Source organism: Pan troglodytes, chromosome 9, assembly GCF_028858775.2.
Source record: "Pan troglodytes isolate AG18354 chromosome 9, NHGRI_mPanTro3-v2.0_pri, whole genome shotgun sequence".
In the NCBI taxonomy this organism is placed as follows: Eukaryota; Metazoa; Chordata; class Mammalia; order Primates; family Hominidae; genus Pan; species Pan troglodytes.
The window spans coordinates 19,640,044-19,712,132 of record NC_072407.2 but is presented as its reverse complement, the minus strand read 5'-3'; the positions used below and the strand labels follow the sequence as shown (position 1 = coordinate 19,712,132).

At 44.4% G+C, this 72,089-nt stretch overlaps 1 long non-coding RNA gene across 1 annotated transcript; it reads right to left on the bottom strand.

The window, feature by feature from the left end:
* Positions 1–23,994: 23,994 nt before the first annotated feature.
* LOC129136409 (uncharacterized) lies at positions 23,995–65,310 on the bottom strand. The gene is made up of 5 exons (XR_008537995.2): positions 64,875–65,310; positions 60,021–60,090; positions 41,280–41,384; positions 37,997–38,517; positions 23,995–24,431 (listed from the first exon to the last, which is right to left on the bottom strand). It is a non-coding gene; the product is annotated as an uncharacterized LOC129136409 (long non-coding RNA).
* Between the last annotated feature and the right edge of the window lie 6,779 nt (positions 65,311–72,089).

Below are 72,089 nucleotides of genomic sequence, written 5' to 3'. Positions count from 1 at the left end.
GAAGCAAAAATATACAGGAGAGAGATCCAGAAAAGGCTTTCAGCTCTGCTCCCAGGCAAGAGGTTGGACAGAAGAAGACACTGCATCACCATCACAGTAATGAGATTTAACAACTCTACTAGTCCAAGTATAACTAGTACAACCAGTCAAGAGAGCTTAGTGAAACTAAGTAGGGATATATCCTGTGATCCAGCAATCCCAGTCTTTACCCTGTTACCCAGAAATCCTAGCCTTAGTTCAGTTTTTAGAAAAATTCCTATGTGGGTCCAACTGGGACCCTGAGCAAGGAAGTCTGTCAGGATAAAGCTCAGAGTAGAGTGAAGGCAATACAAGAGTCCATCAGTGGAAAACTGGATACGTAAAATGAAGTAGATGTTACAAAATAATATGCAGTTGTTAGAACCATCAAACTCCATGTGTACAGAACAGCATGGGAGACTTTAAAAACATAGTGTTGAATGAAAAGCATGTGAGAACACCATAGATTAAACATAGAATAATACCAATATGTCAATTAAAAACATATACACTAATGGCATATTTACAAGGAAACGTGCATATTTCAGGGCATAGGTCAAGCACGTTAGAGTAGATGTCAATGAGGATAGGGAATAGGTGTAGGATTAGGGATTATGGTAAGGAGAATAACATCCCTCCTCCAAAGATGTCCACGTCTGAATTCCCAGAAACTGTGAAGTTGTTTGGTTACATGACGAGTGGGAATTAAGGTTACAGATGGAATTAAAGTTGCTAATCAGCAGACAGAGAGCATATCCTGGGTTATCCAGATGAGTTCAATGTAATCACAAAAGTCCTTAAAAATGGAAGAGGGAAACAGGAGTCAAAGGAAGATATGACTAAGAGAAGACAGTGTAAGAGGGACTAGGCCCGAAGTTGCTGGCTTTGAAGTTGGAGGAAGGAGCCATGAGCTAAAGAAAGTGAGAAGTTTCTAGAATCTGGAAAAGGCAAAGAAACAGATCATCTCCTACAGCCTCCACAGAAGGAATGCACCCTGCCAATACCTTCACCTTGCCCCAGATCATCTCCTAGAGCCTCCACAGAGGAGTGCACCCTGCCAATACCTTCATCTTATCCCAGTGAGATTTGAGTTGGACTTCCCACCTATAAAACTGTAAAGTAATATGTTTGTGTTGCTTTGAGCCACTCAGTTTGTGGCAACTTGTTACAGAAGCAACAGGAAACTCATACAAGGGTAGAGGGAGTCACACGGACTGATGGGGTAACCAACATGCCATGAACCAAGGAGTCTGAATGACTCAGCTCTTCTCATCTAAGGTTCAAAACAACAGCAGTAGCAGCAGCAACAACAACAGCAATGTTCAAATTGAAGGGAGAGAACAAGAAAAGAAACACTCTCAAAATATAAAACCAGATTCCATGGAAAACCACGGACCTGAAAGTAAGCATTCATTGTGTTCTAAAGACCAAAGTAAGAACCTTATAAGCATGATCTCTTTGTTGGTTCTTGGAGGACAGGGTACTGGGACTGGCTTTCTGGTGCAGGGGAATGATTGATAATAATGATGATAATCCCACAAAGCCTGTGCGTGTCTCCTCCTCCAGTGAACATCATTGCCCACTTCTTTAAACCTGCAGAGAGAGCCCTTCCCTCTCTCTTCTCTCCCCCTTGCCTCTAGCCTCAACCCTTGTTCCTGACTCACTCACAGCACCAAGCACAGTACCTGGAGCACAGTGAATTGTGATCTCGTGTAGAGCTGAGCCCATTTTGATGCTTAGGAAAGCTTCTGACTATCCTGTTGCCCACCACACCCCAGAGATTTTGTATCAGCGAGTCCATTCATAAAGGAACCGTGGGACTTTCATGAGCTATTTCTTCTAAACAACTTAGAGCAACCCTCAGAGGCCCCAGTGTGATGTTTGTGTGTCTAATTTCCATGAGCTATTGATAAGAGCCCACTCCAGTGAGCTAGTTGTCAGCCTCTACTCCAAGGGCCTGGAAAATGTACTATTTGCAATTACTTGAAAAGAAACTAATTAGCTCTAAGGAGGAAACCATAGGTAGAAATGACTAAAATCAGCTGTTCAACTGTGCTTGGCAAAAAATTAAAAGGAGTAGGTAATCTACCTCACATTTGTTTTATTTGAAAGAAAAGCAGGAAGAAGGGGGACCTAGGCAGAAGGGGTTTCCATGGCATTTTCCCTGTAGGGACAGGCCTCTGAGCACAAGCAGTGTCAGCCTACCTGTCAGGAGGCTAAAGGTTATGACGTGTCCTTGAATGCTATGTTTGGACTTTGTTCAGTGTCAGGCAAAGGAAGGTATTTGAAAGGAGAAGTGATGATTAGCTCAGGACTGTTTACGTGTGTATTGCTCTTCAATATAAGTGTTGGACTTCTGTATTTGGTAAATAAGTTATGTGTTCTCTTTTAGAAGTAGCCACTCTGAATCGTTTTACAAGACAAATTAAAAAAAAACACAATATTACCATTTCTCAAAGCCTGGCACTTGCCTGGTATACAGCAGGCTAATGGTAGGAGTGAAATAAGGGGTCAGCACCCTGGCCATGGTGCGGAAGCCACCTCGGATGAGAGAGGATTGCAACAATCTGGAGGAGAGATGAAGAGGCAACAGCAAGATAGCAGAGAAAAAATGCTTCCGACGTGAGTCAGAGCAATAACAATTCAATAATAACAACACTGGAACTGGACATTTATCAAGTGTTTGCCATATGCCGTGCTTTACACGCATTCTCTACTGTTATTTCCATTTTACTCTTAAGAAAGCTGAAATTTAAGTACTTGCCCAAGGTCACATGGCTCCTAAGTGGTAAGACGACTGTTCTGAGTGCAGAAGAAGACTCTGAGCAAAGGATCTGGGTGTCAATTCATTTGCAAGGTGACTCCATGAAATAACCAGTAAAGATGAGAAACATGAAATACAGAATGGAAAGAAGATAAACATTGAGTTATCCAGCTACTTACCATGATGAGCGACTGGGGCTCTGTCTTGCTGGGGAACTCTCGGAGATAGAGCAGAACACTCTTAAGAGTTATTATTCCATCCTAGAGGCAAGAACACTACGGTGTTCATCTATAGATCCCTTATCTGCCATTGGTTGATGCTGCTTCAGGGACATTAACCCTCCACCCTTCCTGCTTGTCCTGTGCTCAGGCTGCTCATGCTCCACAGGTGCTTGCTGTAAGCAGCTCTCAGCACCAGAGAACTAAGGTCACCATCAGCATCTGCTACAATGATCCCACATCCAGTTTGCCTAGGACAGTCTCAGTTTATGTCTATTGCCTGGGAATAATTATTAATTTCCCTTTTACTCTCAGAAGTGTCCTGCTTTGGATGATAATTTATATGGCCACTCCTGTAAGAAAAGGAACAGATTTTCAAATCCTACTTCATGTGGTTCCAGAATCTCTGCTTTTTGCCTCTTTCTCATCCTCTGTGAGTGCAACTGTGGCTTTCCTCATCAGGCGCTGGGCAGTAGCCCTGGGTGAGGTAGGAGGATGTGGGTCCTGTACGATAAACGGCTGCTCCCCAGAACCTAGAGCACTTCTGCGGGTAAGTCCTGGGTCACCATATCAGCATTGCAGGTGGTGCTGATTAACACACAGTTTCCTGGGTCCTTTCCTTAACCGCCTGAATCCAAATCTCTGGGGCTTAGGCCAGGTGATCTGCATTTTTAGCAATCTCTCTGGCTAATTCTGCACAGTAAAGTTTGAAAACTGCAGGGCTAGCAAAGGGAGACAATGAGTGTTAGCATTTTTTTTTTTTTAAAGCAGCCAAGTGGGGTTTATAGCAGGGTCTCTGAGCTGCCTTGCCTGGTTTAAATCCCAGCTCTGTCTCTTACGGCTAAGTGATCTTGTGCAAGTTACTGAACTTATGTGTTCCTCATTGAAAAAACAGGGATAATAATAGCATCTACTGTATCAGGGCTGTTATGAGGATTAGACAAGTTAATCTATACAAAGCCCTTAGAACAGTGCTGGGCACGTAGCAAACACTTGAAAATGTTAGTTAGCATTATTACCGACTTTTAGCATTATGCCAGTGATCTTACCTAGGCTGTGGTATTAATCCTCAGAACAGCCACACAAGGAAGGCATTATAAAGGATTTGGGGTAAATAACTGATGCCAGCTGCAGGGTTAAAACACAAACTGGGGAGTGGAGGTGAGGGGTGGGCTGGGACATGATCCCAAATCTGTTACCTCTGCCTCTGAAGTCCTGGCTGCCTCTCTGATATCAAGCTGCCCTTGGCAGTCTCATTCCCTGTATCCACTGTGGCATCCAGTTTTTCGCCCCAACCCTCGGGTCCACCAGGGACTTTTGGGCATGGGGAGGAGGGAGGCAGCATATTAGTAGTGTTTACCTGCTGCATCCAGTCCGCCTGGGCTGGGTTGGAGCTGCTCTCTGGGATCTGGTTAGCAGCTAATGATCAGTGGGCTCTGGCTATAATGATCGGATTAGCTGCGCTTTAATCACTGTCTATTGTTTCAGCAGGGAGAGAATTTCACAGCTCATTGACTGCTCTGACTCCTAATCTACATGGAGGAAACAATGTTGCAGCTCATCAAATGCAATCAGCTGCTAATTGAAAGGAAATGGAATTTTACAATTACAGGCCACCTTTCAGTGCTCAGGATTTCTAAGCACTTCTCCCCACCTTCCTTTGCCAGCTCAGCACTGGCAGGAGCACTTGACAACCTGCTAGAGACTTCCCTAAAAGCTGCATTTAGGACCTGGCCCTTTCTCCCCAGCTCCAGAGCAGCAGCAAAGGGAAGCAGCGTCCTCGCCAATACCTGGGCTGTCCTTCAAGGCTCCGTGCAAGGAAAAACACCTGGGTTGGACATCAGGCGAGCTGAGTGCTGGTCCTTGTTCACCTTCCTCCATGCCTTGTGGCAGTGTGACCTTGGCATGCCCCCCTTTCTCTCTGTGCCCCACTCCCCTTCTCACCAAAATCAAGAAGCTGAATTTGATGACCTCTTGGTTCTTATCAGCTCTGATGATTCTGTTTGTCTCGTTCTTGCCACTATCCCCATCCAATGGAAGACATCTAAATTGACACCCTCTTTCTTGCCCAGCTATCTGCTGTTCCAAATGCTTCCAGGGTGACTGTCTTAGGTCTCCCAAAAGATTTATCCTGATGAGATTTTAATGGGCCAGAAAGCAAATTTGGGAAATATCCTACTCAGCCTTCTGATCAGACATCTCTCTACCCGTCCTGGATCCATTCACTTCCTTGGACAAATATCAATCATGATTAAATCTAAAGACAGTCACATAGATGTTTCTGGGTTCTGTCTTTTTCCCAGTGAGATTCTGTGGAGACAAGGCTGGGATGAGGGCTGCCAGCCAGAAAGAGCATTGCTGCTTTTGACCCTGTCTCAAAGCTCCATTTCCAGTCGGCTTTTCCTCTGAGAACAGGACTAACTAGCATCTGCTTTGAGGTCTGGTCTGTGTCATCCCACAATAACACTTGTTCTGTCCGGGAACACGTCTGAGGCTCATGTAACCCTGCAGTGCCATTTTCTCTTGGTTCCCATGATCTGTGGGCTGGTCTAATGTGCTTATCGGACACTGGAATATCACCACTTTCCTTTAGGCTGATGAGTTATGGCGTGTATCAAAAAAATTTTTTAAAGCACAGTCAAAAATATTTTTTGTTTGGCCAAGGTTCAGTCTCAGTCCCATTTCCGTCTATCAGAGGAACACTCCATCAGGGTCTTAGTCTGACCTGTTGCCTAGAAAAATGGGCTATAAATGAGGAAAAGAAAGGCAGTGATGGGCTGGCTGGATCTCCCCTCTAACAACACTGCAATGAGCAGGCTGGGTCCAGGAAGCTCCTGATGCTTTTCTGGAACTCTGACTTTAGGGAAGGCTGGGGAGAGAGAGAACAAAGGCGGGGTCTCCGTTAGGATGACAGGGGAGGAGAGTGTGAAGGAAGCTCTGGAGCTGTGGGTTTGCACTGTAATGTAAATAGGACAGGAGCTGGACGTGGGTCCAGGTGGAGGCAGGAGGAAGACCACTTGGGCAGATCCCACCTATAGGTCTATTGGCCAAAGGGTCAGGGTTCAGAAAGCCAGTGTGATTACCAAAGGTAAGAGTGATGGCCTAAAAAAGGGAGGTTAAGAGCCTGAGAGATGTCAGAGGGCAGTAAAAAGCTGCTGTGTTCGAAGGGCCAGGCGACACTGCCTCATGTTGATACCAGCCACTGCTCAAAGGCCTGCCCATCCTGGAAGAAAAGTGCTGGTTGTTATCAGAGCTGGGATTGGTCTGTCCACTGTAGGTAGAGTGGACACCAGGAGAAATTCCACTGGTGGGCATAATGTGGCATCCAGAAAGTATGAAAATAGGCACTCTATGGTATTTCAGAGATGTAGTTGGCATTTGAGGTCTTAACCCAGACCCCAGAATGTTCTGATGTGTAAATGGAACAAGATGATGGAGGTTCAGACAGATTTTGATCAGGGAGGCAGCCCTGAGATGTCTAACGCTGTTTAAATAAAAGTTGTTATTAAAAAAAGAAACTAAGGAAGACAATTTACATTTCTAGGTTTTTAAAAATCTTTTTTTGCCTTGATCATCATTCTGTTAGGTATTATATGAAATTTAACATTAAAACATTGGTATTTTGTCCAAGATTGGGATGCACTGAATTTAGAAGAGCCTGAGCAGTGTAGGTTAAGATACATTTTTTAGAAAATCACTTTTTAAATATAACTGGAATATTTTGTGGGGCTACCAAATTTTGAGATACTATAGATAAGTCTCATGGATAAAATTTTCACATGTCTGCTTTCAGCTTTGGGGTACCTTCATTCATTCAACAAACATTGATCAAGTACCTATTACCTGTTGGGTACATGCCAGTGAACAATACAGGCAAAAATAATTCCCTGCCTTCTGGAGCTTACCTGCTGGTGCTAATGCAGCATTTGTTTAAATTAGTCAATCTTCATTTCATTTTAAATACACTAACATTTTCTATCTTTTATTAATAAATAAATACTTTTAAACATGTGACGTAGAAATGGTCAAGTAGGTACATAGTTGTCAAAATATTTTAGGGCATACATAAACGAAAAAGTTTGAAGTTTACTGTGATAGTCTATCTGCCATGCAGAGCAAAAATTTCCTCTATAGTGTGCAATTGCCAAATTGTTGCCGAATTTTTGCTTGGTCTGTCCTGATACTGAACCATCACATTCTTTTCCACACAACTCTGAGCAGGTGGAAATTTCTTTAGCTAGGACTCCTGTACTTTAGCATCTGCCAAAGGGCTCTCTTTCTTCCCTCAGGGGCTATTTAGAGCCTAGCTACACAAAGTATGGTCCTCAGGCCAGCATATCACATCACCTGGAGGCTTGTTAGAAATAAGGAATCTCAGAGCCCATCCCATTTTCCCTCAATTAGAATCTGAATTTCAATAAGATTTGCAGGTGATTTGTGTGCCCATTTAAGTTTCAGAAGTACTTATAGAGTGTATGTCTGCTCTTCATTTCATAAACAGCAGCTTTTCAGTTATTTGAATAGCTACTCAACTTTTTGAGGTTAATCTTTTCTTCTCCAGGCCAGTTTGGTGATGAGGTAGAACCTCCAGGTAGAAAGCAATGTCTGCATATTGGAGGAGTTCTGCATGAGTAAGGCTTGGGCCCAGCACTTGGAGAAGCTGGTATTATAGACTGGGCAGTAGTTCTCTCTCTACAAATATTTGACCCCTGCTGCTGCCGCTGTGGGCCTTACTTTGGGCCAAAGCCAGTGGGCTTCATTCTTGACCAACGTTGGTTAGTTCTGAGGTCCATCTGTTGAATAGAAAGAGCTCTGGCCTTTGAATCCTATCTGCACCATTGATTGAATAATGTACTTTGTAGTTTAAATTAGACCATCCCGAATAGACCCTCTAGATTTAGCAGAAACACATTCTGTTGTTTTGGCATAATGAACAATGCAATAAATGTGAAAACCAGAAAGTTGTTCGGGATCCAAGATGGCTCTAGAGACTGTCCTTCAGAGACCAGAGTTGATTGCTTCTACCCTCTTGCTGCTGCCATCTAATCACCCTATTTGCACTCCATGCAAATTTCATCTTTGTCTTGCTCATTTCTGTTTACTCATAGCTTCTAACGTCTCATGGTGACCAAGTTGGCCTTCTCCTTTTGTCTTTTATCTTTTGCTATTAACTGACTTTCCATATCTCAAGTTCAGATATTTGTTTTCTCATGACTAACATGTTAGTGAACTCTGTTTATCAAAGTTCTCCTCCTATGCAGTTCACAAGGTACAATCCAGCTTCCAGAATGGCTGTCTTGGGTCTGTGCCCTCCCTAGATTCAATTAGATCCAAGGCTGGTGACTTACGAGGAAAGAGCCCATAGAAAGGGCTCTATGTATGGCAGTCCAGTTCAGTACATTCCTCATCTCATTTATTTGTTCTTCAAATATTTATTGAGCATATATTTATGCCAAGCACAGTACCTAGAATAAATACAAAGATGTATACACAAGACATAATCTCCTGTATTGCAAAGTTCACAGTCTAGTGAGGGAGGTAAACAAGCAAATAAATACCTTTTACACAGGATAAATGCTATAACAGATATCTGTATAGTGTGCTACAGGGATGAAAGAGAAGAGATCAATTCTACTTGAAGGTGATAACGGAAGATTTCACAGAGGTGAAAATAAATGCACTGAAGAGTAAGGTTGAGTAGAAGATCTCAGGCTGGTTAAGCTGCTCAGAGTGTGCTGGGGAGAAAGCTGGCTATGCCTTCCTGGTATGGTTAGAGGGTAAGGTTTGGGCTTCCAGGCCAGAGATGATTTAGTAGGGTAGGGATCAAGTTACTGTGGGCTTTACTGGTTTTGCTGAGGAGTTCGGCTACATTCTTGGAACAAGGAGAAAATCCCTGAGTGATTTCAGTAGGAGAATATCATGGTCAGATTTATGTTTTGGAAGGAGACCACTTCAGTGGCAGAAGTAAGAATGGATTGAAATGTGTGACAATGGAAGATGAAGACCAACTAGGAGGCTGTTACCTGGAATGAGAAAATGAGGGTCCAGGTGAAAAATGGCAAAACAAGTGCACACATGCTGCTATTTCTTGAACAAAGTCCATGGTAGATATTGTTAATTGATCATGGCACTGCCCCACTGGATCATGGATCCATCTGGATCCAGGTGAAATCTCACCATCCTACCCAACTTAGTATATGAGGCAGACATTTCCAAAAGATCAATAGATGAAGCCTCTTTGCAGCCTAGGTCTAGTCCAAGTCACTGACAGAGAGGGAATAGGAGAAAGAGGCTGGATATGTTTATGTACCCCCAAACTATCCAGAGTCCTTTCTTTGAGTTGTCTCTCTTACTGCTAGACAGATGTGTGATCACATCCTACATTGCATTCACTTAAAACTGGGTAGTGCTTTAAAGCTTACAATAAAAGTCTCTTATTTTAATTCTCACTCTAACCCTACAAGCAAGGCTGGGAAAGAAAGCCTCACTTTTCTTTATATTCAGCCTAAAAAATTGAAGCTTAGAGCAGCTGGACATCTTTAGCACTTTGGGTTCTTATGGCACTTTCATCCCTTCAACAAGCATTGCCTGAGAGTCTGTTATCTTCAATGTTGTGTCATGCACTAAGGATATAGCTAAATATGACTTGGTCTTAGTAATTTTTTTATTACCCATACTGGATTTATCTGAGTATATTTGTTTTATACCTTCTTCCAGATTGTCAGTTCCCTGAGGGCAAAATCTCTGGAAAATATTGCTGTTCCTAATCACAGCCTGGTCACCGCACACGAGAACGCCCCACAGAAACCAGGCTTGTGGCCTGGATTTGCCTAACCTTGGCTGAAACATCAGAGCTCAGGGATCTAGTTGCAAAACAGCCTAGAAGTCTGTTTCTGATCAGCCTGGTAGCCATCTTTAATGCCTGCTAGTCATTTAGACTGGCAGAGAGTAAAGGCCTATCCCCCAAATAGAGTGTAAAACCACAACCACAACCCATAAGACGTTGAGACGTGCAAATCTGGCAATTACCCAATGGCAAGTATGGGTTTGCTGGAGGGCCGTCTCTTACAGAACCTCTACATCTAGATCCACTTGGGTCACCCTCCACTGAATGGAGATGGACACCCATGGGATGATTGACCCTTCAGCTCCACAAACCCTGACAATCTCAGAATCCTGAGGATGACTTTGAAGTTGAATGCTTTGTAAGTCTCATATTACCAAATCGCTTGGGGGATTTGGCAAGAAAGAGGAGCAGTGGGATTGGCTGGCAGTGATGTAACAGCCATGCCAGCACCGCCTGTAAGTGTCTGTCTGCCTCTTTGACTAGCCCTCACCCCATCTTGATTTATACATGATATTTTATAATAGCCAAAGCAACACTCAAAGAAATTTCCTTAGCCTCAGCCTCCCACCACCACCCCAGGCATGTAATAATGTCCCAGAAATACACAGCCTGTCATGTCTTATTACTTAAATATAGGCCTGAGAAGCTTCTCTACATGACAGCGTGATGTGAGTGCTACCCAGGAATGGCCCCGGGGAAGAGGGAGACAGAACACTATCATCTCAGCGTTCTTAAGCGGAGTTATCTCCCGGCATCATTCCAATTAAAGCTGGAAAACATGGAACCATGGTGCCCAACTCTCCTTTCTGGCATGTCAGGGTAGAAACACAGCAAGGGACGTGGGCCCAGAAGTCCTGCTTTTTTCCCCAGGTCTGCCACTCATTGCCTGAGTGTTTTGGAAGAGTCGAGCTTTCTGAGTGGCAGTTTCCTCCTCTGTAGAATGAGGCGTAATGACACAAGTTGCCAGGCAGGTTTTGGACAGGATCAAGTGAAAACACTTTGTAAAGCAGAGCTATGCAAAAGCAAATATTATTTAATAATAACGATAATCATCAATTTACGTTCCTCTTAGCCTCCATAAAACAGCTATTTCATACTGAATGGTATTATCAACCTCAAGTGTATATTTTACAGTTTTGCAGAGGACTTCAATAGCCATCCTCTCATATTTATTATTTCCCATCTATAAAGGAGGAAAGTGTTTCTTGGACAGTTTTAGTGAATCACCCAAGTCACACAAGCAGTGAAGGAGCAGAGAGGGGCCTTAACTCCCATCCTCTGAGCCTGAATCTGATGCTGTTCTTCATGTGCACTCCACAAGTAACAGTGGAAGCACTGGTTGGTGCCACTGTGTGTGGGGTTGCAGAAGGCAGAAGGGAAAAGGCTGGCCAGTCTCCACCCCAGCCACGTGGGGCTCTGTTACTCTGTGCCAAGCAAACCCCAGGCCTTGGTCCATCTACACGGGGGCAACTGCAGTCTAGACCTGAAGCTTCTATCTTAAGTAATTGTGTTCATTGGTGTTATTGTGCCCAGGCCCCTAGTCCTTTGTGCTGTAACTGTCATCTGTACTAATTTTACTAAAGTAATCCTGTCCACTGGTTCTTTGGCACTGAAAAAATAATGTGTCAAGCAAACACTTTGTGCTGAGATAGCTCGGCCCCCTGGTTAGTCTGTGCTTGGGTAACTGGGTCACCTTGTCCTTCTGCACAAAGGCATCCCTGGCTTTGTTCCCTTTGTTCTCAGGAATTCATGTGCTCTGGTCCTCTAAGTCAATGTTTCTGGGCCTGGAATGTTTCTGAGCCCATTGCTCCTGGATGCAGGCAATTCCTGAGTTTCCCTGGAAACAGTCTGAAGCAAATGCAATTGCATTTTATTTAGGAATGGAGGACACTTGAAAGAGAGGTGACACAGTAGAATAGCAAAGGAGAGAAGGCTAGTGCAAGTATTTTGTGGGGAATTGGCTGCTGCTGTGAGCAACTGATGCTCATCTCACAGGGCCTTTGGAGAAGCTGCATGAAATGTGTCTTGAAACTGTCAACTAGGAGTACGAAGGGAGAACATATCTATCACTTCCTTTGGTCAAGGGTAGCCCTTGGGTAATTTACTTGCCTGCATTTACAGTTGCACATGCATATGGCTAAGCAGGGCCCATGGTTACTTCTCCCCTTCAATCGGAGAAGCCCCAAGGCAGGAGAGGGAGTACATGATGTGCACCCAGGTGAAAAAAGCACTGTGAGGTAACCCTGGAGAGAATCTGGTCAAGATCCAAGCAGAACTGGTAGAGGTGGGAGGGGCTGGAGTAGAATAAGAAGTGGGACTGAGCAGATAAACAGCAGTGCACAGGAGATGTCTGGGCCATAAAAGCATCATCTGGTCCATCTGGAGCTCATGACTTCAAGGTAAATGTTCACCAGAGCCTGCATCCCTGTGGGCATCTGAACTGACTGATATAAGGCTATCAGAAGGCACTATCCCTTAGGCTGCACATCCTCAAAGCTGTGGCCTAAAAGGACTATGCTTGGATGAATCCAGTCATGGAGTGAGTGTTTGATTCCAAGGTGACCAGTTCTCTCTGTGACCCGAATCAGACACCAGGAGCAGCACAAGCCATTAAGGGTTTAATAACATGATTATGACAAGGTGACATAGTGTGGGAAACAGAGAGGCACTCAGCAGCCTCAACAGCATGCTCCAGGCCTCACTGAGGGCCACTCCTTGAAATGAAGGGAGGTATTGAAAATGCAGAGCAGAAAGATTGATAATTATTTGAAACAAGCTTAAACATTTGGATTGCTCCAACCGCCTTAAATCACTCTGCCATATTTATACTTGACTAGTGTTCTACATAACAACTTCGAAATCAAAGACTTTTGAAAAATTTCAATCACTGTGTTTTGAAGTGATTGAGAGCTCAGGGCGTGAGCAGTGTAGAAATAAGGCATATTAACATTATTAGCGCAACAAATTTCCTGAAGTAGTTACATTAAGAAATGATCAAGGCCTTAGCCTCTATAAAGGAGAGGGAGCAGTATGTGGCTCAGGCGTCTGGTTCTGAAAGAATCTTAACTCTTTTGATGCTGAAAGGAGATCAGTAGTCTGAAAATTGATGATTCCAAATGGATTGTGTTGTCAGGAAGAGCTCTTCTGTCATATTAGTGCAGTGGAAGAGAAGAAACTAGAGAGAGAGAGAAGGAGGAAGGAAAGAAATCATAAAAATAGCTAACTCTTACAACAGAACTTACTACATGCCAGGTGCTATTCTAAGTGCTTTACATATATTAATAACTTATTCATCCAATTTATCTTATGGGGGTTAGCCAACCCCATGAAGTAAATACTATTGTTATTTTGTTTTACAAAGTGGAAAGGCATTTGAGATTCTATATTTAGATAGTCAAGAAGCCGGGATATAAACCAGACTCACCCCAGAGTGTCTGCTTTTGACGATGGGAAGGATAAGATGTATTTCTAGTCCCATAATGTGCCAGAAACATTTTCTCATTTAAACATTTGAAGAACCTTCTGAAATTTTGCCTCTCATTCAACAGATAAAACAGAAGCCCAAATAGACTGGCCAAGGTTACATGGCTTATGAGTGGCAACTACAGGATTTTAATTCAAAGCTGTCTTTCTGGGACTCTAGTTCCTTTCTGGGATGTTTGTTAAGGCATGGGTTGCACTCGATATGCAGAAAGAACTAAATAATCATAACATTAACATGTTGAAGTTAAAGATGTCTTTCTATCTACTGATATCAGGCAACCAGCAAAGCCTACTGCCATGAAACCAAACACTGTTGCCAACAATAATAATTATAAGAATTCCAGGCTATCATACAAAACCATCTCACTAGTATTTATGGCTCTACCCCCCTGGAGGAAGTTAAAGTGAAATGTAAACTGTTAACAGATAGGATCTCAAGAGGTTCTTGACATGGGACTCAGATAAAGCTCCAGTTTAGACTTGACTCAGAAGGCAAAATTTTCATAAACTGAACATTCTGGCCCCCTCCTATCAGTTCTGTCTCTTCTGAATAGACCCCTGAATTGTCCTTTTCTCATTAGGGTGGGCAGGGAAAGATGGAATAGATACCCAGTGGCCTGCACCTTAGTTCTGAGACATCTAGCCCCTCATCACCTGGTGCAAAAGGAAAGGTTTCCCTATCTCTGACGTCTTTAGCTATTCTAAAAGGGTTCTAGCAAGACTTCTGAACACTTTCAGGCTATCCACTCTAAATAATCTGGAGTTTTAAAATACTAGATAGAACAAATGCAATTTATTTTTCTCTTCCTTCTCTTGTTCAAGGCAGGCTGAAACCTTAAACAAGGCTTAAAACATAACAGAACTATTGATACTTTACCTATAGTGTCTAATTTAAACCTCACACTCATTCTCTAGGGTCAGAATTATTATCCTTGTTTCATGGGTGAGAAAACTATTGGACAATTATACCTCATCTATATATTAAGAATGATTTAATTTAAGCAGATAATAATAGTTGCTCAGTACTATTTTTGGAATGATTTGATGATTGATTATCAGATCAATTCCAAGCTGTGCCTGTGGTGCAAAGACCACTTCCTTCAGATGTTGGACCACTATTGCTTTCTATGAGTCACCCTGCAGCTACCCTGGGTTTGGGAGACTTGGGGGCCCTTGCTGGGCTGAGAAGCCTCATTATGAAAGGATAAAATCTCAATCTTTGTCAGAGGCAATCATGTGTTATAAACATTAATAATACGATCAGCTTCTATAGAATTAATGCCAAAAGCTTCTCCAGATCAGTGGATTTTCTTAGCTATCCCTAATGTGAATACACCCCCCTGAAATTGTTGGATGCAGCAGTTACCAGTAACTTCCTCTGATAGCATTTGGGAAATCTGGATCACAACAACATCCCCCCAGATTGTAATTGTATGTTTCATGTCTGCCTTCCTCGATGAATTCTAAACCTCTTGAGGGAAGGGACTATGTTTTATTACCCATAAGTATTAGTTCTATCAACTCACTTGATGATAGGTGAACTGTACCCTACCACACTTAACAGCTCTAAAATCCACTGGGTTCTGCTAGTTTCTCTTCTCCAGATTGCAGCATCCTTTACTGGGTGGCTCTGCAGTGAACTATAGCACAGTGTGAATTTATGAAGCTTTTCTCAGATTTTTGTTTTTTTTCCCCAAAAGACTGATTTGCTTATCCTTTGGTACACAGTGTCCTTTGGGCTAGGTTGAATAAGAAGACAATAACACTGAAGTACGGGGTAGTGAGGTTGTGGTTGATGTTAAGAGGTCAGGATTCTAAAGGCACATCTTGGCAGGGTGATGGGGAGTATTCGGGGAGGAAGGAAAGGGGAAATCAGTGTTGCAGCAGGTGGCCACGGTATTTGAAAGCTAGGTGAGCTGAAGGGCATGGTTCAAGATCAAGCCTGTGAGTAGATTATGTCCTAAGGTACAGCTTTTACATAGTATCTGCTCCATGTCACGAGTCAAGGTAAAGTGGTAATAGTCTGGGCACTCAGAAAATTATGAGGGGTGCTGCTCTGACTATCTGCCAAGCCTTCTGCCAAATATCAGTGTAACGGGCTATAGTCCCATGACTATAATGAGATTTTGCATTTGTAGTAGCTGCAAGTGACTACACTTGTAGGATTTGCTGGACTTTGGTCAAGTTGTCCTGTGCATCACTTATGACCAGGATTCTTGGAGAGAAAATGGGATGAGGAGGCAGCCAGCAATCAGTCCTGCATCCCAGAGCACACAGACCCCACCTCGGGACAAATGAATTGAATGTGACAGTGCTTTGTCACACTCTGTAACAAGGTGTTACACAGATGTGAGGGCCTTTATGGTGAATATCACACAGGATCTGAACAGAAGTGCTGGTGAGACCCTTGGTACACAGTGCTATTTGAACAGTAAGCTCCTCTGCTGGGCTGAGATTGTGTGAATCTTTAGCACAGAAAAACCAAGACCAAACCCTTGAACTTTTAGGCGAGTATAGAAATGCAGATGATTATTCAGCTTCATCTTTGTTTGTTTTGGGTTCTGTAAGAAAGGCTGCATAAGGGAGGAGATGCACAGAAGGAGTTTTCCAATGAAGACAACCCAAGGACGTCTGCAACCTTTACTCCCTCTCCCTCGTTTGTCATACTTTCAGCCGTCTTCTTCATCAAGCTTTTTTCTTGGCAAGCTTCCTGGGATGACTTCTGTCGAAGTTGGATGATTATTGTAATATTGGATTCCTATAGCTCTGGACAGATCCCAGAGCCCACACTGCTCTTCATGTTTGATCTCTCATTCCACTTTCTGGAAGAAGTTGGCTGAACTGAGGATCAAAGATTTCTCCACTTGCTTCTCTTTCTCTCCTATGACAGCCTCAGTGCTAGCAGTTTAGCACAACAGCAAATTAACTCCTTGACTGATCATTTGCTCAGAATTTTTCAAATCCTTTCAGAAAAGGCAGCTGAAATGAACCTAGATTGCATAGGAGGAGATTTTTATTTCAGCTTGAATGTACCTTCAGGTAAACACATAGTTCAGTTTTCATCCACTCCAACGGGACCTCTCAAGGGAGCTTGCTCATTTTGGCGAAGTGATTTTGTTTGCTGAACAAAACTCCTTGTAAGAAATTGTCCTATAAACACAAATAACTTAGATGGTTCTGTGGAACTTCTTAAATTCTGAGATGCTCAGACTGGAAACTTAAGAATTTTCAATGATGACTTGGGCTTTCCAGAAAAGAGGCATATTCTTGTACAAAGAACACATATATAATCAGAGAATCTTATTTTCTGTTAATAAGATTTAACTAATACTCTAGTAATTAATTGTGTCATCTTTTCTCCCTCTGGGCCTCAGTTTTTTAAGTCAAGCCATCATTCAGGAAAAAAAACAATTCTTAACTTTCTATGATGTGTCTGGCAATGTGCTGGTCAGTGCTCTAGAAGCTTGAGCTCCAGAGCACTGCTCCTCAGTCTTGAAAATGTTTACTAATCATCTAAGGATCTTGTGAAAATACAGACTCTGATTCAATATGTCAAGAGTGGAACCTGAGATTCTGCGTTTTTAACCAGGTCCTGTGTGGTGCTGATGCTGTCAGTCCAGAGAATGCACTTTGAGTAGAAAAGTGTTGGAAGGGCTAGTGTTCTTGTGTAGACCAGGAGAATTTCCAGCAGATTTTAACATCAGTTTAAAGGGAAGTCTCATATGTAACAGACAGAAATTGAATTGTTTTGGATGAAGGAGGGGAGTGTGGTAGAACTTTGAATCTATCCAGCTCAGCCCTCCTCCCTCGCCCCTGCCTCTAGCCTCATTCACTGATGAGGGAACTCACAAGGCACTTCCATGGTACCACAGAAGGTGCAGGTTGAAACTCAGAGCAGTGAGTGATCTCTGGACATGCTTCTCCCATTCTATGGCTGAGGATGAAAACGTAGAGAAATGTCAATAGCATTTTAAGGGAAGGAAGGAACATGGACCCAGGGGTAGCTAATCTTATGTGTGGACTTGGCTAGGCCACAATACCCAGATATTTGATCAAACACAAGTCTGAATGTTCTTGTGAAGGTATTTTAAAGCTGAGATTAACATTAAATCAATGGACTTTTTGTAAAGCAGATTACCTTCTATGATATGGGAGGGCCTTGTTCAATCAGTTGAAGGCATTAAGAGAAAACAAACTGAGGTCCCCTGAGGAAAAAGGAATTATGTATCCAGACTGCTTGGACTCAAGACTGCAATATCAACTCTTCCCTAGGTTTCCAGCCTGCTGGTCTACCCTGAACATTTTGGACTTGCCAGCCCCCACAATCTCATAAGCCAATTCCTTAGATCACCTTCTCTCTCTCCTTTCACATCCTATTGGCTCTGTTTCTTTGGAGAATCCTAATACAGCTCCTTCAAGCATAAAAGAGTTGACTAAAATAAAACCCTCTCTTCTAGCTTAAAGCACCCATGACCATTTGATTCTGCAAATGTGTGATTTGTGATCTGTGATCCCAGGTGTGGTCCCTGTGGCATGAATCTGTGGAAAGCCCACACTGGCCCTCTTACCACACCTTCCTTTGTTGTAGTGAAACATGGAACCTGGCCTAGGTCTGAACTCAGCACAACTGGGTTGTTGTCTCTGCTATTAACATCCTGGGACTTGGGAGCAAGCCACTGTCCCTGACTGGGCCTTGGTGTCTTCCTTTATAATATAATATGGAATTTTTTTTTAAATAATTTTTTAAAATAATTTTCTGAAGAATATTAGGATCCTATAGAAAAAGATCTGTCACCAAGTAAATTTGGAAAATGCTGCCTGCATCATCCTCTCCTTTGAGAGTCACAATGAACATCCATTTCAAAGGCTCTGAGAAGTCTTGCAGCAAAGAAGCCTCCTTGATTCTTGTCCTCAAGCTTAGTTGATGTCCAAATGCTAACACCTAGCAAATCTAGCAGAGACATATTTTGGGAAATGTAATACTAGATGGTTGTTGTGGCTTACTTCAGCTCTCTGATGATTTATTCTTTTCATATGATTCACAGATTCAAAGACAGACGCCAAGAGAAAAATTGGTCAAAATCTTTTCCATAATACTTGAAGGGGGGTCCTGCTTTTTACATCCCTAAAATAGGAACGTTAGTAGATCTTCCCACACTAGCTTGTTGTAGGGATTAAGTTAAATAATGCATGTAAAGCTCTTAGCATAGAGCCTAGCACCTAGTAGTCAGCCAGTAACTTTGTTTAACCTTGAGCCAAAAATGGTCATATTTGAAAAGTTCAGTTCTAAGAGGAACTCAGGCATTCAATCCTTCAAACCAAACCCAAACCATTTTATGCTTGGATTATTTCACCCTGGGTGAGGGGCAACTTCCAGGCATTTGAAAGCTCTGACATCCTGCTGGCAACCCAGGAGCATTCTGAAGCCAAGATACTAATGATTTAAGCATTAATAAATCCAGAGATAGGTCATTCAATTTTCTTTTAAATGCAGATCATAAAAGAGGGAGGAATATTTGGGTAAAGATGTACTGAACTTTTTTCTGAATCTGAAGGCTTTGAAACATTTTTGTAAGCAATGACTAGGGCTCCACTGCATTTTCTCTACTCTGGTGTTTGGAGGGGGGATATGTGAACCTTGAGCAATAGCCTACTTCGTTTCTGACCCTGAAAATACTCAAAAAGTTATGTTATGCTTGCATCGCATTTTCAGCCTGTCCAAGGATTTCCACATCTGTATTTTCTCTTCAACCTCTCAAAACCCACTGCCTTAAGAAAGGCTGGCAGAATTGCCTATTTAACAGATGAGGAAACTGAGGTCCAGAAAGTTACATGATTTGTTCAAAGTCCCAAAGTGAGTTGGCTGAGAGGCTGGACTAGAAATGCCACTCCCTGACCCCCAGTCCTGGGCTCTGTCTACTGGACCTCACCGCTACACAGGTGATCCACTGTAGCGGGAGCACAGCCCTGGGATCTGAGCAGCTTGCATACAGGATGTAGCAGATTGGTATGCAAGCTTAGTGGGCTCTGGCTAATCTTGCAGGGAACCCTTCAATCTGAATAACAATCAACAAGATTTTAAAGAAATTTGGGCCAATTTCCTGGAAGTCTATGATTAATCTAATTGCTGGGTTTCCCTCTGTTTTTGTCTCCCACTGTTAATTTCATTTATTTTTTTTCTTTCTTCCCCGACACAGACTGCCTTGTCTCTGTACGCGGTTTTGTCACTGTTGTTATTTGTCCATACATAGTTTATCATTGGCAATGCATTCAATGGGATTATTGTACTCTATGTTTGGGGAAAGAGAATCTTTCAATAGAGACAACATCACACAGCAGGAAGAAAGAGCACTGGGCTGAATTTCAGAGACACTATTTCAAAGCTTCACTTTGCGAATACCTGCTACGCCTCCCTGGCTCCTCAGATACCCCAGGGTTAAGGAGACCTCCTGCTTCTCCTGGCCCATCCCCCATTACATAATATCTGGAGTTATGAGAAGCTTTAGGGGCTGCACTATGCTGCCAGCTATTGCAAATAAATGTTCAAAAATAGATTTTGGTCAAATATAATAGAAAATGCTTCCTTTTAGCAAGGGGGTTTTGTTCTCTAGAGGACACATCAAAGGAATGGGATGGTGATAATATTTTTATAACCAGATGGACAAAGGTATTCCAGCACTTGGATGAAGACAGAGGTGAAGGAATGAGTTGAGGAGAGATGGAGAGAGCAAAGGAGGGTGTCAGCACTGGCCATGGCTATACGTTTTAGAAGGGCCAGAGGTGATCGAAGAGGTCTGGACAGAGATAGAGCCAATCTAGTGTATTCATCAGGTGAATGAAGAGTGCAGCCAACTTTTCTGTCGCCTGTGTCTGTTACCTTGCATGTGCCTAGCTTGGAAGCTTAACTAGTCACTGGTTGGAACATGGGAGACCACTAATGAGCAACTGGCCTGACCAAATCAGACCAGCATCAGAAATGGTAAACTCTTTGGGATAGCAGAGTGGCATTGCTATTGGGTTACCCAGGAGAGGAGAAGGTGAACTTGACTGTAGGGCAGCCAGTCACCCCTGGTCACCTCTCTGCAGCCTACCACATGTAGATCCTACTTCACACCCCATAGGCTTTCTGGAAAAATGTGCCATGAAGTCATCCAAGATCCTGATTCTTTATTCAGTCTAAGTCTTATTCAAGCATTAAGGGGCCTTGTTTTTGTCGTGGAAGACTAGTACTGTCCTTTCTAACCAACTAGCTACTGGAATGCTGGGGAGGTGTCTAGTTCTTGGTAGGTAACCCAAGAGGCAATAATAATAATATCCCTTAATGTCAGGCCTTGAATGTGTGCCAAGTACAGACCTGCCTTATCTCACTGTTCTCTCCCTGAGTATATGTTCTGGTAATAAATATTTATTTGTATTTGATAATAAGAAACAGCTACTTAATTTGCAAGGTCCAGTGCAAAATGAAAATACAGAGCTACTTAAAAAAATATAATTGGGAATTTCAAGACGGTAAGAACAGAGTGTTAAACCAACTGCAGGGCCTTTATGAGGATGGAGCCCTGGGGGAACACACAGGTCACATGCCCATGAAACAGGCTGTGCTTATAATTTTAACTGAGATGTAGAGATATGAAATAATTTCCCCAAGATGACAAAGTTAATAAGCTGAGGGTCTGGCTGCAGAACCTGAACTCTTAACCACTCTGCAGAATTGTCTCAAGCTAGATAGCTGGATAATGGGTGAATCCTCAAGCCCTGCCCACATTCTCCTGAATAGGCAAAACTGGGAGGAGCCAGATGATCCCACTTAAGGGGCCTCAGCCTGGTTGAGCTCTGTCCACCACTCGGGAGGCTCAGTGAATAGCCTGGGCTCCAGCCCCTGGTGCTCAGCACCCAAGCCTGCACCCTCTGACTCTAGAGGCAGCAACTTCTGCTGAACCACAGTTGCTTCATCTAAAAACAACAGTAGCTACAAAAGCAACAATAGTTACAAATGCAACAGCAACAGCAATGAACAAACCTGCATATTTGGAAATGGCTTGCTCAGTTGGACCACAGCCCTCTCCCAGACCCGATGAAAAGGAGACATATGTACTTATACACACACACACTCACATACTCACTCACTCCAGGCTATGTTCCTAGTTGGGGTCATTGGTCCCAATTGCTCTGCCTTTGCCCCTACAGTGGTGACAGAGATTGTGTAGGAGTCTTCTGCCATTTCTCTTGGACTTCTTGTCCTGGGGTCCCAATTTCTCTTTTACATTTCCTTCCAGGATCCCAGAGCTTCCTATGCCTCCATATCTCAGAGTTGTCGAGACGTAGAAGCAGGCTCGGCTGTTGGCTCTTTCTTCACCTCTCACAATGTGGGAATGTGCAACTTCACTCTCCAAAGGGCGAAGGGGAAGGCTGCCACTAGAATCTCTCCTAACTAGACTCTGTGACACTTGTATGACACTTGGTGATACTTGGCACAATTACAAATGGGACTAGGGTGTGAAGTCAGGAGGCTGTCTGGCCTTTTGCCTAGAAGGGGAGGAACACTGCCATGGTGTGAGGTTGAGAGGACTGACCCTGAGCTCTACTGGGAATGGAAGATGCAGCAATGAGTAAGGCAGATGTGGCTCCTCCCCTCCTGGAGCTTGTAGTCTAGCAGGAAACATAGATAGCAAACAAATAAGTTTTACAAACAGTCAATTATAATTGTGAAAAGTAATGGGGAAATGCAAAATGATTAGAGAGTGTACGTGCAGATGGCCTGATCCAGTCAGATGTGTCAGGCATGGTCTGAAGAAGTAACATTTAAGCAGAAACCTCAGCGAAGAATAGGAGTTAGCCGGAAAGTGGGTGGAGGGAGGTGCTGGAGAGGATGCCTACAAAGAAAACAGTGACCCTAAGCCAGGCATGTGGCTGGCCCTCACCTCAGTGGCACCAGGGAGGGTCACTAGGAGAATGCTGCGATAAAGAGTGACTACTTGGTTGAAAAAGGAATGTAGAAGAGAATGGCAGATGGAGAGAAGAAAGAACAACTGAAAGAGGGGCCAAAGAGAGCAGGGCTGGAGTAGAGGGCAGAGTGAGGTAGATGGGGATGACCCCTGTAAAGAGGAATGAGACAATTACCAATCCCATTTCTAAGTCAAATTCCAGGTGCTAACCCTCAATTCTCAACTGCGGGAGAAGTGGCCCCAGGCAGAGCTTGAAGCTTCCTGCTCCCTCCAACCAAAGGCACTGCTAGACCACAGCCTTCCACGGGAAGCACATTCAATCCCTCCTCTGCAAGGAATTATAACTTTCAGCACTTCTCACCTTGCATGAAGGTAATCGTGATTGCCCAGGTGTGGTGTGAGGATTGAGAGAGAGAATGCTTATAGAGCACCAAGCGTAGTGCTTAGCATGTGGGAACATTCCAGAGTGTCCACTGCTTCTAACATTCTAGAATGGAAAAAAATATGGAAGCTTTGGTGTCAGAATAAACCTAAGTTTGAAACCTGGTTGTCCCGTTCATTTTGTGATCTTGAGTTGATTACTTCACTTCTCTTAGTCCCAGTTTCATCATCTATAAAACAAGGACCATAAGGCTTACTAATGCAAAGTTCTATGGCACACGGTTAATAACCATTCCTTCCTCTTCATTTGCTCTTAATTTCTTAATTTATTTGTAAATTCAACCTCTTTCAACATTTGAGGGAATCAGGGTCTTCATGCAAGCAGGATGCAGTCCGCTCACTGTCCCTTCCAAAGGACCTTGGATCCTGTCTGGAAGATGAAGAGTTCTCACATCTACTGCCCACAGTTTGCAAAGCCCATTTATATGTGTCTCAGAATCATCTCAGAGAGGGGTCTGGAGGCAGGAGTTATCATCTGAATTTCCTGGAGAAGAAAACAGAAGCTCAAAAAGGTCTATTTACTTCTCCAAATCATGGAATCCATAACCCATCTACTCCTCACCTCTACACAGGGGAGCACACCAATTAACAGCTACAAAAAAAAAAAAAAAAAAAAAAAAAAAAAGCTGGGGTTTACGCTCAGAAAAAAAGTTAAGTGAGTTTCCTTGAAAGGATTCTTCAATGGGAACCAGTTTGGGGTAGATGTGGATTGGTAAAGGTGACAGAGAGTGGGGCAAGGGAGGTGTGACAGATCTTACCCGCTCATTATATTCAGCAAAAACTGAATCCACCAAAGCCTAGAAAGGGCTAGGAGTGTCTGTGGGGGCAGGCAGATTCCAGAGTTTTCTGCCACAAGAAGTAAACTCAGACACTACTCCTGGCCCCTCCCTCCCTCCCCTGCAAGAAGAGCCTTCCTTCCCACTAACCCCTGGGGCTCTGCTCACCCTCCCACCTGGGCTCCATCCAATCCTGCTCTGCTCTTGCCAGGGGCTGGAGTGCTGGTGGCCGGCTCCTCCAGCTTGCCTCCATTGGCCTGAGTGCGTCCTAGCCCACTCTGGATATTAGAGCATTCTCTCATTTGAAAGGCTCCTTTATTTTTAGTGCTAAATCAACAAAGCTGTTACTGTCATTTTCCATCAGACCGTCATCTTCCACGGATTCAAAATTACACTCAGCTGCAAACTATTGACACTCCTCTTAACAAAAAAATGGTTTTAATAAATCTTTACATTAGCCTATGAGATAAAAAAAATCTTTACCATGAAATATACAAGTGTATAAGTGTTTTATGAAAGTTTTATTAACTTTACAAAAGAAAAATTGGCAGTGGACCATGAACATCCTGTACTCCTAACACGTGGTTATAAATTACATGTTCTTTCCAATAACATCTGAAAAAGAGACTGTAATTTAAATTTCAAAACCACTTGGCATACCTACTATATAGTGCTGACATGAAGTAAAAGGAGGAACTAGAGAGGCCCAGACAAAGAAGGGAAATATAAAGACGTCCTTAGCTAAAAAGCTGCTGATGGGTACAATCCCCCCTCCAGCTGGACAGGGATCAAGTACTTGCTTGTCATATCATTCAATGCACTGTTCAATCTGGGATTCTTCCTTTCAACAAAAAGAGAACTTAAGTGCTAGTAATCATCGCTTGCAGAACTTTATCTCCCAGATACCTTCTTTATGTCAGGATTTCTCAATGACCGCTGCTGCTGGCAGAGAGATCAAAGTTGTTATTAAACACAAATGCGAACCCCAGCCCATGCAGGAGGTGTGCGCCATGGCACTCCCTCCCTGGGATGTAAGCCTACCACTACCTTAGTGATTTTTCATTTTCTGTCTCTGCTCCGTAGGCTATTAAGGAAACTTCCTGTAGGGTCTGTCCAATACAGGGGTTGGGGTCCAGCTTTTCTTTGCAAGTGAGTGCTTCAGCGTCAAGAATATTTTGGGACATTAAGGTCACCTGGTGGGATTTGAAGAAGCCCCTCGGAAGTGAGCAGATGGCACAGATCTGGCGGTAGCCTGCAAAGTTCACCACTTTGGGGAAAGCAGATATCTACCAGGATCTCAGCAGCACTAAGCCTGCCTTCCAGGCAGCAGCATTGCAGAAAAGCATAATATAAAGTCATGCAAACCTGGATTCAAAGTCCAATTTTGCTAGTTACTACCTGTATGATTCTGAGCAAGTTACTTAACCTCTCTCTTCCCTTTGAGTCATACTGATAAGGTATCAAAGTCTGAAGCAGTTTTCTTTGGCCTTCAAGCTCAACATTTAACACAGCCTGAAGATGGGGACTAGGGCCACCCTCCCAGATCCAAGAATCTGGCATCTGTTGAAAATGGTCAGTGAGAGGTGCACACCAAGATGGCCCTGCAGACATACTCTCCCAAGGCCTAAGATTTCGTGGTTCCATTTAAGTGGTGAAATTTCCAGTTTGCCACTGACAAAAAGCTGAGCCTCTAAGATGTGTACCCAGGTTGGGGTGCCATGTCAGACAGCCCAGACTGGGAACTAGAAAACAATCCTGGGAGACCCTCTTAGTTGGGTGGCGGGTGACACTGCAAAGTTCAGCAGGGTTTCTGCATATAGATCCAGGCCCAAGTCTTAGAGTGAGTGTCTTGGAGTCTTCCCATAGTAGAAAGAAATGAATTTCCACTCAGATAAGGGGTATTTTAATGGTTCTTACAGAAACACCTGAGTTGGGAGACTCCTGCTAACATACCTTCCTCTGCTTTCACTTGGTATGGTTAATTTTTGAATGCATTTCCTTAGTTGTTGGATTCATTGATTGATTGAAATCAAATGAGGAAGAAAGCCCTGTGCTGGAGTGACTTTGGAGATTAGACTATGTGGGATCTAAATGGCCCCATTTCCAATTACAAAAGGGTAATATGTGCCCTTAATGGAAAAGCACAACAACTTTTGACCAAATAAATTATTTTCTTCCAGTTCAAAATAAGTGACGGTCCTTACAAAGTAGAACTTGCCCTCCTTCCAAATGTGTTGAAGGAAAGTGACATGTGTCTTGGATGCAGAATTACAAGGACATCATATTAATCTGCATCACCCCAGATGAGAAGGCAGCCAGACGATGTGGGGTGGGGGACTTGAAGCGCAGCGCCTGAGAACAGCTGTGACTGCATGGAGGTCACAGTCAGGGACTAGGCAGGAGCCAGCACTGCCCAAACTTCATTATGTAGAAAAAATGCACCCAGTAGCAAGATGCCGAAGATCTGAGAATCGGTGAGAAAAGTTCATTTGGACTGAAGGGAACTTGATTAATTTTAAGCCTGGTGTGTTGCTACTGCCTCCCTGACTTAGTCTTCAGAATATTAATGAGTGGTTTGAGGAAAAGAAACAGCACAGGAGATGTACCTGAGGATGCAGCCCACTCTTCTTAATGACAATAGCAGCAACAAGAGCAATAATGACAACAGCTATAGTGACATGGAAAAGGGCTCACGTTTACTGAGGGCTCATAATGTACCAGGCCTTGAGGTTGATATGCATTATCCTATTTATTCTTCACAACAGTCCTCTGAGGTAGCTATTATGTGTTCTTATCTCCAATTTGCAAACAAAAACTCTTTGGCACAGAGGGATAAAATGAGTTGTCCAAAGGCACATAGCCTGAGGTTTGCACCACATGCGATCTTTCATTTTCCAAGGTCTCCTCAAACCTGAACACCCACCACGTGTGCCCACCTGCAGGCTGGGCCTTCACTGGAAATGATCTCCAGGGCTGACTGCCTTCTCCCAGCCCATCTCAGGATTTGGCTAGGCATGTCCAGCTGCTCCCTGGCAGGCAGAAAGGGATTGGACACTGACCTGGAGCTGTCTGAAGGGCTGGGCATATGTCAGGGCATCTGACCCAGGGATAGGAGCTGACATGAGGGGCTCCCGATATCAGGAAAAGCCTGACACATGAGGATGTCACCATCTCCCAGCTATAGTGGGAAGGCTGACCTAGTAAGTGGGTGGGACACAGAAGTGGGGAAATTAGGCTGATAGTTGTAATCTAAGAAGCCCTGATGGGCAGGAGGCAGGCCCTATCACCAGCCAGGGAAGCAGGTGAGAGGGAGAGAACAGGAGCTGGGGAGAGGAATGGAGTTCCTTGGCCTGGAACAGGCTGGCCAGGGTAAGAGAGGTCCCATATCCTGGATGGGGGCTGGAGGCAGGGCAGAGCCCTGTCACAGAGACTTGGAGCCAAGCTCTAAGCCCAAATTCCAGCATCAGACCCAGATTACATGGTATAGGGATAAGATGCTAGGGCATAGGGCCATTGACCCCCATGGAGGCACAACGTCAGCAGTGGAAGAACTGCAAGAATTAATTATTCTTAAGAAATGGACTCTGAAGCTGGGACCGAACAAAACCCTGAACTCATTCAATGATGCTCTTTCGATCTCCCTTGCTCTCTCTCTTCATTCATTCATTAATGCATTCATTCCATAAGTATTATCTGAGCAATTATTCTGTGACAGACATGGGTATAAAGATAAATGAGATAAATGAGAGCTCCCAGTCTATCTACTAGGAGACAGTCCTATAATCAAAGGTATATACCAGGAAAAAAAGGTCTTAGTTGTGGTTTAGATGCAGGGCTATGAAAGCCTAGAGGAGGAGCACCTGATTCTGCCTGGGGTGGTCTAGGAAGGCTTTCTGAAGGAGGTGAGGGATGATAGAGTAGAATCTTAGAGCTTAATTCTTAACCAGGTAGACACAGGGCAATGAGGGAGGTGACTGAGGAGCAGGCGACAGCTTGGGCAAAGGTACAGAGGACAGAGACCATATGGCCCATCTGAAATTGGCCCTGAAACCTGAGTGCAGACATATGGGGTAAGAAAGGAAGGGACTCTCCTCATTTTTAGAGGAAGAAATGGGCTCATGCACCATGAACCAATGGTGAGCCAGTGCTAGAATCCAGGTCTCTCTACTCTCAGTGCCCAGCCAGACCACTTCAGAGAACAGTTAATGTTGCAGAAGAGTCTTTGGTTGCAGACAGATCTGATGGGATCTCACACCTTAGCTATGCCCCCACCAAGGTGAGGAGCTGAAATTGCTTATTTCTTTGAGCCTGAGATTATCATTACAAGGGGGAGGGAGAGCTATTAACACTGACCTTACAGATTGATCTGAAACGAAAATGGAGAATTAAATCAGATAATGCTGGAACTGAATAGCTTGTTGTTAGTGGAGCTTTGCCATTTGTCTTGCTTTGTTCATTTGTTTAGGGGAAGATTAGGGTGACTGCACATGCCAGGGAGACAGGAACAGGGCTCTGGGACAGGGGACCCCACTAGGGGGGCTGAGTTAGTAACCCAAGCATGAGGTGATCAGGATGGCAGTTGCTGCAAATATGCTGTGCAGAAGGAGGGAAGCTTGTGGAGAAGATAGCATTTATTAAACACCTACTGTGTGCCAGGAGTTGCATTAGGAATTGATTTACATCATTTAATTCAATATTTACCATAACCCAGTGTCTCAATGTATGGGCTGGAAAATATGGTAGCTGGATGGAGAAGGGGGACTGATGTTTATTCAGTGACATCTAGCAGGCATCAATTGTTTTTCATTCAATATCTCACATATGCTTTTTACATACATGTGATATACACTCATATTAGTCCTGTGACAGCAATACTATTCCCATTCTGTAGATGAGGAAATAAGACTGGAAGGAGTTAATGGCTTGCTCAAGATCACATAGTTACACATTGGGCAGGCTCAGAATTTGAACTCAGCTTTCTTGGCTCCAAAGTCAACGTGTTCTCCATCTCACTGGGTGTCAGATAGGAAGAGGAGCATGTCAGAATATTTCTTTCCTTTCTGCAGTCATTCATTTTCAACACTTTTCTCTGCCCTCATTTTGTCATTTTAGGCCCCAAATCACCTTGCTTTCCTGTCTCTAGCCCACATCAGCCAAGACTTCCTAGCCAGGCTGAGACAAAAACGGTCCATTTAAAGACTGGAAGTCCAAGTACGTTGTAGCTTCTCCAGGTCCTTGTTAACTGGTTTTCCTTCTTGTGACTGGTCTGCATGTTGGGGGTGGGGCAGTGAGCAGGGTAGAAGCTGGGCTTTTGTCATTAAGGAGACCAGGAGGGGCTGGGCGTGGTGGCTCATGTCTAATCCCAGCACTTCGGGAGGCCGAGGCAGGCAGATCACAAAGTCAGGAGTTTGAGATCAGCCTGACCAGCATGGTGAAACCCCACCTCTACTAAAACTACAAGAATTAGTCGAGGGTGGTGGCATGTGCCTGTAATCTCAGCTACTCAGGAGGCTGAGGCAGGAGAATTGCTTGAACCTGGGAGGTGGAGGTTGCAGTGAGCCAAGATGGCACCACTGCTGGACAGAGCAAGACTCCTTCTCAAAAAAAAAAAAAAAAAAAAAAAAAAAAAAAAAAAGACGAGGAGGGAAGAGACATAAGGGAGAAAGCAACCTGGTTTGCAATGCAAAGATCACACATTAAACTTTCTATTACTCTCCAACAGAGGTTTGCAATTTTCTATTTTCAACACTCAATTTCATTCTTAAAATGAAATTCTACTTGAGAGCCCAACATATAAAAGATATAAAAGAGATTCTGCCTTTGCTGAATTGGGAGGGGGTGGTCTGAAGGCCTGACCACTGACATCCATCACCCTTGAACTGCCTCGCAGGACCTCAGGGCTTCTTCGAACCCAGTTTGAAAACTGTGGATCTGCTCTGTGACTTTGGATATAGAATGTACAATATATAGTTAATTACCACAAAGGGAAGTAAAATCCCTAATTTTGTAGGGATGTCTAGGTCCTGATGGAGTGAGGTTAACCCTGGACACAGGTACAGCTCTTCAAAGGATAAAGGAAAGTAAACTCACATCTACTGAGCACCTAGTAAGTACCAGGTATTTTGTGTACCCAGTAAGTGCCGAAACATCGCCCCAGTTATTTTGTACAAAGGTAGGACTTCTCCAAACTTATGGCCCTATTTCTCAGATGATTTAAAGTCTGAAGGGTTAGGTAACTTGGCTCAAGGTCACACAAGTCAGGAGTGGTCAGCACAAGAATTCAAGCCACACCTCTTTATGGAAAGAAATACACTCAATCTCAGTCCTATGTTAACTGACTTTATGTTAAGGAGGATACAGAAGGTACCCAGGATCTGGAGTACCTGAAGGTACTTCCTTACAGCACCAGAGATATGAAAGGGACAAGATACGTATAACACAGTGTCACTCATAGAGCCCTGCAGTGGGAACCAAGAAATTGAAGATTCTAGTCCCCCTGGCTCTGCCCTTGACTTACCAGGCAATGGACCTTCCTGTTCAAGTTGCAGGGCTGGGCTGAGGAATGGGTAGATGGGACAGTACTTTGAAGACTTGTAGTTTCTGTGAACAGATGAGGGAATTTTGTAGGGTTGACTGTAGATATGACCAATTGCTAAATCAGTTCCTAATGATTTTACATTATTCTAACCAACTCAAAAACTGCACAGTATGCCACAAATAAACTCCATGAATGTACAGCTCCTATGGGCTACAGAAGCCAGCAGCAGGGAAAGAGCCAGGGAGTTGGAGCCAAAAGAACTGGGATGGATTTCTGGCCCCAGCACTTGGTAGCTGTGTGACCTTGAGTAAATTGCTCAGCTTACCCTTTTTGATCCTAAGTTTCTTGCCTGTGAAAACCCCATCTGACAGGGTTATCGTGAGAATTAAATGTGCAAACGTGCAAAGTGTCGAATGCAGTCTGGCAAATAACATGTAGTACATGTAAGCACCCTTCCTCTTCTTTCTTTTCTCCACTCTCTAAATAGAAAAATCATTAAAAGTAGGTGGTAGCTCCTAAAAACTCCTGTTCATCCTTCAAAACCTGGATTTGTGATACTTCTTTCAGCAAATCTTCCTTGAGCCTCCACGACAGAGCTGATACCACCTCCAAGTTATCTGGGGACTTTGTATTTGATTCTATTACTTCTTGTTATAATATTACTTACATATTGTAATTTCCTGTTTTTATGTCCATTTTCCCCAGGAGACTGTGAGCTCCCTAGTTGAAGCCTGGCACAAACGAGTTTGCTAGACTCATTTGGGGAGTTGTCAATAACCCCCAAGTAACCCCTACATCAACCCAGCCAGCATTCCACTGATGACTGGGAAAGTTGGACAGCCTTCCACCCAAAACTGGACAATTCATTTAATCTGCTCTCCAGAAGAGCTCTGTGCTGTTAGCCCTTTTGTGAAAAGCAATTCTGCAGGATCCTCAGGAAAAAACTAACACGGTGTGTGTGTGTGTTTATGGAAAAACTCCACAGTCATTTTTTTGGCACTGAAATTCTTGGGTTTTTAAGGAGGAGAATTTTTGCTCTTCTTGATGCCTGCACCCAATATGATGGAAACATAGTGAAATGTCAAGCACTGCTCCAGTGTTTTCTTTTTTTATTTTCTTTTTAATTCCTGCTTTACTGGAGTAAGAAACTGGCCCTTGTCAAGACTAATCTGCAGAGAATGCTGGCAACCAATCATACAATGCCAGGTTGAGCTTGGATCTGGGCCCTGGGGCAAGCTTGTTTATCTGTAAAATGGGATCCTGGGTACTCACCTTGCAGGCTTGTGATAGGGATAAGGGAGGCTGTGGGTGCTGCGTGCTTAGCAGAGTGCTGGCACGTTGCAGATCCCTTTCCTATTCCCAGGTTACCTCATTACATTCTTACAATGCTCTACTGTATATAGAGAGCCATCCCTAAGTTCTAGGTAGCTTGTGTTAAATTTAACTAAACTTGGCCTGAAGATGCCTCAGTACCTTGAGTATTTACATAACAAACTGCACCTAACTTAGTAAGTAAACAGAATTAAAGCCTAATTTAGGAGTATGTATTTTTTGTGACAAGTAGCTGTCTCAGCCAATAACAAGACGCTGAGGTTCAGCCAATCAGGGCAGTCAACTCATCACACCACATCCAAATACGGCCAACGCTGAGCTGTAACCAGTGAAGCTGTTGCTGTGCCTCACTTCCGTTTCCTGGTTCTGAGGGGGCTCGATTTGCGAATAGTTCTTGGCTCAACTAAACTTTGTTAAATTTAATTTGCTGAAATTTTTTTTTTCACGCCTGGAAGTGTGTGTAAAGTGCCTCTGTAGGTAGGCAGCAGAGCTAAGACTGGAAGTCAGGATTGCTGGACTCCACAGCCCATGGGAAATGTGTCCCTCCTTCATAAAGAAGCCTGAGTCTTCTCATTGAGATTGTTCTCTTTAGCTGTGTAATGGGCTTGCCACAGATGCCCTCTTAACTCATGCCCAGGTGCCCCCTTTTGGCTCTCTGCTAGCTGCCCCTGTTCCCTGGCTGAGTCAGACAGGAAACTCCCTTGGACCACATGTAGAAGGATCGAAGAAGTGGAAAAATAAAGTAAGCAACAGTGACTTCTAATGGGTGTGAAGAATGCAGCTGCAAAGCTGCAGAGATGGCCGTGCTGGGGCTGGCAGGAAGCTCGGGCTCCACAAGGAACGCACTGGTCAGTCTCAGGAGCAGCCTCAGCCAGGTGGCCTCCTCCCCAGCAATTTCCTTCCAGGACCCCCTGTGGAGCCAGTGAAATGAATGCCAATACAACTGCTGCCCAGGTACAAGCAGGCCTCTGGGGGGCTGGGGCTGCAGGTAGCTTGTTTAACACAAGCTAACAGCAGGATGTGGTGGATGCCATGGTGTGCTGCCCACCTCCCCTGGAGGACCAAGGCACTGTCTCCCTTAGTTGACAGGCTGTTGCATCCCTCCCTGGGGGTTGCTCTCAGCTGCAGGGTACTGCTCCACCCAACATCACGTCCTCTCGCTGGAGGCACAAAGCCTCGGCCCATAGATTCATTTGGGACAACCTTGAAGAACCCTCTCAGCTCCAGAGCTCCCCATGACCTCTGCTGAGGCTGCTGTCCCTCTGCTCTGTCCTGCTTTCTTTCCTCAAGTACTCCTCAGTGAACCCTTGCATGCTAATCCCACAGTTTCAGCCAGTTTCCCAGGAGCTGCACCTAAGACCAGGGAGAACTCTAGCCTGGAAGATTGAAAAACTTGGTTCTATACACTGTTTTGTTACTAACTTGTTGTGTCACCTCAGGCAAGTCCCAGCTTCTCTCTGGGCCTTCAACTGCAAAATGAGGCAATTTTACCTGAAAGTTCCTTTCAACCAGGACTGTCCTTGAGTTGGGCTGAAACAGGAGCTCAGGGCAAGTCCACAATATCTGGTCTCTCATGAGTAGGGACCAGGCATTGCTGCTTGCCTGTGACAATCTCAGGTAATTCAGTGTAATTGTTGTTAGTGTCCCTTTCGCTCTCAACACTGTCTTGGTTTGGATGATTCTTTTTTTTTTTTGGTTATCCTACTGAAGATACCTGGGACATGAGGGAGATGCAGCCAGGAGGAGAAAGCACAGAGTGAATTCAGAGGGTCCAGAGTGCTGTCTGTCCCTGTGTCTTCTGCACCCTCTCCCTGGCCCTGTGGCACCAGATAAGCTCCAATCCTGCAGATTAAGCATCTCCGCCTGACTCTTCTGTGGCCTTTTTGTTCCCCGGGGTCTGCAGATGGAGGGCACATAGTGCAGCCAGCCTTTATGGGGGCAGCAAAGAGTTAAAGCAGCTCCCTGAGCGCCAGACAACAGCCTCATCAGCAGGCCCTGATTCTGATTAAACAGCTGTGCGGAGAGGTATAGAATATATGTGTGAGTGAGCCAGTGTGTGAGGGTGAGAAGGGTGGGGGAGACTGTTTGTAACTAAACATGTCTGAGAATCCATGTGGCATGTGTGAGTATGGCTGAGCGAGTGCACACAGGCACATAGGTGCCTCTGTGTGCATTTGTATAAATGTGGGAACATGTGCACATAAAAGTGTGTGTTTGAAAAGTAAGTATATATATGTATGTGTAGGACTGAGAATGCAAGGATCTGTATCTGCAGATGAGTATATGGCCTGTGTATGTGAAGCATTTTGAAAATCAACAAGTATTTAAAAATAATAGTCATGATTTAAATGTGTAGTATGGGCACAAGTGGGTGGCTGTGCATACATGTGCAAAGGTCTTTGTGGATGAGAAGAGCTGGGAGGGGCGGTCATGTAAGTGGGCATCCAGGGCAACTATCTCATTCTCCAGGTAAGGAAACTGGGGTTCATAGAAGCGACCCATTCAAGGTCACAAGATTACCTGTGAGATGGAGTGGATTATTCTAGTTCCTCACTCCTTCCTGCCATGTGACTTGCAGAACAGGAGAGTGAGCAGAGTCTGTTTTCCTGCCCCATCATTGTTGGCCTTGACCATGGGACTTGTTTTGACCAATGGGATGTGAGTTAAGTGAGGGGTTGCCGGCTAAAATCTAAGATCTTAAGGGGCACTTGCACTTCTATCAATACCTTGAAAATTTGCTGCAGGGAAAGATGTAGCTCCCAGAAATATGAGAGATCTGTAGAATTCCCTCAATGCAATGTCTAGAATGCAATGTCTAGAGTCAGCCTAGAGTCAACCCCAGCTGACCCTGAAGCCTGAAGCAGAACTGCCACCAGCATTTACCTGCCAAATCACAGATGATCTGCATTTCTGTGAGCATGGTAATCAATATTTTTTGTAAGCCACCACGAATTTGAAGTGGTCTGTGATGGAAACAGCTAGCTAATACATCTGGTATGACTGGAGCTTAGGATGTAGGCCCTATACCTGGGTTTCTAGCTTCTCTGGGGTCACCTGAGCAACTAGGTCCCATCCCAGAAATTGTGGTTTAATTGGTCTGGGTGCTGGGCTGTGCTTTAGACATTCTAAAAGATCTCCAGGTGAATTTGAACATGCAGACAAGTGTTTGGATCCCTGCCCTACACTATAGAGATGGGATGACAGAGGTATAAGCACAGGCTTGATGAAGCTTTAAACACCAAGCCAAAGAGCTTGGACTTCATTCTGAGAGTGAAGTGGAAACAGCGAAGGGTTTTAAGGAGGATGAAGACATGTTTATATTCATGTTTTAAAAGGATCACCCAGGCAGTTCCAGGGCATTCTGGAAGCCACGCCTTTATCTGGCTGGGCTGCAGGGTTTCCTACTAACTTCTGCCTGACAAGGTATGGGATGTAGACTTGTACCTGGACACTCTTTCTGGTTCAGGACCTGTTTCCCAAGTGCTCAGTACACACTCAGGTGGCCCCACAGCTGCTAATAACTGTCTTAAAAGAGGAGCAAGAAAACAATCTGCAACTTTTTCCAGAAATCCCATGGCTGCTACTGGAATTCAGGCCTCACCACCTCTTACTTGGAGTATTACACCCCCTCCACTGGCCCTGTCTGCTCCCCTTCCACCCCTCCTTCCTCCATGTGAAGCCCAGTTGGTACTGTTTCTGCCCTACCGGAGAGGCAGCCCTGGCTCCTATTCCTATAGGATAGTTTCACACCCTTTCCCAGGGAGTCAAGGCCCCTCCTACTGCAGCCCTGATCTTTCTAGCTTCATCTTCCATTGCGACCTTCCAGGGGCCTTTGCATGAACTGAAACACATCTGCAATTGTCTTCCTCCATGCTTTTGAACATACCAATCTGTGCCAGGAATGCTCTCCTCTGACCCCTCCACCTGTCAAAGTCATGGTTAACTTTACGGCCTACTTAGGGGCCTCGTTCTCTAGGAAATAAATATTCCTAGACTCCCACAACCTCAGACAGAATGACTGCCTCCTTCCTCAGAGCACTAAAGCTTGTCCTTTGTCCCCTAATTTTCCATGCAGGCAATTGATATCCACATCTCCCTCCACCTTTCTGAGCCCCTGCAACCTGGGATCCTTGCCTTCCCATCTCCTCCAGCACTCTGCCCCTAGCAGTGCCAGGCAGGAAGCAGCTGCCAGGTACATGTTTGCTGAGTTGGCCTGAATTTCTTGCCCCATATCTGGGCTGAAGGGATAGCAAGGGCAGTGGGGCTGGCTCCACGCCCTGGAGAGATCCTCCCACCAGCCTCCTCCGTCCTCTCTCTCTCTGCCAGATTCTCGGGGATGCTCAGCCTTTGAGGGCTTGAGACAAATGCATCTCCTGGAATGTTCCTGCCCTCCCTTATCAGAGCAAGGGCTGGGCCATTGACAGTTCTGTGGTCCACAGGCCAAAGTGTCCTAGAAGGTCACAGGCTTTATCTTGTTTATGTCTGTGACTTTTCCTGAGGCTCCTCGCTTCTTGACAGTGTCACGGAGCAGGACTGCTGCCTGGGACGTGTCTGGAAAGTGGCCCACTCCTTCAGGGCCAGGGAAGAGAACCAAGTCATTGATGCTGGTGGGGCATTCCAGGACAATCTGTGGAAGAACATGGTTTCTTCTTTAACCGCCTGTGATGACTAGCTTCTGAATTTTTAAAATATTTGGTGGGGGTAGGAAGAGAAGGGAACAATAGGAAAAGAAAGGGAAACAAGAACTACGAATCCCTGTAGTGTGCCCAACAGTAAAGAAAAATAGCAAGTGCAAAGGCCCTGAGGTAGAAACATGCTTAGTGTGTTCTAGGAATGCAAAATGGCCAGTGTGGCTGGAGTGGGTAGGGCAAGAGGAAGAGTGTTAAGAGTTGAGGTTAAAAAGGAAGAGGAAGGCAGTTCATGTAAAGCCATGGTAGAGACTGTGGCTTTTACTTTGAATGAGCAATTCCATGACTCTATTGAGTTTTCTAAAGGATCATCCTGACTGCTTTGGGAATCACAGTTTCCCCCTTCCTCCGTAGTGAAGTCCTTTCTTCTGTCTTGTTTCCACCAGTTCTCTAGCATCTAGGATGGTGCCTCTCACAGAGTTAGCACTCAATAATTATTTCCTGAATGTGTTGGCCAGAATTCTGTTTCAAGCTTTTTCTTAGGCTCATGATGAGTGTTGAAGGCATTATGACTCTCACCCAGAGGGACACCATGTCTAGGAGCTTCTTCTCGTGTGGGCCCTGTTCTCCAGATGTCTGATGGGTAAGAAATTGGCATACAGTATCTTACAGCTGGCAAAAGCACAGCTGGATGCAATGCTGTGCACATCTGCTACCCACATGTCTAACCATGGACTTGACAGTCAGCCAGATATCTGTGAACATACTGTAGACAAGCAGGAGAAATGGGAAGTCCTAAGTACTAGCAACAGATGGTGACTACAGGTGGCCTTCAGGATAGCCTGTGGCCATTTTCCAGGGTGACCTTGGTCAACAGGCAGAGTTTCAGGCCCATGGCACGTTAATTCACCCAAACTCAAATTCAGGTTTATATGGTTAGGAGGATCCTGGGTGACTCCTTTCCTCAGCCTCAATTTCCTCATCTGTAAAACAGGAGATACCTGAACTGGAACAATTAAAATCAGTGGGCTGGAGAGTCTCATTGCACAATTGGCTATATTTATGGTCTTGGAAGGGTCTTTTTTTTTTTCTCTGTGTCTTATTTCTACGCAAAATAAAAATAATTGCAATAAGAGCTCTTCATCTCCCTAGGCAAAAGAGGGGAAGTGTCCCTCCCTCAGACATTCTGCCTGGAAACAGACTGTGCCTTGCACTTCAGTGGTTTGGGGGAAAAAAACTGACTTATTTTTGGTTTTCTTTTTTGTATCTTTCCCACTTTACTTATGAGGAGACCACTTTCTTAAATGAAAATGGAGACTCGGGCGCAATTAATATGTACCATAATTTTAAAATGCAACATTATTGAAGCTATTTTTCTCTCCAACTGCTATTCAATTATAGGCATGGGTGAATTTGCAGGGACCTATTTTAAGCCTTGGAGTCTCCAGTACATTTTAGGGATGTTCTTTAAAAGACATGGCAACATGCAAAAATCCCAGATGTTTGCTCAATGCTCTGAGTGTCTTTGAGCTGAGTGGGGAAAGAAAATGTCAATCAGGCCTGTTTGGGGAAGAGAAATTTAGGTTGGAATGCCTCACATAGCTCTATATCAACAGTCCCAGAAAGAAAGGTGTTTCCTTTCTGGGAAAGGAGACTTGAAATCCAAAGATTCCGCAGGGAGGAGACCATCTGGGGAGTAAGAGGAAGGAATTGAAGGCTGGGAGGCCTTTTACCTCAAATCCGCCGTGATTGGCGTTTCCTTTAGTCATCTCACGTAATCCTCACATAAACCCTTGACAGATGGTATCATCCCTGCTTTGCAGATAAGGAAATTGAGACTCAAAGAGGACCCCCATGGAGAAAGTAATGAAGCTTGAATTTAGACCCAAGATCATGTCCCTTTCACTTCCTCAGCCTGCCCAGGAAGTTTATAGCGTGCTCATGCCACAAACCCTGGAGCTGGATACGCGCTCAATTGGCTTGAAGACCTCGGGTAAGCTACTTACCTTTTATGTTCCTCAGTTTCTTCCTCTAAACTGGGGCTTGTAACTGTAGCTACCTCACAGGGCTGTTGCAAGGGTTAGAAGAGTTAATGCCCCTAGGGTATTAGGTAGGTGCCTGCTTGGCACATGGTAGGAGCTGCAATAAATTGTCTCTTCTTTTGATTACCCTGACACAAGCTGGAGTTGTCAGCTCTAGAATATGGAGAAAGGGTGGAATTATCCTCACCAACTTCTCTATGCTCTTCTCATGGTTCCACCATCCAAGCTCCCTAAGATCCTTCAAAGTCTTCTTTTAAGTGCTTTCAAAGTCTTCTTTTCTGCTGCATCTTCCTTGATTCCACTCCCCTCCTTTACGGCCTAGGGTATATGACCTGCCTCCCTCCTCTTCACTTGTCCCCTGTATCATTCAAATATTGAGCATAAGCTTGGAACATCATTGTGGATTCATTCACCAAACGTGCCACTTAACATCTATATATACTGTGAGCAAGTTTCTCAAGATTTCAAAGACTTGGTTTCTCCATCTGTAAAATGGAAATAATAGTAATATACCTCTTTTTTTTTTTTTTTTTTTTTTTTTTTTTTTTTTTTTTTTTTTGAGATGGAGTCTCACTCTGTCACCCAGGCTGGAGTGCAGTGGTGCCATGTCAGCTCATTGCAACCTCCGCCTCCTGTGTTCAAGCGATTCTCCCGCCTCAGTCTCCTGACAGCTGGGACTACAGGCGCGTGCCACCACGCCCGGCTAATTTTTTTTATTTTTAGTAGAGACGGGGTTTCACTGTGTTAGCCAGGATGGTCTTGATCTCCTGACCTTGTGATCTGCCCGCCTCAACCTCCCAAAGTGTTGGGATTACAGGCGTGAGCCACGGCGCCCGGCCAATAGTATTATGTCTTTTAGAGGACTGCTGTAATAATTAAATGTTATTAACATATTGAAAAGTCTTACATGATTGTTCAATTTTAGTTATTATTATCTATCAATGCCTAAAATGCTAAATTTGATTCCCTCTTCTAATTTCTACCCATCATTTAAGAGCCAGCTAAACTTCTACATTTCATTTCTATCCCTCATGCAACCTTCCCAGAATTAATCTTCTTTCTCCCATAAATTCCTTGTGGCAATACCTATCAGAGACTGCTGGGCCTTTTGGACTAGTATCTGTGTACCTTTCTACTTCTTGGAGGAGTACAGACAGACCCCCTTTTGCCCATTTGTAAGTCAAAGTCTGGCTTTTCCTGTGGTGCCTGAGTCAAATCAGAGGTGATTGCTTTGTATTTTATGGGTACAGTGGTCCTGGATCTTCGGTCCCAAATAGATGTAACTTTAGTGAAGAGGGATATCAGAGATGATTGAACCAATCTCTCCATTGTACTGAGGAGGCCATGGAGGTCCAGAAACAAAAACAATTTCCCCAAAATTACAACAGCACAGGGAATCGGCAGGTCTTAAAGAGCACAGGATTTGGACTCAGAGAAGAAATCCTCAAATTTAAGCTACCCTACTAACCAGTTATGACTTTGGGCAAATTACTTAAGCTCTCTGGACCTTGGCTTCTACTTCTGTTGAATAAGTATAAGAATACATGTCTTGCAGACTGTTATATTTAATGAGCTGACATAGAGATTTTATGGCACAGAGTGGGATAACCATTGTTATTACTCCATAGGGTTGTGGTATAGCAGATGAGATAATTTCCTTCCACTGTTCCAAGCTAACTTGCTTTTTCCTGAACAATTGGCTTCCAGTAATGCCTTTGAGGGGGCACTGAGAGCCAACCTCCACCCAGAGCCCTGGTGATCATCCAGCACTTGAAACCCAAATCTCAGCATCAGCCCTGTGGGTTACAGCGTGTGGTACAAAGACCATGCTGGCCCCTTAAACAATGTTGTCTCTACACTCATCTGATTTGGGTCTCGTCTTTTTCACAGAAAGGATGGGATGCTTCTGTCTAACATATATAATATTTTAAAAAACAAACAAAGAAATGTGTTTCCCTAGATATTCCATTAGTGCTGATAACAGCCACCATACCACACCCACAGTGGAGGCCAGGACAGATTCTCTCCTGGAAAAGATATGTTTCCAAGCTCCTTTATTGTTAGTGCTTGGCTGGAAAATTAAGTGGGTCTGGCTTAAGGAAAATTTCTATGCTCAGGTTCCTTTTCTTTTCCTGGGTGTGTACAGAGGTGAGCACCTCCTCACTCACCACTTTCCCTGTCACCAAGGCCCACGCTGGGGAAGAGGTGCTGATCACAGGCAGGTCTGTTTGAGCAGCCTGGCATCCTTCCCTTAGCAAAGGCAGAAGAGGCCATCTAAGTTGGCAGGGCCTAGGCACCCCAGAGTTGAAATGTCCACTCGAATGTCTCTGGCAAGTTGCAGAGCTTATATTTCATTCCTCCTAATCTGGGAGATGCCAAGAGAGAAATCTGGATTTGCTTTCAAACCCTTGAGCTTCTATGATATTTGTGAAAAATAAGTATTTTCAGTGAACATTTCTGAGGGGCAGCCATAAGTGAGGATCTACTAGACATAATTCATTTATTCCACAGGAGGGCCAGGCCCTCAGCTGAGCATGTATTCATGCTCAGAAAATAATTTGTGACTGTGTCAGTAAGAAGTTTTTCATTGTAAGCAGCAAAATTAACTCTGGCTGATGTAAGTATAAGGGAATTTATTGGAAGGATAACAGGAGCTTAATGCATCATTGGAAAAGTTGGAGAACAAGGCTTGGAAGTGGGCTGGAACCAAATAATGCAGAATGAGGAGCTACAGGTATATTTTTATAGCAGGAGTAGTCAGATCATGGAGCTGTGGGAATAAATGAACTCTGACCACCTCTTTGTATTATTCATCTTTGTATTATTTGCTCAAAAATCAGACTCCTCAGAGAGAGCACCAGCTGGCCCCTGGTTCTGGCAGATAAGCCCTCAGTGACCCCTTTGACTTCTATGGTGGGAGAGCAGGTATCTGGATTTACCATTCAACCAAGATTGCAAATAACAGGGGAAAATTAATTTCTCCAAAAAAATTGAGATCTGGTTGAAACGGAAAATAAAAGCTTTGCAGACAAAAAAAAATTCTCTGTTTCCACAATTTAGAACAGATGTGTGAGTGTGAGTGTGTGTGTGTGTGTGTGTGTTTGAATACTCAATCATTCCACAAACATTTCTGAACATCTCTATGACAGGCCTGTGCTAACTACTGGGGATACAATGGTTAAAAAAACTGTGTAGTGGGGTAGAGAGACTCCCCAATAGATACTTACAATACACTATGGCAACATACCATGTACACAGTGCTGTGGGGACACACCCCTCCTCTTCCTGATGTGGTCCAGCAAGATCTCCCCAAGGAAGTAACACAAGCCAAAACTTTTTTAGAGCTTAAGCTCTAAAAAAATGGAAATAGAAATGGATCGTTTGTAATGTTAAATATTCATACATCTTCCCATTCATTCATAAATTCATTCAGCAAACACTCATTAGCTATTTTAGAGTGTACGAAGCTTTGGGTTTAGTTGGGTTGAAAAAAATAACTATTAATACCATTGACATAAAAGACAGTCATTGGGTGTGGTAGCTCATGCTGGTAATCCTAGCACTTTGGGAGGCTGAGGTGAGAGGATCATTTGAGCCCAGGAATTCGAGGCTGTAGTGAGCAATGTTTGTGTCACTATACTCTGGCCTGGGCAGTAGCAAGACCCTTCCTCTTAAAAAAAAAAAAAAAAGAACCATAAATAAGAGGTGACAGAGGCTTTTCCTGAGACATTCCCTCCTGATTCATGTATTTCTCTTTTGCTAAGGTCACACTCCACTCCAACCGTAGCTCCTGTTACCGACTCAGGAGCAAACAAACCAGCCCAGAAGTCACAGGTATTCCTTTTGTATCCTGTAACCAGCTGGACTTTGGAGTACCTCGTCCTTCTATAAAACTGCCCCCTCCTCTCATCTTGCCCCAGGGCCAGAGTGAGGCCTGTTGAAGCACAGTGAGGGGATGGAGAAGAGGAATTGGGGCCCTGCGTTTCCCTGTCTTCCTGTTTTCCTAGCCTCAGCACAAATGGCCTTAGCAGTGCACCCAGTTCGGGGCCTGTTGGATGAATTCGGAAGACCAGACCTCTCACCCAAGCTCTGGTTGTCATCACAGTGTGTGGCTCTGGAGGGGCCGCTCCCTCTCTAAGTCCTTCTTCCCCATCTGAGGAATGGAAGGTCAGCCCCCAACGGATTGCTATGTGCCTTCCAGTTCTTGGATCCCTTTGGTCCTGCCTTCTTCTCCCTCATGTTTTCCTGGGCTGAGTCTTCATCTCAGATACCGCTGCTCTCTCCACCTCCCTAGGGATCCAATCTAGGTCTCCCTGAGATCACTGAATCTCATGTTTTAGCCTCAGATCCTCAGCATTAGCAATGTCCCATGAGGCCCAGGCTTCTCTATGGCTTCACTGAAGGAGCAGAATCAGGGCATGGGATCTCCCAGCCCCGCCTCACCCTACACAAATGTGTCTTTTCTCCACCAGCAGCAAAAACTTTTAGAAAACTTCTAAAGAGGTAGCTTCAAGGACAGGAAGAAGTGATACAAGGCAGAGGAAGGCCTGCGGAGACGGAGCCTCATTCTCTGCTCCCTGGCCCTGTGAAAACTCCTAAGAGCATTTGGCCCTGTGGGGGATTTCTGAAGCAACCCGGCGCAACCCCACCTTGGCAGAAACCCTCCCTTCTCTGTGCTCTCTTCCTGTGTTGTGACAGATGCTGCTCTGATATCCTTGGTACCCAGCTCCCAAAGAAGAAAACAGATCACCCATCACTGGGTAATTATAGAGCAACTGAAAGGTCATTTAGCTACTGTGTGATAAGCAATAGACTATTTTAATAATAACCAATTACCATACATTATAGTATATCATTTGGCATTTGATGATCTACTGGGGTCTCACCTGTTCCTTCCTTTATGGAGCATTTTGTGGCTGTTCACACTTTCCCCAACAGAAGTTGTGCCACTTTCTAATTGAAGCACTATTTTTAGGAAAGAGTTAGGAAAAGTTTGTAGAGGTGGTGCAAATTATATCATGCCAAGTAGAAGGATACATTCTGCCAAGTGTCTTCTCTGACAGCTCTGCCATTATGCTGTGCTCAGGAGGATAGAGAGTGAGATTTGTTTCATGATCTGCATTAGCCTTTCGATATTAAGGGACGTGTAAACCTGGAGGTCTCCTGCTGTCCAGGCAGACATGTGGGCAATCCAAACAGACACTGCTCTCTGCTGCTGACCATTCCTTCCTGGCTGAGCTGCATTCTCACTGCCTGGTGAGCAGGAAGTCTTGAGGCCTAGCAGCCCACTCCAAGGTCTGCCATGGATAGCAGAGCAGGCCCTGTCCAAGCCACAGAGGTTCTTCAAGGGGACAGGGAAGATGACCTTCTAATCACTAAGATCTGCTCAGCGCATTCCCCTAGCCTGGGCTCCCCTCTTTACATTCACTCACTCAGCCACTTCTCTAGGGCACAAGCCTGCCACCAAATAGATAGCCAGGCTGGTTCTGGGTGCAGTGGCCACCCTCACGTTTATGTATTCACTGTACTCTTTCCATGATCTCCCGCATCTAGAGGCTTAGCTCTGAATCCTTTCCTCCCAAGAAGATGGTTAGAGTCCTCATGAAAATTGTCAACCCTTTTCACACACACATACTTAAGTTCAACCTCCAGTGAAACCCCCTGTTATGAGTTGCCGGATTTATAAAGTTGTAGTGGTTTTTGTTTGGGACAGGCCTTTAGGATATCACAGTTTACTCTTCTGCCCTCACAAAGCAGATATGGTTTAATCCATTAGATGCTATCATCATTGCCAAGTCCATTCACTTTCCCCACATCCATGTCTACCACTCAGGCTGCCACCACCCCTCACCTGGATTATTGCAGTATTCCTTGCTCCTGCCTTGCCCCCAACCGTCAATTCCCCATACAGCAGCCAGACAGGTTTTGTTAAAAGTATACTCAGATCACGTCACTCTGCTGCTCAGACTGCCCTAATGACTTTCTATCTTATTCAAAATTAACAATAAATAGGTATCTTTTTAAAAACCCACAATAAAAAACAAAGGCAAAACTTACTAATTACAAAGCCCTACGTAATCTCTCCCTTCCTCAAGCCACCCCCTTCCACAGTTACCTTGTTGTTCCTCTCCCTGAATCATCAATGAGTTCACCTTGCTTACTCCATCCAGTCCCACTGACCTATTTGCAATGTGATTTGCAATGTCTTTGGACACAATGAGGCCATTTTATTTGAAAAAAAAAATCTTTAAATCATTTGTGTTGCTTTTAATAAAGAAAATAAAGAAGCTTTATTCTTACTCATCATTATTTTCAAAAGTTACCTTAGAACTGAAGTAGAATTTAGAATACCTCTTGAGTCACTGAGATGTCTCAGATAGGGATCTCTTAGTTGCAGTAACATAATCTCACTCAAACTAGGACCTAGCAGAAAAAGATCTTAAAATAAGAAGGCAAAGCCATTTAATGGACTATGAAGACACAAAGTGCTTCCAAACCTATGATGAACTGAACCCAGGAGATGACAGAAATCTAGACCAGAGCACCTAGGCATTTGGATTGGGGATGAACAGGGAAAATGCAGGTTAACTCTTTCTTGCCCCAATTAGGATGACACTGGAAGGGGTAAAGATGGAGACACATATAGAGGACAAGAATGAGCCTGAAAGAAAATATCCAGGGGGCTGAGGAGCTGGAGAAGATAGAAACTGGAGAAGTGAAAGAATGACTGCAGGGTGGGGATTGCAGGGCTGATGACTTCTCCTCCTCTTGGGAAATGGGCCCACTCCAGATGAAATGCAAAGACATGGTGCATGGTAACTGAGAAATGAGAGTAATACACCTTGAGACTCCCTCAAAATTCCCTATCTCAAGCTCAAATGACACTTGGTCCTTTGCCACAGCCATACTTTTGTTTTAAAAAAATCACAACCAGATGCGTCTCCATTTTATCAAGCAATTAGTTACCATGTTAAACTCAGTGAAAGATCCAGAGAAGCATAAATTACTTCCTTTTAGCAGCTTACAATCCAATGAGAAAGGGAAAACACCTGTTGGTGGATTACTTAAATAATAGTGAGAGAGATAGCTTGGTGTATTGGAAAAAGCATGAGTTTGGAGTCAAGAAGATCTAGATTTGGACCCTGGTTCCCTCAGTTACAAAATGTCCCTTAGGTAAGTTTCTTAAACCCTCAAAGCCTCGGTTTCCTCATCTTTAAAAATGGGAATAGTAACTGCTACCACCCTGTGGCTAGCACACAGTAGGTGTTGAATAAATTGGTTTTTTTGGTTGGTTGTTTGTTTTTTTTTTGAGATACAATCTCACTCTGTCACCCAGGCTGGAGTGCAGTGGTACAATCTTGGCTCATTGCAACCTCTGCCTCCGGGGTTCAAGTGATTCTCCTGCCTCAGCCTCCCAAGTAGCTAGGACTATAGGTGTGTGCCACCATGCCCGGCTAAGTTTTGTATTTTTAGTTGAGACAGGGTTTTGCCATGTTGGCCAGGCTGGTCTTGAACTCCTGACCTCAGGTGCTCCCCCCCACCTCAGCCTCCAAAAGTGCCGGGATTACAGGCGTGAGCCACCATGCCCAGCCTTAATTGTTCTTCTTTTATAATGAAGATCATAATGCAAGTGATTGGCAAAAGAAAAAAAGAAAAAAGAAAAAGAAAAAAAAATAGGACAACCAGAAATAATCCTCTAGTAGTTCAGAAAAAGACGAGTTCAAGATCCCAGGCAATGGAAGACGTGAGTGGGTCTATCAGGAGGAGGAGGGGTCCTTGAGCCACCTGTGATGGTTAATTGTATGTGTCAACTTGACTGGGCCACAGCATGCCCAGACGTTTAGTCAAACATTTTTCTGGATGTTTCTGTGAAGGTGTTTTTGGGTGAGAATTGCATTTGACTGAGGAAAGTTGATTGCCCTCCCTAATGTGGTTGGGCACCATCCAGTTAGTCGAAGGCTTGAATAGAACATAGAGGCCGACCCTCTGGGTGTAACAGAATTCCTCCCTCCTGACTGCTCTCAAACTGGGACGCTGACGTTTTCCTGCATTAGGACTTGAATTGAAACATCAGCTCTTCCTGGGTCTCAAGTTTGCTGGCCTTTGGACTAGAACCAAACCATTGACTCTCCTGGGTGTTCGGCCTGCCTAACTTACCCTGCAGATCTTGGGACTTGCCAGCCCTGTAAACATGTGAGTCACTTTCTTATAAGGAATTAATTAATTAATTAATCCTATTGGTTCTGTTTCTCTGGAGAAGTCTGACTAATATACCACCTTTGAAGGATAGGTTAGGTTTGGATAGAAGTAGAGAGGAATTGGGGAGAAAAGGGCAAATGAAAGTGAGTGAAAATCAATTGGGTGTGTTGACAAAAACTGGAGGATCCTGACTGACAATATTAGCCAATGTTTATCAAGCTTGTATCACGAGCCAGCCTCTGCTTTACCTGCACTGTCTCATGTAACCCTCATAAGAGTCTGATGACAAATGCTATTCCCTTTTTAGAGACGAAGAAAGCTAGTCATGGAGAAGTCAAGAATATTTTCCAAGGTCCCGCATCTAGCAAGTTGCAAGATCAGAGTTCAGACCCCACTAATCTGACTCCAGGGACTATGCTATTATATTATGCAGACAAGTATTTACTGAGGTTGAGTGGATTAAACTGGATAAATCTGGCACATACACAGCTAGGTTTTAGATGCTAGACTAAGTGGGTTAGGTAATTGCAGACCTTAGGCTCAACTTCTGCATTCTGTTGAGAAGGAAATTGAAGTTCATAGATGGGAAGTAACTTATCAGGTTCACACAGGCCAACTAATTGAGCCAGAACTTGACCTTGGACCTTTGTTCAGCTGAGTCAGCTCCTTGGACTTGCCTCAGTCAGGGTCCCTGCCCATTTTGGGGCCACACTGCAATGTGAACCTCTCCTAGGACTGGGCCTCTCTGGGGGACCTCTCCTGCTGAGGGTCCCTCCAGTCCAGCCTCAGCCTTAGAAAGCCAAGAGGAAGAGGGGCTCTTAGTCTCCCACTAACTCAGCCTGCGAGGGGACATTTCAGTCTCTCCTTTCTCCAACTGTCCTCTCTTGCTCATGCACGGGGACTCTTTGCACACACTGCCTTTTCTCCGCTCCCATAGTCCCAGCTTTTCCACATGACACTAATTAGAGGTCAGCTTCAAACAAGCCTCAGGGACCAGTCCTGTCACCAGCTTGTGGTACTTTAAGTATCTATTATTTGGGACACAGGGTGACTTGGCATGGCTATCCTGGCTGCAACCTGTCACTAACCTCAGGGCCTAGCACTAGCTAGTTCCCATTTTCATGACCTGGGCCTGACTGACTATTTCACTGAAGTCTGGGAACAGGTGCTGGTCCCACTGCACGATTTCCTAGGTTGTTTTCAGTCAAGTCAGATTCTACTTCTGTCTGCTCTGTGCCCACCTTGAGGGAGGCTCTTGAGTCCTACTGATAACCCAGATATAGTGTCTGAGTCACTCTGGAAAGGAACTAGTCTCAGGGCAAAAACATGGAGGCCACTCAATCATTCAGCAATGTGGATTAACCACATACTGCGTGTCAGACACTGGTATACAATGATGAAAACGACAGAGTGCCTGCCCTCATGGGGTGAGAGCGAAGGTCCATCACAGACCAAAAAGCCATCACAGTCCAGAGGGCAAGTGCATGATGGAGGAAAATACTGGTTGCTAAGAGGAAATACAGCAAGGGCATTGAAACGTAGCCTGGCCATTAGGATTGGAGTGGGGTTGGCTAAGAAGGGCTCCCAGCAGCACCGATATCTGAGCCAAAAAATGAATAATTCTCCAGGCAACAGGGCATAGGTGTAAATGTAAGTGGTGTAGCTGTGGCCAGAAAGGTACAGATAGTTTCCCAGCAAAGGGAATCACAGGTACATGATAGAAGAGGATGAGAGGAAACCTGTTGTGATGTGGACTGACAGTTGTGTTGTTCTGATGAAACAAAGCTCACAAGGGGAGGTGACGGATGATGCCAAAGGTGTCATCCAGGACTGCATTGTGGGGGGGGGTCCTTGGACATTATTTTTAGGTGTTTGGGATTTATCCTGTAGCCTTACAGAGCCATTAAAAATTTTTTAAGCTGAGGAATGACATGGTTAGCTTTGCAACTTAGACAAAGAAGTAAGTGTGACAACAGGGATGTGGTCGAATGCTAGGGAGCCAGAGGAGGGGGTGATTCATTCTGCCTGGTTTGAGAGCCACACCAGAAATTCATCCTGAGGGCCCAAGGCCCTTCTTCTGAATACATTCCTGATTCTGGTCCCACAATCAATGCCTCCCTCAAGCCTACCCTCCAGCTCCTGGCTGAGCTTCCTAGCAGCTTCCAGACCTATTATAGAACCTGGTCCCTGCCCTGATATCTCCTCCTGCTGACAAGGGGCTTGGAGATTGTTCTCTCCTGTTAAGCAAGATGTACTCTCCCTGCCAGCACCAGGTCAGCCCCCATGCCCAACCCCACCACAAAGCATGTCCAGGCTTCAGGCCCTTCTAAACCTGCTTCACTCCACAACAATCTGTTCCTCAACTCCTGATATTATAGCTTAAACTGTAGGTGATTTAAGAAGATCAGACCATGGCTGGGCATGGTGGCTCATGCCTGTAATCCCAGCACTTTGGGAGGCCTAGGTGGGCAGATCACGAGGTCAGGAGATTGAGACCATCCTGGCCAACATGGTGAAACCCCATGTTTGTGTATACTAAAATATACACACACACACAAAAACAATAACAAAAATTAGCTGGGCGTGGGCGCCTGTAGTCCCACCTACTCAGGAGGCTGAGGCAGGAGAACCACTTGAACCCGTGCAGGCAGAGGTTGCAGTGAGCTGAGGTCGTGCCACTGCACTCCAGCCTGGTGACAGAGTGAGACTGCCTCCAAAAAAAAAAAAAAAAAAAAAAAAAAAAAAAAAAAAAAAAAAAAAAAAAAAGAGGGTCAGACAACGATAGGAGCACATGAGCACAGGAATGATGCCCTTAAAGAGATATGCCTCTCACCACGCCCTTTAAGGATTCTAAGTTAGCTATGACCACCTTGAGCAAGTTTTTTTTAGCCTCTCTGTCCTCAATTCCCTCATCTGTGAATGCTTATAGGTACAAGACCCACCACATGGGTTTATTGTAAAGATTCAATGACTTAACACATGTCAAGCTTTAAAAAGCCCTTGGCATATTGAAAAATTAGACAGTGTTGTTACTAAGAGCAGTCTCCTGTGCCCAGAATAAACAGAAACAGCATCCTATGAGATAATGCAGAAAAGGGGAGGGGTCAGTGAGTCAGGGAAGGGGAAAATTAGTGGTGTTCCCCTCAAACAAAACCACAAAATGTCTTCATAACTAAGTAACATTTTTAACAGAAAATGCTTTTGTAAGGTAGGCAGCTGCTCAATTTATCCATGCCTATTGGCTTCTCAATTTTGCAGAATCCTCGTGCTTGCCTCACATTGAACATCTGGGGCAGAGGAAGAAGTTTGGCCTTTGGGTTCGGACCAAACTGAATTTAGAAAATGACACTGCCACAACCTGGCTGTGTGATCTTGGGAAGCTCACTCAAATTCCATGAGTCTCAGATTCCTCATCTGTAAAGTGGGCACAATCCCACCTGCCTGGAAATGCAGAGGTGAGAGTGTCTTTCTAAATAGGCTGGCATGATGTGGTAGTCAAGTCAGGGGAGTCTCCTTCCTCTTGGATCTCATGTCCTGACATACTCAGGAGAAACACCCTCCAAGCAAAAGGAAAACAGAGATATCCCGTGACATGAGCAGAGACAAGCTCTCAGGAAGTGAGATTTTAGACAGTGGTCACTGAGGACGCCTCCTGTACCCTCTTCCTTGAGGATTTGGGGCATTGTCATTCTCAGGGCCAAGTCTTTTCCAGGACTATGAGGGTCAGAGGAACTCACAGGAGAAGTACAGACCTCCTTCAGCGTTCCACATCCTGCTGCCCCCAAACTGGGCTGTCAGCCCAGGAGGCATTAGCAGGTAGCAGGGCTGAGCGTGGGGCCATCAGTCAGAGGAGAATGTCTGCTGCTGTTCCTGAGATGCAATGGTGCCCTGAGGAGCCATTGGCAGTAATGATGATGGGTATTTAAGCAAATGAACTGTTAATGACCGGGCAGAGGTGAGCTGCGTCCCAGACCAGCTGGAGCCCAGAGTTGGCAAAGGAGGGTGAGGTAGGAATGAGGAGAGACTGGAGAGGAGAGACTTCATTTTCTTCTCAGAAATTGGTTTCCCTAGGGAGTCTTGGTTAGCCATGGGGCAATGCCTGCTTTATGTGCTGTCCCCTACCCTGGGACTCCCCATCACTTCCATGAATTATTTTTAAAAACTCCTGGCTGCCCTGCCCAGTTATACCCCACATCACTCCTATTCTTCTAGCTCAGTCCTTCCTGCCATATAGCAAAAAAGAGTCTTGCTGAAAGCCCATATCAGTTGGGAGAGAACAGGAGGGATACTGGCTGGCTGGCTCAGGTCTGATGGATCCTGGGGGCTGAGGACTGAGTGGCTGGGGCAGATGAAAATGGTCATATTAACAATACACCATCTACTGATAACAGTACTGCTACCACAGCTCTGTATGAAATGCCAAATGTGTGCCAGACATTGTTCTAAATTTTTATTTTTTTGAGACGGAGTTTCACTCTGTCACCCAGGCTGGAGTGCAGTTGCGCAATCTCAGCGACTGTAACCTCTGCCTCCTGGGTTCAAGCAATTCTCTGGCTTCAGCCTCTTGAATAGCTGGGATTACAGGTGTGTGCCACCACGCCCAGCTAATTTTTGTATTTTCAGTAGAGACAGGGTTTCACCATGCTAGCCAGGCTGGTCTCGATCTCCTGAACTCAAGTAACACCCTCCTCGGCTTCCCAAAGTGCTGGGATTACAGGCATGAGCCACCACGCCCAGCCTGTTATAAACTCTTAATCAACATTGTTTAATTTATTACTCACACAATCCTTGAAGTGAAGATCGATGCTCCCATTTAACACAGGAGGAAACTGAGGCTCGAACAGAAGAAATAACTTACCCAGAAATTAGGGAGCCAGGTTTGTCTATATAGTGAGCAGGGAGAGTGAAACTAGAGAATTTCACAATTTCAACCTTTCATTACCCAAAGCACAATGTAGCTAGAGTAAAGAATACTCTGGCTTGAGAAGTCTTTGAACTGAGAACAGAAGGTGGAGCCAAGATCAAGATGTTGTGCCCTTCAGATTCACACAGATCCAGATGGACAGGAGGCAGGTGGCCTCAACATTCTATAGGTTCACGTGCTTGTTCCAGCCTCCACACCTTTGTACTCTCACTTTGTCCATTCCCTTTAGACCCATCCAAATCCACAATGGTAAAGAATGTCATCCGGCAAAAAGCATCAGCTCTGCCCTTAGACAGAACCTGCCACATCCTTGCTGTGTGGCCTTGGGTAAATTACTTAGCCACTCTGAACCTGTTTTCTCATATGTAAAGTGGGATAGTGATTATTTTGTAATTGTTAGGTAAATAAATAGACAAAAACAACCTTGGCATCAATGTGGTATAGGGAGCAGATCACTTTTTATTTCTTGGCTGTGATTCCTGACAGCAGGGTGGATTGGGTAATTCTTTCGACCTTCTGTTTTCTAATTTGCAAAATGGAATAATTTTTCATACCTGGCAGGATCATTTTACATTTTAGAGATGATGTAAATAAAATGTCTAATACATAATTGGTCACCAAAAATAGTAACTGCAATTAGCCTTTTTATCAATTAGATGTATATTGTGCCTGACCCAGTGCCTGGGTTCCACAGTTAGAAGTTCCTTGTCCCTCATTCTGCTCTTCTACCCTATTCTCTGATAAACTTTCTCTGTGCCTTCTCCAGGAAGGCTTCTTCTGTCACCTACAGCACTCTATCTCCTCTGAGCTCAAAAACTTCATTCACAGTTAGTAATTAACCAAACCACTTCTTGTACTGTCCACTGATGCTTCATTTGTTGGTAAGCTGTTACTCTGGAACTTCATAAGAAGCCTTTAATTGGCCGTGTGAATTTGGACACATAACTCTTTTCTCGGAAGCTGAGTTTCCTTATGAACAGATGGAGGCTTGGACCAGAACCTGGTCTTCTGTCTCCAAACCACAGGATTTTACAGGACCTCAAGCTGACCCTGGGCACAATCCACTCCTTCTCTCCCCGAGCCTTTGCTCACAGAATCCACTCTTCCTCAAATGGCCTTAACCCACCTCCATATTCCAGAATGCATCTTAAATGCCACTTCGTCCATGAAGCTTCCTTAATCCCCTCCAGGCAGAGGTGATTTCCCCTTTGAAATTACAAAATCTTTAGACCCACTAGCCCATGTAGATCTTCCTGAACTTCACCTAGAGCTTGCCATTCCTCCTACAGGAACTAAAGTCTCTAATCACAGAAGTGTGAGTCATGCATTCCCATAACTCCTATAGCCTGAGCACTCTAAGCCTTGCTCTATAAGTACCCCTGAATCTTAGGGCCCTGTTCTGAGGACTACAAAGGGACCCAAAGATTTACTATACAAATGTTATTAAGGAGCCATATTCAAGTCACCATCTCTGCTAAAAGGAGACAAATCCTCGCGGGATCTCTGGGTGTCACTTTCACATAGACACCTACCTTACCTTCCTGCACCCCATCTTTCTCTGTTCTCTGATGCCCTTTCTATAGCAAGATTATCTTCATTTCATCGTATTTCTTTTGACACCTGTGCTAGGAGCTCCAGACCACAGCGAATTCCCTGACTCCAGACACTGTTTTTTTCTTCTGCTGTAACTGGCATCTGTTCAGGTGGATGAGTGAACATTTATTAGATCTCAGCAGGTTTTGGTCACTTTAATTGTTTTCTAGTGAAACGTGCCCATTGCTGAAACCAGACCTTGTTGGCCATTTATCAGGTCAGCTAAGTGAAAGGGGAGCTGCATGGAGACGGGAGTTCAGGCAGGTCCAGGAAATTTTGGCTGCAGAAAGAAGTCACACCAAAGAAAAATGAGTCCCTGGATGGTGATCTGGGACTGATGGATTAAGAGATAAGCACCGGAGTTGTGATCTCAATACACAGAATCACTGGACCAGTCATTCTCATAATTAGATGCAAGTGGCAAACATTTAGTGTTTTTTTTTTTTTTAACTTTTAAAACTGCATGGAGCAAAAGCCATTGGAAATGGCAATTGCCATTTTTCAAAGAAGCGGTTGGGGAAAGGAAGTGAGCAGTATTTATCAAGAGCCTAATATATGCTCTGCACTTAACATAAATTGGTGGTTTCCTTATTTATTTATTCAGAAAAACTTTTTTTCACATGATATTTCTCCAGAAGCCCAACATGTAAAAAAGAGAAGAGCTGCTCTTGTCGAAGCTTAGGTGAGACATCTGAAGCCCACCTATTCCTTTTGTCCCTTCCTTACTCAAATTCCCATCAAATTAGTCCTTGAAGCCCATGAGGCCCTTTTCACAAACATTGCCTATCTCAGCCCTGGCAGCAACTCTCTAACGATGATATTATTTACCAATGTGTTAAGTGAGAATGAAAGCAGTGTAGTCACATGGCTGGGAAGTGGAGAGGAGTCAGGCTCAGATTAGAACTCAGCTATCCTGACTACAACAAGGTGAGTGCTCCTTCCACACCATCAGGATATCACCTGGTTGGAAGAGGATAGACTGTGGTCAAGGATCCCCAGTCTGGCTATGCCTGTGTATTAGTCCATTCTTGCACTGCTATAAAGAACTACCTGAGACTGGGTAATTTATATAGAAAAAAAGGTTTAATTGGCTCACGGTTCTGTAGGCTGTATAGGAAGCATGGCTGGGGAGGCCTCAGGAAACTTACACTCATGGCAGAAGGAAAAGAGGAGGGAGGCACATCTTACATGGCCAGAGCAGGAAGAAGAGCATAAAGCAGGAGGTGCTACACACTTTTAAACAACCAGATCTCATGAAAACTCATCACGAGAACAGCAAGGGAGAAATCTGCCTCCATGACCCAACCACCTCCCACCAGGGCCCTCCTCCAACATTGGGGATTATAGTTCAACATGAGATGCAGGCAGAGACACAAATCCAAACCATATCACCCTGTAATCCATGTGAGAGGGGCAAGGGCTGAGAAAAAGAGAGGGACTGGAGAAGATCAAGCAATAGATCTTTGGCCTGACCAGAAATGGAGTAGAGAGGGGAGGCAACAGAGATGAGAGCCCATTTTGCTTTTATCCAGATGATACCCCCATGACAGAGGTTCTGTGTTCTACTCTGCCTCCTCTAAAGTGACAGGGCTCCCCTCCAGTTTGCTGCCCTCCATCTTGTCTGACTGTCCCTATCACCAGCACTGCCTTGTTTCTGGGTGATACAGCCAGTTGCCTGCTAAGATTCAGTCCTCACAATCAAAAGAGGGCTCTGAACCTTAGAGCCTCAACAAGAAGCTGTTGCAGCCCCTGATGGACAGTAAAATCCAATGGTAAAGATGGTTTAATGTCCCCTAAATGCCAATTTGCTTGTGGACATGTTGAGTGCGACCAGACTGAGGGCTGATATCCAGATGGAAGTGTCCAGCAGCCCAGCCAGGGTGGGTGGGGATAGGGTGGGGTGGGATGTCTTTCTCCTATCTAGTCCTCAATAGTCCTCTCTCCCCTTACTCACCAGGTAGTGCTGACTTCCAGACCACTGAGGTCACCTGCATAAGCGAGTCTGGCAACAAATAATCGTCTTCCAGAAAATGACCAGAAACTCAGCCTGCTTTTTGTCATTTCACCAGCCCCACCATCTTTCCTTTATTCTAGAGCTCCTGGCACACTTACATGAATCTCTTGAAAGAAGAGAAATGAGAGCATTCATTCCATACTAATACAATTGTGCCCTATGGAAAGGCTTTTTGCTGGCAGACATAGTAGATGGACCATTTCCCAACTTCTTTTTCTTTGCCAACTTCCAGCCAAAGGTGTCCATATGACACAGCTCTGGACAGGATAATTGGAAGTCTGTTGTGGGATTTCTGAGAAAGCTTTTGATTTTCTGACAGAGACATTTTTGCTTCCCTTTACCACTTCCTACTGGATTACAGATGTGATGGAAAGAGCTGCAGCAGCCATAATACAACCATAAAGGAGAGGAGAAGAGAATTGTAAAGGCATCAACCCACATTGAATTGAACTGCTAAGTTAACACTAGCAGTTACTTGCGTCCAGATATCTTGGTGTGTGAGAACATTAAATCTGTATGTGTCTAAATCAGTATGGGTGAACATTTCTGTCACTAAAGTCAAAAGCATTCCTGAAACAGTGCATGATTCTATATGACCCTTACCACAACCCTGGTAAATAGGTATAATTATCCTTCATTTAAACATGACGAAATTAAAGTTGGGAGAAACTGACTATACAAAAGTCATTAATCGTATGAGTGGTAGAATCAGGATTTAATTTCAAGCTTTTCATGCTACACTCACAAACTCATACCAAATAAACAAGAATATATTACATATATTAAGATATTATATATCATATCTGTATATTTAATTTCTTACATACATTTTATATATTTATATGTACTTTTACATATATATTTATATATACTTATTCTTTATATGTATATCCACACACACACACACACACACACACACTTTTTAATCCTATTGCCTAATTTCCTTGGAGTCCATGGTAACAACATCCCCTTTATCTTGGGCCTGTGATGATTTCTCTTCTAGACTAACATTACTCTCAGCCCACCAGATACAAGTAAAAATCATCCAGGAGAAAATACAGATGATTTGGAAGTGCCATGCTTCCTAAATATCAAGAAATAAGAGAGTCTGAGTGTGGGAGGCAGCGTGTAGAGCATAAAGAGCAGAGAATCTGGAGCGGACAGATGTAAGTCATAGCCCAGCACTGTCTAACGCTAAGTTGCTGTGAATCCGTTGGAAAAAGCACTTCCCCCTCCATGAAACTGGGTTTTCCTACCTATCAAATGGAATGAGTATCTGGTGGGGGCAATGGGATTTGTGTGTGTGTGTGTGGGGGGGACTGGAATAAAGGGAGTTCTTAGGTGACACTTAAAATCATTTTAATGTGAAAATGCCATAACTGGGAGATATATACACATATATGTCTACTGGTCAGTAAACCCACCTCGACCAGAATTACAGATTCTTTCATGATTTGTTACCTGTGAAGAGGAGATGATGGTGTAGAGGATCGGAATGCACAAGAGACAGCAATCAGCAGAGGGCCAACACCTCCTAAGATCCACCTTTGTCACCTTGAGGTTTTTGAGCTATGGCCAGGGACTTGAGTTAGCTGTTTGTTCCCACTGTAGACAGTTTGCTCTCAGAAACCACATCTTTATGACCCCACCCCATCAGGGCGTAGCAGGGAATGTATTCCTCCACGACATCTTCACCATTTTCTTACCGGTCACATCAGCTTTTTCCTTTTTTTCTTTTTGTAATGAGTTCCAATGCCCACTATCCATTTTGTGCTGCTATAACAGAATACCTGAGAATGGATAATTTATAAAGACCAGAAATTTATTTCTCACATCCCTGGAGGCTGGGAAGTTCAAGGTCAGGGTGCCAGCATCTGGTATTGGCCTGCTTGCTGCATTCTCACGTGGCAGAAGAGCAGAAGAGAGCAAACCCACTTCCATAAGCCTTTTTTATAGTGGCATTAATCTGTTCATGAAGGGCTGTGCCCTTGTGACCTAAATACCTCCCATTAGGCCCTACCTCCCAACACAGTTGCATTTGGGATTAAACATCCAACACATGAATTTTGGAAGACATATTCCGACTATAGCAACCATGCTCTCAAATCTACAGAGGCAAAGCAGTCACTCTGTACCCCAGTCACTAGTAGGTTGGGGGTCCCATCCTCTGCATCATAACATCATAATTTGGTGGATAGAATGGGCTTCTGCATGTGATCATGCCTGTACTGGACAAACGGTTTTGTCTGCAGACCTCACTTCCATCCTCCTGTATTACTGAGCCATGCCAAGAACAAGCCTCTCACAGAAGCTGCTTGTTCTTGGATTACACTTTCCTGACATCAAAATGTTTGCTGAGATTATGCAAAATAGAATGAGATTAACATGTGTTGTTCAACTGAATAGCCCCAGGCTCTTGGCTTTCCTACACCACTTGAGCTGCCAAAATAAATTCCCACCCACGGATATCCTGAGTTTGTCTGGCTTGCTTAGAGTAAAAGCATGGAGACAGAGGAGCTGTTACATAGCAGATTCTCCCACATTCACAAAGGAAGCCGCAAAGCAATTCCATCCAAAGCAACCCTCGGGCCCCTCCCAGAGTTGAGTTTCTTTCCTTCCTGTCCTAACCAAAAGGACATTTTTAACTAAAAGCCAAAGTGTCATCACCTTTTGTGGGGGACAGCCTTCTAGGATCCCCATGGTTTTTACTTACATCACTCCTTTATTCTGCATTCAACAAATATTCAATAAGTAAACATATTACTTACTTAAACACTTGTTATGCCAGGCATGGTGCTAGGCCACAGGGAGCCGATGGCAAAAGAGATCATGTGGTCCTGGCCATTGGTTTACCCTGTACAGTTAACACTATAGTCTCACTTTCTTCCTCTATAAGGTCATTGCTTTGTCGGCAAAGAAAGAACCCTGAAGAAAAACACTTGGTTTCTTAACCCATGAGGGTTTCAAATTTCAACGTATCTAATTTTTGGTGCAATTCCATGTGACAGACTCAGCTATCGGTAATTTCTCATGTGTTTCAAGCGCTCAGTAAATATCTGTGGAATTTGATTGTTTGTTAACATCATCACTGCTGTGAAAGAAATACCATTTGCCTCAGTTTTTGGGTAAGACGAGGTATAGAAACTTTCCCAAGATATTTAAGTGGTGGAGCATTTCAATGTTACTTCCATTACGACCATTACCACTGCTAATACTATCACTACCACCATCACACCCTATCCTGTATTACCAGTATCACTATTATTACTACACTACCATTGCCACTGTGATTACTACATCATCATTACTACTGTTATACTACTACTGCTACTACTGCTACTTCTATGAGCAGCTAAAACTTAGTGGGCTGTAAGTGTCAAGCCCTCTACTAATATTTTAAATCCATTAATTGATTTAAACATCACACTAACCCTTTCAATTAGAGATTATTGTCTCCCATTTACAGATGAGACAATAAAGTGACAGTTAAACATCTAGAAGTGACAAAATTAGGCTCCAAGCCCAGGCAGTCTGACTTCCAAGTCCATGACCGTAACCACCATCTCGTACTTCCCCTCTAGATCCATTTCTAGCACTCACATGTGTGTAATTCCAAAGCCATGCTCCTAACCATGGGATTGGTAAACACTCTGAACTCCAGCGAGGCAGGTTTACGAGACATGCAGGTATTGCGAGCTGACTCTTACCCTTGTATAGCTTCAAGGCTTCAAGGATGGCTCTACGCCAAGCTTGTCCAACCTGCAGCCTGTGGGCCCAGGACAGGCGGCCCAGGACAGCTTTGAATGCGGCCCAACACAAATTGGTAAACTTTCTTAATGCATTATGAGATTTTTTTTTGTGATTTTTTTTTTTTTTTAGCTCATCAGCTATCATTAGTGTTAGTGTATTTTATGTGTGGCTCAAGACAATTTTTCTTCTTTCAAGGTGGTCCAAGGAAGCCAAAAGATTGGACATCCTTACTCTATACCTCCCAGCAGGAACATCCCTCAACAGGGAACACAAAGGTTAGGTTGAGGAAGTAACAGCATCTGACAAAAAAGACAGGGCAAAGATTTCTGACAGAGAGCAGAGGCCCACTATGAACCTCAGATCACTGAGTTCTAGGAGGTGCCCAGAGTTCTAATGGCAGCAGCATCTGAGCTAAGGCACTGCTCTAGCCACATCAGGAGAAGCCAGCAAGTTCCTGGCATCTCAGGCCAGGAGGGACTAACAACAGACATTCAGGCCAGACTCCTGCCACATACCCCCTTCATCTTCTTAATGCCATGTCTCACATCAAATGTCCATTCCAGCACTGCTACTCCTTAACATAATGCTACTGAGGGCGCCAAGCTACATCAGTCCTTTCCCCAATCCTGTAACCCCCATTTCCTATTAACAATGGGCCCATGACAGGCCAGGCACGGTGGCTCACGCCTGTAATCTCAGCACTTTGTAAGGCTGAGGCGGGTGGATCACGAGGTCAGGAGATCGAGACCATCCTGGCTAACACGGTGAAACCCTGTCTCCACTAAAAATACAAAAAAATTAGCCGGGCATGGCAGTGGGCGCCTGTAGTCCCAGCTACTCGGGAGGCTGAGGCAGGAGAATGGCGTGAACCTGGGAGGTGGAGCTTGCAGTGAACCAAGATGGCGCCACTGCACTCCAGCCTGGGCGACAGTGCGAGACTCCGTCTCAAAAAAAAAAGGGCCCATGACAGGGTGAGACCAGTGACTCAAGCCAGGTCTGGATCCTTGTCCCCTTTTCTCCGCCTACAAGCATTTTACACATCCTTCATGATCTACCTCCATATGCACCTCCCTGTGAAGCCACTGTCTATTCCAGGACCCAAGCACTTTGTAAATCCCAATCATATGGCAACAATCAAGTTGTTTCTTCTATTTTTGAGGGCGTATCTCTTCTGGACTAGGCTTGTTGAAGACCAGTAACTTACCTTATTCATATTTGCATGCCCCACAGCATCTAGTCCAATGCCTGCCTAATAGTAGGGGCTCTGTAAATGTGGAAGGAAGGAAGAAAGAAAAGGAGGAAGGAACGAAAAAAAGAGAAGGAAACGGAAGGAAGGAGGGAGAAAGGGAAGGAAAAAACAAAGAAAGAAAGGGAAGAAGAACAGAAGCTAGGCATTCAGTATGCCACACCTCTGAGTTTTCCTAAGTCCAGCCCCAAATCATGTAAACATGGGTTTCCAATACAGAGACCACAAGAATTCAGTCTTTGTCACAGGCTTAGTTCATTACCATAGACTTAGAGGCTGACGGAAGTAGATCTCTCAGGACCTCCTGCCAATCTGGGAGCTGATGGAAATCACTGGAACAAAAAAGGAGACAGTGGTATAGGGAAGGGCATGGAATTTTACATTCGAGGACTTATTCTATCCCAGCAGGCTTTAGCATTGGGTATGTCTTCTGACAACCCTGCACCTCAGCTTCCTTCTCTATGAAACTGAACACTATCACCTCCTTCCAGGGAGTGTTGTGAGGATGTAAAGAAAAACACAGAGCATGTGAAAGTGTTTTGTGGATGGGAGTGTGCCTTGTGGATATTATTTATTACCTAGATCAGGGTGTCTGTGTTGATGCTATTCTCCTTACTATCTGAGTTTTCCTCTTGCCCTGACCCTGACCCAGGGGTGTTGGTCGCTGCTCTCAGAGAGAGTCTGGCCCTGGGGCTCCACCAGACCTCGCCACTGCCTGTTTCCTTGTGCGTCCCCATGGCAGCCTCCAATGAGGAAGCCAACCCCGGATGTGTTTTGTGTAGTGTTTGGAATTCACCTCAGCCTACCATGAAGGAGAAAGAGGGAAGGAGAAGAAAAAGGAGACGCAGCAGCCGCCACCACCAAAGCCTCCCAGGGAGCGAGCCACTCTAGAATAGTTCCTCCTGAGCTCTGCAGAGGCCTCACCACTGAGGAAAATGCCAGAAAAATGCCGGCTAATTTCAGAGGCTCCACGTTGGTGGGCCAACATCCCAGGGAGAATGAGCAATTACGATTTCCATCTAAGCAACATATGCTGTTTGCTGGCCTCTTTCGAACAGCTGTAGGTTAGATGCTGTTAAGATTGGTCTCCTTCTCTCCTCCATATTTCAGAATTCAAATTAAACTAAAATAACAGCACCTGCTGAACAAAAACCCCATTGGAAATGTGTCCTCGTACACAATTACTGTAGGGAGGCTGGTCACCATTGTTACCCGCCTATTCTTCCTGAATGGGAACGGCAGCGAAGTTTCCCAGGCAGCTGCAGCAATTCAATTGTATAACTGGAGCTGGCCCCGCGCCAACCCTCAAGAACTCAAGTGGCACCAAAAGATACTATATTGATTTGCAATCGAACATAATAGGCCATCAGCTTAATTATTACTGAAGTGACAAGGTTCTGGGTATTTCATATTTATATTTCAGGGCCTGTGAAGGATGAATGTAAATCTTTTAAATGCACGGATTTGCATATCTTCAGAAGGGTTGAGTGCTCTTATTACATTCATAGCCTTTGAAAGACCAAAAGGACTGGCTATTGAACTCAGGTTGCCAGATCCCACCGGCATTTGCTTGGATGAAGAGACAAAAGGCATAAAATGGAAATTGCTTTTAGTCCAAAAAAAAGCCAAAAAAAAAAAAAAAAAAAGCCCACTACCCAACTCCATCAAGCTCAGGCCTCTTCGGGGGCCTTCTCTGGGAAACTGGTTATAGGTCTTATTGGACAGAGGCATTTGGATATTGGGAAATGAAACCAATGACTCTGACTTGTGAGGTCCCCTTTGCTTTCTCCTTCCCAGCCTGCACCCTGGGCTCTGCAGAGCTCTGGTCAGTAGAATCTTATGAGCCACTGAGATGTGGGCAAGGGAGGGACAGGGAGAGACAGAGGTTCATTTTCCAAATGTCCACTTCACTTATGCACCACACTGATACCAAAGACACAAAGACAATGGTCTCATCATCTTCGTCCACTCATCATCATCAACCCTCCTCCCTACATCCTAATAGGACCTGTTACCCTAGCAAGAAATTTTAAAACCATTCCAGATTTCGCCCTATCTCTCACCCTGCAGATCCAGTAAGTCATTGCAAGTTATAGATGCCTCCTCCTGAAGCCCCCACGAGTACTGCTCTCTGCCCCATCAGTCTTATGTCCTACCTCTGTCAGGTCTCATTATAAAGCCGAAGTCTGTAAGATTTTCCTGCCATACCTTCCTGCCTGCATCTTTCTGGATTGCAGTCCATTTCCTACCCTGCCATCATAGGGCTTTTCTGAAAATGCTGGAAACTCCTGCCTAAAACCTTTCCATAGAGGCCAGATGATAAAGCTCATCTCTCTTCACAGTCAGGCATCAGCCTTCATGCCAAACCACTATTCCCTAGGCATGTACTTTCACCCTTTACACATGGTGTTTCAATTCTCTTTGCCTGAATGCCTTTTTCTTCTTGTCAATGGAAAGACAAGAATCATCTTTCAAGATTCCCTTTGAAACACTGCATCCTATCTTATACTTTACACAGGTCCCCTCCCCAGCAACTTCACTTCGTTCATATGTACATTATGAAAACTTGTCATATTGTCCTTTACTTAATGGTTCACACTGGGAGATAAACTGCTTCCACTAGCAAGGCCTCACAGTCAGAAAATGTGCCTTTATATCTGGACCTGGCTCAGAGCTTGGAATGTAGAAATGTTCAGCAATTGTTAGTTGAGTAATTCTTCATTCCTAGGAAACATCAACCATGTATTGAATGTCTATAATGTGTGATATTGTTCCAGGTGCTGAACCAAAAATAATTCATATGGGAACCCAATCCCAAGTCCAAGACACCACAATAAGCATAATAGTCAATGCTAATGACCAAGAGGATGGTTTAGACATCAAGCATCCTCCAAACACAGAGAAACAGGAAATTTGTGGCCTAGAGTGTCTGGGAGAAAGTAGGACTACAGCTAAGCCTGAAATCTTGAAATGCTATAATTTAAGAAGTGGCAGGATTATTTGAATTCACCTTCTCCAATCCCCACATTTTATAGATAAGAAAATTGAAGACCAAAAAAGGTAAGATTTACAAGGTTGCAAGAGCAGTAGGAATTCTCGCTTCCAAATCCCGCTTCTTTCCGTGATGCAGTGAGATGGGTAGGACTTGACTAGAAATGAAGTGTGGAGAATATTCCAGATGAAAGCTCTACAGCATTCTCATCATCCTCAGTAACCTCAGGAACCACAGTATTATCACTATTGCCACCACTCCTCTCCCCAATACCACCATTGACACCACCTTCATTGTCTCCACCATTGTCAGTATCCCCCTGACAGCCACTGTTCCAGCCCCACTCCCGCCATCATTCACACCACCACGATCCATATCAAAGAAGCCTCTTTGTTGAGTGGAGAGAAAAGGTGCTTTGTTCTTGTTTCCATTATCTGTAATGAAATTTCTGCCCCTGTTCTATTCCATTTTCCTACACCATTTAGACGGCCTCTGTCCTTTCAGATCCTGGGCTCTAGCACAGAGCTGTCTTAGCACTGCCAAGGGGCATTGTGATAATCTCCCCATGCAAGGAAGAATTTTTATTCCCTTGAACTGAGAAGCTATTTCCAAGGAAGCTAGATCAATAGGAATACAGGAAAGAAAAAAAAAGAGAGACAGAGTATTGCAAAATTTAGGAAACCAGAATTCTGTCTACAAAGGTAATGGGCAATAAGAGTTACGATCTAATTCTTTGAAGGGGACAGTTCAAGAAGTCTGAAGAGGGAGATGCCCACTGTTACCTAGATCAGGAAACCTAGGGATATTCTCCAGGACACAGCTGAATCCCCCTTTCCCTGACGCTTGATGTCCTGGCTTATCATCCGGTTCTCCCCCTACCCTCCCTGTTGCCATTCTCCGGCTTCTGTCTCGTCTGGGGCTGCATTTAGATCCACTTCCCTGGCTTATGTCCTTTGGGAGGAGCCCAGCACCTCCACTGGAATCACCCAGGAGAGAAATCCGAGGGCTGGCAAAGACTCAATCCCTGGAGTCCTCAGGCAGCAGCATCCCCACAAGGGCCTCTCCTGCCAGGCAGAGCACAAAGGAAGGCATTATCCTGCGAGGAGGAGAGGAGCTGAGGAGGACCACCTGCTCAGGCAATTCTATGATAAAAGGAAGTGAGGCTGGAAATTGGACAATTGTTACTAAGTAGCTGAGGACCCAGCTGAGTGGGGTTTTCTTTAATAGAGATGATAGAAACCAGCTTTAAAGGCAGATGGAGATTTTCCAGAACCTAGGGGCTCATGAAGAGAAGCAGGGGAGAGAAGTAGGCCCAGGAAAGGGCATCTTTTAACATCCTTGGGAGGAGCCAGGAGTGGGGTTCTTTCTTACAGGGATAGGAAGCATTTCACATGTGTCAGTATTTATTTCCTGCTCTCCTTTTAAAGGCACAGTCTTTGTGAGCACCTGGGAGGGAGAAAGTGATCCCTAAGACTTGGCGAGGTTTTGCCAAGAATTAGCTACAAAGGACCAAACACTTCTTTCACTGCTTTCTAGGCTGGGAGACTGTGGAAACACTGGAAAGCAAGCAAATCTGGACTTCAAGCATTTGACAAAGTCTTTATTTTCGTGGAAAAGATAGGTGACAAGGTAATTAAGTGAATTTGGAGTTGGTTTGTATCTACAATTGATTGTGTGCTTACCATTTCTCAAGCACCATACTGGATTTTTCACACATCCTATCACTGAATCACCTCATTCCCCTTAAACAGATGAGTAAAGTGGCTCAGAGACGTTGACACATTTAGGCCTAGGGGAGCCTGGAAGCATATCTGCCACCTCTCTATAGCACCTGTCTACAGGCTAGAATGGAGCATGCCCATGTATGCTCACAAGGTACTAGGGGAGCCTGGGAGCATCTCTGCCATCTCTCTATAGCACTTGTCTGCAGGCTAGAATGAAGCATGCCCATGTATGCTCACAAGGCACACTGTTCCATCATGCACAGACAAACACCAATCAACACACTCTCGGTTGCAGTCACATAGAGCTCCGACTCCCACAGATGCCATGGGTGTGTGAGCACACACAGCCTTACAGGTACGAACATGCTCCCACACCAGGGATACCTCTCAGAGGTCTTACCTTTTTCTACTTCCTGTCTCCATCTAATGGATAGCACTCCTCTTTTCCTGCATCTCAAGCTTCAGAAAATGGCGCTGATTATCTGGGGTAACATTGTGTCCGGAATTGGTGGGTTCTTGGTCTCACTGACTTCAAGAATGAAGCCGCAGACCCTCGAGGTGAGCGTTACAGTTCTTAAAGGCCGCCTGTCCGGAGTTTGTTCCTTCTGATGTTCGGATGTGTTCGGAGTTTCTTCATTCTGGTGGGTTCGTGGTCTCACTGGCTTCAGGAGTGACGCTGCAGACCATAGTAGTGAGCGTTGCAGCTAATAAACGCAGTGTGGACCCAAGAAGTGAGCAGCAGTAAGATTTACTGCAAAGAGAGAAAGAACAAACCTTCCACAATGCAGAAGCTGACTCAAGCGGGTTGCCACTACTGGCTCAGGCAGCCTGCTTTTATTCTCTTATCTGGCCCCACCCACATCCTGCTGTTTGGTCCATTTTACAGTGAGCCAATTGGTCTGTTTTACAGAGAGCTGATTGGTCCATTTTGACAGGGTGCTGATTAGTGCGTTTGCAATCTCTGAGCTAGACGCAAAAGTTCTCCACCTCCCCACTAGATTAGCTAGATACAGAGTGCTGATTGGTGCATTTACAAACCTTGAGCTAGATACAGAGGGCTGATTGGTGTATTCACAATCCCTTAGCTAGACATTTTAAAGATTCTCCAAGTCCCCACCAAATTAGCTAGATACAGAATGCGATTGGTGCATCCACAAACCAGGAGCTAGACACAGGGTGCTGATTGGTGTGTTTACAATCCTTTAGCTAGAAATAAAGGTTCTCCAAGTCCCCACTAGACTCAGGAGCCTAGCTGGCTTCACCCAGTGGATCCCGCACCGGGGCCGCAGGTGGAGCTGCCTGCCAGTCCCGTGCCGTGCACCCACACTCCTCAGCCCTTGGGCGGTCAATGGGACCAGGCACCGTGGAGCAGGGGGCGGCTCAGGCCGCGCAGGAGCCCGGCGGGGGGCGGGGAGGGGGGTGGTGGAGGGTGGCTCAGGCATCGCGGCTTGCAGGTCCCCAGCCCTGCCCGGAGGCAGCTAAGGCCTGGCGAGAAATCGAGCGCAGCGCCGGTCGGCCGGCACTGCTGGCAGACCTGGCGCACCCTCCGCAGCTGCTGGCCCGGGTGCTAAGCCCCTCACTGCCCGGGGCCGCTCGCTCCGAGTGCGGGGCCCGCCAAGCCCAGGCCCATCTGGAACTCTAGCTGGTCCGCAAGTGCCGCGCGCAGCCCGGGTTCCTGTCGGCGCCTCTCCCTCCGCACCTCCCGGCAAGCTGAGGGAGCCGGCTCCAGCCTCAACCAGACCAGAGAGGGGCCTCCACAGCGCAGTGGCGGGCTGAAGGGCTCCTCAAGCGCGGCCAGAATGGGCGCCCAGGCCGGGGAGGCACCGAGAGGGAGCGAGGGCTGCGAGGGCTGCTAGGGCTGCCAGCAAGCTGCCACCTCTCAACATCTAAAGTCCAGTGGGCTGAGCAGCATCCTCAGGGAGAGGCTGTGGGAAAGCAAGGCAGAAAGACCCTGAGGGATCCATGGGTCAGATCTGCATTCATATGCCTAACCTTGCCCCATGTTAGCAGTGTGGCCTCAGGGAGTCCCTGCATGTCTCCAACCCCCGGTGGCCCTTCTGTTAAGATGGGGATAGAAATACCCATCACAGAGCATTGCTCTGAGGACTGGAAAGTCCTGAGACAGTTGGGACAGAGTGCCTGTGCCTGCCCATGGTCAATCCCAAGCCATTCTGCCACGTTGTCATTCTGCCACATTCTGAGGCCAAAGCCGTTTCCATGCTGCACTGCACCCTGTCAACAGCCCCCAGGGAAAAAGAGGTGGCAGAGAGTCAGGGGGCGTTGAGACCCTCAGCTGCTCCCGGAGAGGCAGGGCTGACAAGGCGAGGATTGTTTTTCTCCCCTGGTGTGAAGCTTGTTGACTTGCTGTTGATAGATGGTGGGATAATATTCATTAAAATACAGGTAGGTGTGAGGGTGCCACTTAGAGTTGTGCTTTCTCTCAGGGAAGGGGGAAGCCATCCGACTCTGTTTTGTAGCCATAGAAGGAAGAGCGTCCTGTCCTCTGCCCTCCCCTCCCGCTTCTGACAGCAGGTGCTACTTGGAGGAAAAGGTCTGGATTTCCCTGTCACTGGCAGAGGCAGGTCACAGGAGCACCAGGCTCCAGGTGGGAAGCACCATCAGGCTTTCCATCCTAGTGGGTGCAGTGAGGGGAGGGGCAGGCCTCTTAACACTTTTCCTCAACCATGAGGTCTTCTGAGATTCTGCCTTTGGAGAATGTGCTCCAGGAAGCACTTGTCTTTTCTGCTCCTTGCCAGCTCTGCCTCTGGCTCCCATAGGCAGGACTGGGGTGCAAAGGACTTCCTGAGAGGGAGGAGTTCGATGTTCTAAGGCAGAGCCTACGGGGAAGAGCTGAGACCAAACACCACAAACCAGGGTCTGTGTGCAGGGTCTGTGTCCAGAGGTCTAGAGGCTGGGGTTTGAACTTGAGACAGGAGCAAGCACAGGACAGGAATAAGAAACCTGAGCAAAGACTGGTTGTTGCACACAGCCACACAGCCGCGGGACATGCCCAGCCCAGCCCTACGGCCAGAGTTTTTTTTGCTGTCCCTTGGACCAAGATGGACTGCAAGAGGACATAGATGAATGCCAAGGTCCTCCTTCTTGTCCCTTCCTGCAGGAATGGTTCCTGAGGACTCCTAATTCTGAGGTGTTAGTATTGGACATGGTAGGAACTATTGAGGATCCCTGCAGTCAGGTGACGTGATTGAAATGTTAGAGCTGAGATTCAAACAACTCATTTATGCAAGCTGAAGCCCCAAGCCACTCCTCTGTTTCCTGAAACTTTATTTGAACAGGAGTCAGTGAGACATCTCAAAAGAAAGTCCTTCCATTGCCCTACCTCTGCTAACCTCTCAGAAGAAAATAAGGAAATATCTGTAAAGGGAGAGTAGAGATAGAGAGCAAGCTGTAGGCTCAAGACTTGGGTCCCTGAGCTCACAACCCAAACCACAGAACTTAATCTTCAACTTTCCAGGACTCTGTTTACTTGTTTGTAGAAAGGAATAAATGAGATTGTGAATTCTCCCTCTCTTCTCTCTCTCCCTCCCTTTCTTCCTTCTCTTTCCTTCCTTCCTTCCTTCCTCTTTCCTTTCTTTCTTTCTTCTTTTTCTTTCTTTCTTTTCTTTCTCTCTCTCCCTCTCTCTTTCTTCTTTCTTTGTCACTTTCTTTCTGTCTTTCTCTCTCTTTCTTTCTTTTTCTTTCTTTCTTTCTCTCTCTCTCTTTCCTTTCTTCCTTCGTTCCCAACTTTCCTCCTCCTCCAGCTACACGGATAATTTGACAATCTGCATTTGGGGTTCTTAAATATGTATAATCATTTCTCCACCATCTGACCTGTAAATAACAGCTTTAATGAGGATTGTTGGAAAACATTCCCCAGGGATGGCAATGAATTATAATGCAAATTGAACCGAGCTTTCATGCAGGCTTAATAGCTAGAACTGTTAACAATGAGGATTATTTTGGAAGTGTTGAAGAAGAGACAAGGTAAAGCAGTAAAAAAGTCTCTGCAGACTCAAAGTGTAGCCTCCTCCATGCCCCATCTTACTTAGTAACACATTTGTTAATCCAAAAAGATCAAAGCCCTTCCAATAACACAATCAGGATGTCCCACATCCTTGGAATATAATGGACAATATCATTCCAAACTGTTTCTGGAAATAAACAGTCAATTCAAACAAATAGGACAATGTTTTCTAATAGATACATATTAGGAAACATAATATATATAAAAACATATACATATGTTTCTTAATCTATAGATATGAGAGTTTTTTGATTAATTTTTGTTAGGGCAATTCTAAGTTCACAGCAAAATTGAGCAGAAAGTTCGTAGTTCCTGTATACCTCCTGCTGTCACATATGCATATCCTCCCCACTACCAACATCTCCCACCAGAATGGTAGATTTGTTACAATTGATGAACCTATATTGACACGTCACTGTCATCCGGAGTTCACAGTTGACATTAAGGTTCACTTTTGTTGTTGGACATTCCATGGGTTTTGGCAAATGTATAATGATATGTATTCACCATTATAGTATCATACAAAATAGTTTCACTTCCCTAAAAATTCTGTGATCCACCTACTTAATCTTTTCCTTCCTGCTAACTCTTGGCAACCACTGATCTTTTTACTGTCTCTATAGTTGTGCCTTTTTCAGAATGTCCTATAGTTGGATTCACACAATATACAGTTTTTTCAGATTGACTTCTTTCACTTACTAATACGCATTTCAGTTTCCTCCATGTCTTTGTGTAGTTTTATAGCTTATTTCTTTTTAATACTGAACAATAGTCCATCATCTAAGTATACCACAGTTCATCCATTCACCTACTGAAGGACAGCTTGGTTACTTCCAAGTTTTGGCAATTATGAATAAAGCTACTCTAAACATGCATGTATGGGTTTTGTGTAGAATATAAATTTTTCCCTTTTTGGCTAACTACCAAGGACAGCAATTGCTGGATCATATGGTCAAAATATGTTTTGTTTGAATACATCTAGTCCCAAGTGTTTAAGAAAACAGTTTGTGGATTTGGGCTATGTGATCTTCAGAGAGAGACACAAAGTTGGTGAGTTTCTGAACAACAGTAAACAACAACAAGTCTCAATATTACTTTCATTAAAGAATCTTTAGACTAATATGCCTTTTTTACATTTAACATTTTTGTTTTTAGGAAGGCAAATAACCATCTATTTCAGATGATGAGATATTCTCTTTCTGGAATTAAACTGGAAGATTGAACTGGCCTACACGTATGCTAATTAAAATGCTGTAGTATTTGTTAGAACTAATAGCAATGCAAGTATCAGTAATGACATTGGAGACAGTTGTTACCTTGAGTTGTGGTCATAGTCTATTCACGCTGGTATAAAAAAATACCTGAAACAAGATAACTTATAAAGAATAGAAATGTATTTCTCACAGTTGAGGAGGCTGGGAAGTCCAAGATAAAAGGGTGGGCAGGTTCAGTGTTTGGTGAGGGAAGCTCTCAACTTCCAAAATGGCACTCTGATGATGACTTCTTTGGAGGGGAGAAACATTTTGTTCTCACATGGTGGAAGGTGGAAGGGCAATAGCCTAACACTGGCTTTGTAAAACCTCTTCTATAAGGGCCTAAATCCCATTCAGAAGGGAGAAGCCTTCATGGTCTAATGACCTCTTAAATGCCCCACCTCTTAATCGCATTGCATTGTCAACATCAGAATTTTGAGACACATTCTAACCACAGCAGTTGTCTTGTAAAAACTAACAGAAAACTGAGAATTTGCATTAATCCTGGAAAGAGTCAAACTTTTAGAGAACATGTCAAAGGACAGGACCTAGAGCTAAGCCATGAAGGAGGGAAGGGGTTCAAATAAGTAGACCATAATGATAAGCCATGTTCAAGAGCAGCCAGGTCTGGGGCTAGGCTAGAGTGGTTTTCTGCTGAAAGGTGTGGTATAATTTTGGCCACTTTTATTCTTCCATCCTGTTCCCCCATCATGGCTTTGCTCTCAGCTATAATGTAGTGCCCCAAGATTCTGTGCATTTTACTCATTCCAAGTGACTTCCAAATAGTGTACTCTTCCCAAATACACCTCAATTCTTCAAAAATTAATAAATTAAAGAAATATCAAATGCATATAAAAATTTACTGGTCCAAATAAAAGGAGATTGTTCCTAAGAATTAGAATTAATATTTCCCTGTTAAATAGATACATTTTTGTTAACAAAGAAGGAATTTGAAAATGTTATAATCCATGCTCTTATTAAGATTTAAAAGGACAATGCATCTATCAAAAAGGCACATCTGGACTGGTGGGGTGGCTCACACCTGTAATCCCAGCACTTTGAAAGGCCAAGGCAGGAGGATCACTTGAGCCCAGGAAATTGAGACCAGCCTGGGCAACAAAGTGAGATGTGTTACTAAAAAAATTTTTTTTTAATTACTCAGGCCTGGTGGTGAATGCCTGTGTAGTTCCAGCTACTCAGGGGGCTGAGGCAGGAGGATTGTTTATGCTCAGGATTTCAAGGCCGCAGTGAGCTATATGATTGCACCACTGCACTCAAGCCTAGGTGACAGAGAAAGACTATCTTAAAAAATAAAATTACAATAATAATAAAAGAACTTCTGAGACCAGAAAAAAATTCTAGATAAAAAATATGGTTATGAAATATTTACAGAAAACATAACGAAGTAGTGAATAGTTGATTTAGATAAATTATCCCAGAATTCAGAGGAAATTTGTATAGATGAAAATGATGAACAAAAATATGATAAAAGTGAAGAATAGATCCAGAACATATAATCCATTTATAGTAGAATTTCAGAAAGTGAAAGGAAACATATGGAAGAATAATACAAAATATAAACAGACTTCCCTGTACAAAGGAAAAATTAAGATTTGTGGAACCAAATCCCTGATTGAGCAGCGAGGTAAAGCTGATAAAAGAAAATATGTTCCTAGATATATCTAGTAACATATTTGAATTTCAAGGATCAAAAACATCAGAATTTCTGGCTAAATATGGGTAATTGAACACATGCCTTTAGTTTCACTTTCCCTTAAAATCTCACTAAAATGATAGTAAAAAAAAAAAATGTTTGAAGACAATAATTGAAAATGGCAAAGAAAAATAGAATGTCAGTAGCCAAAAAAAAAAATTGGGAAGCTGAGCAGTAGATGAAGTGTAACTGACACAGCTGACTGACAAAAGCAGGATTCTAAGCTGCCAGCAGGAAAAGCCAAGAAGAACACATTCCCCTCACAGAACTCAAACTCTCAGGAATCAGTAGCTCCCACACTTATGGGGGCTGGGTGGATGGTGTTAAGAAGCTAAAGTAAGGACTGGTTAAACTGTGTTGAGAATTCAAATAGCAGTATAAGCCTGCTATTTAGAGTTACAGAAGTACGTTTTTCAAAATCAGCTAAAAAATTTGAAAGTAGTTGCCTTTGTGGAGCAGTAAATGGGAGAGGGTTTATATTAAGTTACAAGTCTTCTAGAACTATTTGGCTTTTCAAATTATCATTATGCATAAGGTGAAAAAAAAAATACCTAATTGAAAAGCTCTTTAAATAATTAAGGAGGGGAAAATAAAATTTTTATGTAAAAATAAAAATAGTTAAGT